At 43.4% G+C, this 65,687-nt stretch overlaps 1 protein-coding gene across 1 annotated transcript; it reads left to right on the forward strand.

The window, feature by feature from the left end:
• The first annotated feature begins 12,509 nt into the window (after positions 1–12,509).
• Positions 12,510–60,359, forward strand: LOC126176961 (ketohexokinase-like). The gene is made up of 5 exons (XM_049924170.1): positions 12,510–12,638; positions 25,153–25,272; positions 39,341–39,548; positions 39,686–39,915; positions 59,814–60,359. The coding sequence occupies exons 1-5, from the start codon at positions 12,541–12,543 to the stop codon at positions 60,088–60,090; spliced, it is 933 nt and encodes a 310-aa protein (XP_049780127.1). The 5' UTR covers positions 12,510–12,540; the 3' UTR covers positions 60,091–60,359.
• The last annotated feature ends 5,328 nt before the right edge of the window (positions 60,360–65,687 follow it).

The raw sequence follows: 65,687 nt of genomic DNA on the forward strand, positions 1-65,687 counted from the left end.
TAGAGCACTTGCCCGCGAAAGGCAAAGGTCCCGAGTTCGAGTCTCGGTCGGGCACACAGTTTTAATCTGCCAGGAAGTTTCATATCAGCGCACACTCCGCTGCAGAGTGAAAATTTCATTCTAGAAGTATAGTAGTTTGATTGGGCAACCTTTCCATGAGAATAGAAATGAAAAAAAACACAAAACTTACTGTAAAATTGCCAGAATAAATTCGAACAGAATGCTATTCTTATGCATGTTAAAAGATATCACTTCGCTGGGAGATGTATTCACCAAATAAGTCTGGTACCCACTATAAAGGGGAGTGCGAAGCGAACCCCCCGCCCCCATAGAAAGCACAAGGTTGCTTGCTAGGGCGCTAGCAACTGTTTTGGTCAGTGGTCGATATTAAACACAAAGGGTGTTCAAAAAGTTTTCTCAGTCGTCTCTATTTTTTTTATTTTTTTGCGGGAGGAGAATGAAATTTTTTTGTGAACATACATGGAACATTTAGCTATACATTGAGTCTACTCAATGTAGCCTCCATCAGCTGCGACACACCTGGCCCAACGCTCTTTCCTAGATGTAAATGCACTTGGTAAAATTCTGGGACTGTCTTTTACACCATCGCTTGACACAGGAAATAAGGTCTTTCTCACTAACAGATATTTTACCGCGCAGGTGGGCCTTCAGACGACCAAAGAAGTAAAAATCAGACGGAGCCAAGTCCGGACTGTAGGGAGGATGAGGAACAATTTTCCAACCCATTTTCCTGATTTTCTCCTGCGTCATAAGGGCTGTATGAGGTTTGGCATTGTCATGGTATAGTCCGATGAGCTGACCCTGAAGCTGTGGTCGGTGGGTCTTGATGGCACGTCGCAGCTTGTCCAATGATAAACAGTAACGGCCCCGGTTGATTGTGGAGCTAGGTTCCAAAAACTCAATGAAAATGACACCACATTGATCCCAGAAGAAGGAGGCCATCACCTTTCAGCCTGCTGTTCGTGAAAGTCTTGGTTTCTTCTTCCGAGGGGAACCCGGATGACGCCACTCCATGGATTGGGTTTTTCTCTCAGGTTCGGACAGAAACAACCACGTTTCAGCCTGGGTAATGACACCATCAAAACACTGTTTCCACTCTTCTGTAAAGGTCTTCATGAGACCCTTGCACACATTCTTCCTCATCGTTTTCATTTCTCTTGTCAATAAACTAGGCACCCAACGTGCACAGATTTTTCTGTACAATAGTGACTGTACCAGTGATACCACACTACCCAATGACAAACGAGTCATTTCAGCAACCTGTCGTGTCGTCACACATCTGTCATTTTGGATGATTTGATCAATGGTCTCCTTATTCACATCACTCACTGCCGTCGATGGTCAACCGCATCATGGGTTGTCCAGTAGAGAGAAATCACCTTATTGAAACCCCTGCAACCAACGCTGTATACTGCTGCTATCCACTGTGTCCTCCCCATAAACAGGGAGAAACTTCCTGTGAATCTACGTATGTGGCAGAGTCATCGTCGGTCTTGAAGAGGAACTCCATCACCGACCGTTGTCGCAACCTGACATCAACTTCACGTTCCATTATGGCTCACATGTAAATATAGGGAAATACTTTTATATACTACCTTATAGCTAAATGTTCCAAGTCTATTCACAAAAAAATTCATTCTTCTCCTGCAAAAAATAAAAAGATTAGAGACGACGGTTCAAAATTTTTTAAACGCCCTTTGTATAAGACTGATAAGATTTTTTTTTCTTTTTTTTTCGCTTGCCGCCCTGTTTTTACGACCCACCACCTTAGTGCTTAAGGTGGGTCTGTTTTGACCACTTGGCCGCTACGACCGGTGTACGGGTGCTGATGTAGTTGATGAAACTCACACCAGTTCCCGCATCCGGCCGTACCGTTGCCCGTGTCCCGCCACGTGGAGGCGGGTCTTTCCTTTATTTTTTCTTATTTCTTTCTTTACTTTGGCAGCTTTCCCAAAACCGTTTTAACAAAATGAAATTTGGATTAGAAAAAGTAAATACAAGGAATAGTTTAGACTGAAGAGGAGAAAAGACGATAGGAAAGGAAGAGATGATAGTCCCTCCACCTTAGGGTACTGAGGATGAGCGCCTTGGGATTTGTCTTCAAGCCTCTGATCCTCAGTCTCCTAACCTTAGCCTAGGAAGTTCTAATCTATTCTATTTATAACAATTGATATCTCTATTTATTTCTAGCAGGTTATTTATATACAGGTTTAAAGTGCCGTGGTAGCTGATGGCAATTGCGACGGTACGCCGACACTGTTTATACCTAATTTCATACATTAATCTGATCGGAGTCCATTGCAGGACTACTTATGTAAGTCTATTGCGTGTCAGTTGTTTTATATTGAGTCTTAGTTTACCTCTTCCACACTATGGTGTCTACCTGGGTGCTGCATATGGGTTTACCGTCTGTGTGGTATTCCGTTCCTGTACTCTTTGTGGCATTCATCAGAAATTTTGTCTGTTAGTGCGTTCAATTCGTCCCAAAGTTCAGGTGTTCTGATCGCGTCGTATATGTGTTCCTCTGTCTGTAGGTGTTGTATCCCATGTGTGTTCCTGTGCTGTCTGTATTTCTCGCAGAATAGGATCGTGTGTTCGGGGGTTCCCATACCTCCACATGTACGTGTTGACGTGTCTCTTAAGACTCACGCGATTTAAGTGCGTGAATAAGGTTCGTGGCCAGTCAAGAAGTGCACCATGCCGCGGCTAGGATCGGCATGTTTCATTCTTAACCTTCCGTTATGTTCGGAAAAAATGTATACACTCTCCGTCCCTTATCGCTTGTACCCCATTCCTGTTGCCATGTGTCGATTTTCCAATTTTTGAGGTCCCGCTTATTGTTCAGCGGGGAACCAGTCATTATGTTGACCTGGTCTAGTCTACCCATCTTTAACCAGTACAGAGCGGCCCGATATTTGATTGTAATATTTATCGGGAAGATTCCTAGCACGACACACTGATAAGATTTGCAGCATAATGATAGACAAGTGAACAGCATTTATTAAAATAATATACAGTGGAATACTGAACTATGAGTGATGTATGATGGGTGGCTCTGCAGCTTAAGTTCAAATGGCTCTGAGCACTATGGGACTTAACATCTATGGTCATCAGTCCCCTAGAACTTAGAACTACTTAAACCTAACTAACCTAAGGACAGCACACAACACGAAGTCATCACGAGGCAGAGAAAATCCCTGACCCCGCCGGGAATCGATCCCGGGAACCCGGGCGTGGCAAGCGAGAACGCTACCGCACGACCACGAACTGCGGATTTTTTTTTTTTCTTTATTGAATTTCAATTCCCCCCCCCCCGAAGGGGGCGGGCTGGCAGCAGCTTAGTATGCCGCTCTTCAGCCTACAGATTTTCTGACAAAAAGCAGGAGAACAAATAATAATAAAAAACAGGCGATAAAATCGGGGACTTAGTGAGTAACAAGGCGAAAAGAAAACGTGGAACTTAAAACAAACAACAGAGGGATGATGATGCGAATAAAAATACATACGGAGCAAACAGGGAAAACAATAGACAGTTAAAAAACACGGCGACAGTCTGGATTCTGTTCGCAAAGGATATAAAATGCACACCCAGCGACAGCATGGTTTCTGTTCGGAACACGTGAAAGACAAACAACACTGAATAGTCACTGGAACACTGCACGAAAAGTCGGCAAATGTGACACCACAGTCGAGAGCAGGTGGGGGGAAACTGGACAGAAGATGGGAAAACAAAAAAGGGGGGAAAGGAGAGTAGAGGCGAAGGGGAGGAAACCGGGAAAGGAGCTGATGGAGGATGAGGACCCATAAGAGGGGTGGGGGGCAGACGCGACAGGGAGGGGGGTAGGCAGAGGAGGGGAATACAAAAGGACTGGGGGGGAGAAGGGAGGTAGGGAGAGGTGTAGTGGGGAGGAAACAGGACGGAAGGGGGGGGAAGAGGGAGCCTAGGGAAAGGACAGAGGAAAGGAGGGGGAGGGAGGATCAGAGTTGATAGGAAGGATAAATGGAGGGAGAGAGGGCATCATCCGGGAGGGGGAGTTGACGGAAGCCACCTTGGGAAAGGAGATGGAGGGTGTAGAGATGGAGGATAGGGGGGACACAACGGTGAAGACGTGGCAGGGGGCGGGGATGGGAGAGGAGAGGAGCAACCAGGGGGTGAGGGGGTTCAAGACGGCGGGAGGTGTAGAGGATGCGGATATGTTCGAGGAATAGGAGCAGATGGGGGAAAGGAATGAGTTCATAGAGGATCCGCGTGGGGGACGGGAGCGGATACGGAAGGCGAGGCGGAGTGCATGACGCCCAAGGATCTGGAGGGACTGATAGAATTTGGGGGGGGGGCAGATATCCAGGCAGGACTGGCATAACAGAGGATGGGACGGATTAAGGATTTGTAGGTGTGGAGGATGGTAGAGGGGTGTAACCCCCATGTCCGGCCAGAGAGGAGTTTGAGGAGTCAGAGGCGGTTGTGTGTGGGCTTTGGATTGGATGGAGCGGAGATGAGGTATCCAGGTGAGGTGACGGTCAATGGTGAGGCCAAGGTAGGTGAGGGTGGGGGTGAGACGGACAGGACATGCGCAGACAGTAAGGGAGAAATCCAGGAGCCGGAAGGAGCGAGTGGTACGACCTACGATGATTGCCTGGGTCTTGGAAGGATTGAGTTTCAGGAGCCATTGGTTACACCATGCAGCAAAAAGGTCAAGGTGATTCTGGAGAAGGCGTTGGGACCGTTGGAGGGTAGGAGCGAGGGCGAGGAATGCGGTGTCATCAGCATATTGCAAGAGGTGTACTGGAGGACGAACTGCGGACGCAGCTTAAGTCCTATACATTAATGTAACCTAACACAGTGAAAGAGAACTATTTAATCTATAAAAGTTCAGTCTGGGCTCCTGTAACTAATAATTTTTTATTTAGGCTCGGAATACTGAATAACATTTTGAGACACTTTGCTTATGTCTATGCGACGATCACTCGTTGATAGCGGCTGGCAACTAACTGGTCGGTGACTGTAGCTGCCGCTGAATTGCTAGCGATCACGTGCGACAAGTGGCCGAGTGTGGCCTTGCAGCCACATTTATCGGCGATAGGCATATGAATCGACATCTGCACGCTATTTCGCGGAGGCAGGAAGCAGTCCTTGGTTTCTTCGGTCCATGTGGCATGAGACAGAACTATCGGTGCTGTTTTAATGTCTTTCGGCGGAAGCGTAGTACACTGAGGTGACAAAAGTCTTGGGATAGCAATATGCACATATACAGATGGCGGCAGTATCGCATACACAAAATATAAAAGGGCAGTGTACTGGCGGACGTTTCATAGGTACTCAGGTGATTCACGTGAAAATATTTCCGACGTGATTATCTATGCAGCAAGGGAATTAACAGACTTTGAACGCGGGATGATAGTTGGAGCTACATGCATGGAACGTTCAGCTTCGGAAATCTTTAGGGAATTCAGTGCACTGAGATTCACAGTGTCACCAGTGTGCCGAGAATACCAAATTTCAGGCATTACCTCTCATCACTGACAACGCAGTGGATGACGGCCTTCACTTTAACGACCGAGAGCACAGGTCTTTGCGTACAGCTTGTAACTTCCCCACAAAATAATTTTACTAATAATATGAATATGATTCTAATTTTAGTGTAACCTCAAAACAAAATTCTTTCTCATTTGCAACCTCCCTACAAAACTCTTTTCACATTAACCTCTACATCTACATCTACATCCATACTCCGCAAGCCACCTGACGGTGTGTGGCGGAGGGTACCTTCAGTACCTCTATCGGTTCTCCCTTCTATTCCAGTCTCGTATTGTTCGTGGAAAGAAGGATTGTCGGTATGCCTCTGTGTGGGCTCTAATCTCTCTGATTTTATCCTCATGGTCTCTTCGCGAGATATACGTAGGAGGGAGCAATATACTGCTTGACTCTTCGGTGAAGGTATGTTCTCGAAACTTTGACAAAAGCCCGTACCGAGCTACTGAGCGTCTCTCCTGCAGAGTCTTCCACTGGAGTTTATCTATCATCTCTGTAACGCTTTCGAGATTACTAAATGATCCTGTAACGAAGCGCGCTGCTCTCCGTTGGATCTTCTCTATGTCTTGTATCAACCCTATCTGGTACGGATCCCACACCGCTGAGCAGTATTCAAGCAGTGGGCGAACAAGCGTACTGTAACCTACTTCCTTTGTTTTCGGATTGCATTTCCTTAGGATTCTTCCAATGAATCTCAGTCTGGCATCTGCTTTACCGACGATCAACTTTATATGATCATTCCATTTTAAATCACTCCTAATGCGTACTCCCAGATAATTTATGGTATTAACTGCTTCCAGTTGCTGATCTGCTATTTTGTAGCTAAATGATAAAGGATCTATCTTTCTGTGTATTCGCAGCACATTACACTTGTCTACATTGAGATTCAATTGCCATTCCCTGCACCATGCGTCAATTCGCTGCAGATCCTCCTGCATTTCAGTACAATTTTCCATTGTTACAACCTCTCGATACACCACAGCATCATCTGCAAAAAACCTCACTGAACTTCCGATGTCATCCACCAGGTCATTTATGTATATTGTGAATAGCAACGGTCCTATGACACTCCCCTGCGGCACACCTGAAATCACTCTTACTTCGGAAGACTTCTCTCCATTGAGAATAACATGCTGCGTCCTGTTATCTAGGAACTCCTCAATCCAATCACACAATTGGTCTGATAGTCCATATGCTCTTACTTTGTTCATTAAACGACTGTGGGGGACTGTATCGAACGCCTTGCGGAAGTCAAGAAACACGGCATCTACCTGTGAACCCGTGTCTATGTCCCTCTGAGTCTCGTGGACGAATAGCGCGAGCTGGGTTTCACATGACCGTCTTTTTCGAAACCCATGCTGATTCCTACAGAGTAGATTTCTAGTCTCCAGAAAAGTCATTATACTCGAACACAATACGTGTTCCAAAATTCTACAACTGATCGACGTTAGAGATATAGGTCTATAGTTCTGCACATCTGTTCGACGTCCCTTCTTGAAAACGGGGATGACCTGTGCCCTTTTCCAATCCTTTGGAACGCTACGCTCTTCTAGAGACCTACGGTACACCACTGCTGCAAGAAGGGGGGCAAGTTCCTTCGCGTACTCTATGTAAAATTGAACTGGTATCCCATCAGGTCCAGAGGCCTTTCCTCTTTTGAGCGATTTTAATTGTTTCTCTATCCCTCTGTCGTCTATTTCGATATCTACCATTTTGTCATCTGTGCGACAATCTAGAGAAGGAACTACAGTGCAATCTTCCTCTGTGAAACAACTTTGGAAAAAGACATTTAGTATTTCGGCCTTTAGTCTGTCATCCTCTGTTTCAGTACCATTTTGGTCACAGAGTGTATGGACATTTTGTTTTGATCCACCTACCGCTTTGACATAAGATCAGAATTTCTTAGGATTTTCTGCCAAGTCAGTACATAGAACTTTACTTTCGAATTCATTGAACGCCTCTCGCATAGCCCTCCTCACACTACATTTCACTTCGCGTAATTTTTGTTTGTCTGCAAGGCTTTGGCTATGTTTATGTTTGCTGTGAAGTTCCCTTTGCTTCCGCAGCAGTTTTCTAACTCGGTTGTTGTACCACGGTGGGTGGCTCTTTTCCATCTCTTACGATCTTGCTTGGCACATCTCATCTAACGCATTATGTACGACGGTTTTGAACTTTGTCCACTGATCCTCAACACTATCTGTACTTGAGACAAAACTTTTGTGTTGAGCCAACAGGTACTCTGAAATCTGCTTTTTGTCACTTTTTCTAAACAGAAAAATCTTCCTACCCTTTTTAATATTCCTATTTACGGCTGAAATCATCGATGCCGTAACCGCTTTATGATCGCTGATTCCCTGTTCTGCGTTAACTTTTTCAAATAGTTCGGGTCTGTTTGTCACCAGAAGGTCTAATATGTTATCGCCACGAGTCGGTTCTCTGTTTAACTGCTCAAGGTAGTTTTCAGATAAAGCATTAAAAAAATTTCACTGGATTCTTTGTCCCTGCCACCCGTTATGAACGTTTGAGTCTCCCAGTCTATATCCGGCAAATTAAAATCTCCACCCAGAACTATAACATGGTGGGGATATCTACTCGAAATATTTTCCAAATTATGCTTCAGGTGCTCAGCCACAACAGCTGCTGAGCCAGGGGGCCTATAGAGACATCCAATTACCATGTCTGAGCCTGCTTTAACCGCGACCTTCACCCAACTCATTTCACATTTCGGATCTCCGTCAATTTCCTTCGATACTATTGCACTTCTTATCGCTATAAACACGCCTCCCCCTTCACTGTTCAGCCTGTCTCTGCGGTATACATTCCAATCTGAGTTTAGGATTTCATTACTGTTTACATCTGGTTTCAGCCAACTTTCTGTCCCTAGTACTATATGGGCGTTGTGATCGTTTATTAATGAGAGCAGTTCTGGGACCTTTCTATAGACGCTCCTGCAGTTTACTATTAGCACATTAATATTGTTATTCCCTGTTGCATTTTGCCTACTCCTACCTCAACACAAAATTCTTTCTGATTTAATCTAAGCTCAAAATTCATTCACATTTAGCGTAACCTCACAACAGAAAAATTCTTAAACCTCTCAACAGTAAAAATTATAATTATGTCGTTCACATATGACTTTTCAATAATTCACTGTGAATTTAACCTGGTAAATTTTGGACGACAGCAGTGCTGCGTCATGGCTCTGAAAGATCATTCTGAATAAAAAAAAGGAAAAATTCTTACCTCAATGAAGTCGCCGGATATATCTGCTCTTACAATAAATTTTTCCGGCACAGCTCTGTGCAATGCTGGCCGACCTATCTGTCATTTATGAAAGGGAGCAACTGATTTTTCTATTGCAATAATCGGGATGATCATGGATGGGAGAGATTAGTAAATTCTTTAAATTGAAATGAATGGTTGTTAAAAGTTACTTTTTATGAGGAAGATTATTATTACGAGAGTTTTAAAACATTTACATGCGACTTGAGATAACATTACTACATATGCGTGAGGCTGCTTTCTACCTTATACAATAATACTCAGGCTCCGGCATCGCTGCACTGCGACCGGCCAGCCAACACGATACACCGTACCAGACCAGAGCAGACTCCAGACTAGACTAGCAACAACTTACTGCTACTGCTACACAGTTCCTACTGCAGTCGACACTGCTCTCTGGTCAGAGACCTTGCATATCGCAGGCAGCGCATGAGCAATACATCGAAATTACATCTGCTCGGACCTCTTACAAGCTATTAGCGTTAATAGACAAGTAGGACTACGTGAAAGAATCGCCGAAATGAATGTGGGACGTAGGACGAACGTGTCCGTTAGAACAGTGCGGCGGAATTTGGCGTTGATAGGCAATGGCAGCAGACGACCGATAGGCAATGGCAGCAGACGACCGACGCGAGGGCCTTTGCTAACAGCACAGCATCGTCTACAGCGCCTTTTCTCGGCTCGTGAACATATCGGTTGGACCCTATACGGCTGGAAAACGATGGCATGGTCAGATGAGCCCTCATTTTATGTTGCAAGAGCTGATGGGAGGACAGAGTGTGGCGCAGACCACACGAAACCGTGGATCCAAGTTGTCAATAAGGCAGTATACAAGCTGCTGGTGGTTCCATAATGGTGTGGGCTGTGTTTACATGGAATGACTTGGGTCCTCTCGTCCAAATGAACCGATCATTGACTGTAGTTGGTTATGTTAGGCTATTTGGGGCCCACTTGCATCCATTAATGGACATCATGCTCCCAAGCAACGATAAGAATTTTATGGATGACAGCCATGACCAGGCCATAATTGTTCGCGATTGGTTTGAAGAATATTCTGGACAGTTCGACGGAATGATATGACTACACATTCCGCCCGACATGAATCCCATCGAACATTTATGGGACAGAATTTAGAGGTCAGTTCCTGCACAAAATACTGCACCGGCAACAATTATGTTTCTGCAGTGAATTTTCAACGTACTGTTGAGTCCATGCCACGTCGAGCTAGTGTACTACGCCAGGCAAAAGGAGGTCCGATACTTATATTAGGAGGTATCCGGTTACTTTTGCCACCTCAATGCCGGCCGTTGTCGCCGAGCGGTTCTAGGCGCTTCAGTCTGGAACCGCACGACCGCTACGGTCGCAGGTTCGAATCCTACCTCGGGCATGGATGTGTGTGATGTCCTTAGGTTAGTTAGGTTTAAGTAGTTCTAAGTTCTAGGGGACTGATGACCTCAGATGGTAAGTGCTCAGAGCCATTTGAACCATTTGAATCACCTCAACGTAAGGTTCCTGTTACGTGCGCTATCTGCCTGGCGACAGATCAAAACTCCTTGTGCCATGCCTTAGACTGCCTAGGGTTGGCACCCTCCATGGTTATGGGTGTGTGCTATGTGTGTCGGTGGACACAGCAGAGAAGTACGAATTTGGAATCAAATTTTGTAAGTGCAATTTATTTTGAAAACAATGTATTCTTACTGTGTTTTATTTAGTTAACATTAATTATAACACTGTCTTTTATGGGTAACAAGTTGTATGAATCGAGGTATTTTAACCTGCTGATTAGACTGAGATAGCTCAATTGCTTCAAAAGAGTGTATTTAAAAAGAGCCCAAAAAGCAGCAGACATAATTTCTAGAAACGAAACCAAAAGCGAAAACTTGAATCACATGAAGACAATCGATAGCTTTAATACGTAAAATGTATAGCCGAAAATGTCTGTTATGTTAGATCAAAACGAACTTTTAATACCGGGAAGTGTATATTAAAAGGAACAAAGGGCTTTCAGTCAGAAACGACTGTTTATAATTGATGTTTACCTGGTAAGAGAAGCGGTGAATTCAACACAATTTTATCGGACGCTTCTCCTGTGCTAGAGAGTTTTAGTCTACCTTCTGTTATTCCTGCTATATGTCATCCAGAATTAAGGCCCCTTTGTTTCGCTCTATTCACAATACTGCGATGTGAATAGTAACTCATCACTTATTTTTTCTTTACTTTTTTCCTTTTTTATGTTCTTCACTCTTGCCTATCACGGTCTCTCAGAGGGTCAAAAACTTTTCTTAGAAGCCTCCGTTCAAAAGCTACCAATTTCTGCCCATATGAATTCACGAGGTTAATGTCTCACATGCATAAAGGACTACCTTCTGGCTGAACAGAGCACAGGTACAGACTAATTCTGCCGCTTCGCCTTAGTCATCTCCTTTTTAGTATACGTGCAAGACCAAAATACGCTCTTTTAGAAGCTGAACGTCTCGCCTTAATTTCGAACTCACAGCTATTACATTCAATGGAAAAACAGCCCTGGTATTTAAAACTGTTGTTTTGAATGCCAAATCACTGGTTACTAGAGGTGTCTTTCTATCGTCCGCCTTGTAGGTAAGAAGTGCTCATAGCTCTTAAGGTATGTGTTTCGGAGCCCAGGTTAGTGAGCCTTTTTTGCTTATAGTATCGTGTACATTCAACTGTATATGTTTACGCCATTCATTACACTATTTTACTCACTGTATGACCATAAAACAAATTAAGAAAATATGAAGATATCTATTCATTCAGAGCATCAGACTAAGTATGTGGCTTCAGAACTTGAAAAATACATTTGAGTCTAGATTAGCCAAAGCAGCCGCTCCTAAAGAACCATCAAGGCTAGCAAACATTAGCACGCCCATTCAAAATATGGAGGGATCAATAAGTTGTGGAGGTTTAGGGACTATGATAATGAAGTTACTGAGGTTTTCCTGTGATGTCTATGACAGTATGGATTCAAACTATTTATCACTAACCATATTTACCATGCTTTGTTGTTTAATAAATATATACAAATTACCATAGGCTATTGCAATGTTTAAAATAATTTAGTCTAAAGAGAAGAATCACACATGTTCTCGCATCAAGGTAGAATTATTATTGCAGCTCTTGCGAAGGTATAAGGTTTAATTGCAGTATGACGTATGAGAATGGTCTCAGATTGAAAATTTGTTAATTATTTCTTCTTAGGTTCTTACTAGCACATTTCTTGATGAGAACACAATCACTCCAAACAGAGGAGCCAGTGTTTCAATTTAAAGTATAGGCCAGTACTACTGACGTCAAACCAGTGCAGGAGAGAGAGTTTGTGACATTATCATTGTATATCCGTACCAGGCTGTTTACATTAGCGCTTCTGATTTTTTTTTTTTTTTCAATCAGAGTAACAGATCACATTACACGACTACGAAATTCAGCCCTCACATAACATCCTAAGACCGGAAAGAACTAATTAGCTGCACATACCGTCCAGCGGTAACAATGTCAGTTTCAGAGGTGGTAAACATTACATAATAAGATAGCATTCTGGTGTTTGCTGGCAGTGAGACTCTTGTGCTGATATGCGCTGAGACCTGGGATTCTTTTCATGGACGTTTTCAGAACACGGAGCTCGTTTTTAACGCAACCTACATCGCTTACAACGAAGTCTACGTACTCAGATTCACTGATCAAAGATAAATATGGCAGTGAGTGACAAAAGAATTCTCTGCGTCGGTGTGATCTGCTTCGACGAATTGTTGTACTGTGAAAACTACCCCGTCGAAGATTCTGTGGAAATGTACGTATGTCTAGAAATCGTAAGTAGTTACTTCATACTATGTTGTGTCGTAGAAAGCTTTTATCTATCATTTATTTATAGGTTACTTGTTGTATGTAGAGAATAAGTTTTTATTTCCTTGGCACAATCAAATGTTTGGGAGTCTAACTCTGATACTACAAGTTGTACATGTAATCAGGAATTACAAAGAAACTCAAAAAATGAATCTGGCTCTTATTTGTTGAGAGAGGTTAGGAGACATTGTCAAGGATGCATAGACAGTTGAACTGATACCTTTTGATGAGGGGGGATGTTCCTAAAACGGCGAATGTATGTTTCACGACAATCACAATACAATGATATGGAGATCAAACGCTATCGATCGTAGAGGGAATTTATCGTTAATTCTCGATCAGTCATACGAAAAAACTGACATCGAATAACATATTTTTGTGTGTTCATTCGTTGTCCTCCAGCAAATGTAGGGGCAGTCAACTCAGACTGCTGTCAACTGAGTGTATTACATTGAGATAGCGTCATAGCTATAAATCACCGCAAAGAGAAAGACATAAAGTTAGATCCCCATCTGTCAGACGTGACAAGAATAGTGTACTATCCAATACATTTGCAATACTTCAAAGAATCTTGCAAAAAAGTTAAAATTTCTTCATTTTTTCTGATGAGCTAACTGTTAGACGAAAAATGTATGATTACCTTAAACAGCGCAGGTAAAATACTATGCAACAACAAAGACGGAATGAAATATAAGTCACAAAGTAGTGTGTATATGGTCATCTGCAAGTACTGTTAAAATTATATATAAATCAGTCATACAGATTTACGACCGTTGGGTTATATGAACGTCGGAGAAGCTGGAGAGCACAAAAAACTTTCTAATCAAGCAATAATGAAAAACTAGCCAGATGATCTAACTTATAACTTGACCCTCCCCATACAGCTTGGGGAGGTAAAAAGATGACACTAATGATTGACATTAGAGTGCAATAAGCATAGAACATAAAAGCTGACATGCAGAGTCTCGCGGCGATAACATTAAAAAAAATATATGATCGGCGTCCCAGCGGCCTCCAGCAACTGAAATACCATTAGCTTTCGATCGAGTATACGTTGACCACTGTCAAAGTGGAATGACTGTTGATGGACAGCTGGTAGACCATTATATAACCTAGCTGCAGGCTATGACGTTGTTGCCTTCGCATTCGATGCGTCCGCTTCCTCGCGATGGTAATATCCTGATGTGACCGTCTAATAAAGTATTGGAATTTACAATCGCAACGATCGAGTCAGTGTTAATACAGGGCTCTGGACGATTAACTGGCAATATGTGTGCATGTGTATTGACAGATAATGATAATGACTTTTTATTAGTACACTTCGTGAATATTTGGTCTTATTTTTAGTTACCAGTTGAATAAAGTTGTGATGAAACTGCTCGTTTCATTAACCTGGGTATGACAGAACAACAAAACTAATACTGGCATGGCATCTGCTGAGAAGTGGCAAGGTCTTACGGCATGCAAGACTACGCGCCAGCAATGAATACGGAGTTGTACCAACGCCTACAACGGGATGTATTCAGTATCTAACATGATTGACAAGGTTGTGTTTTGTGGTGTGAACTACAGACAAAGAATGTTCGAGAGCAAATCGTCACAGGCTGTAGTCATATTAGAAAGAACTGTGTTAGTGAATGTCAGTTGGCAATGAAGATCATGGCTGTCATAACAAAAGAGGTACAAGTAGATGGTGAATGAAATAGACAAGAAAAAGACACAAATAATGTAGATTTCGTATGGGGCTTAGGGCTCGTGGAATGGGTAGTCAAGAAGGATCTAGAATCGTAGACGGGGACAAAGAACTGAGTGCAGCTGAATGAGACAATGGGATGACAGTACGAGAAACAGAATTCGTTAGGAATGAAAATGGAGACATCGTAAGAATTGAGGATAGATAAACTAACAAAATCACAAAGGGGGTTGATGGAAAATTTTGAAATGGGAGACGGCAAAAAGAAGATGAGACACAAATGATGTTGGAAATGAGGGCGGATGAATTGTGAATAGAGTGTAAGTAGGCTGTTTTGGTTTTCTTATTGGTAACGTCACGTAGCGCTCTGTGTGAAAATCACTGGCTGTGCTGTGTGCAGTCTGCTAAGGGGACGTTTCAAGAGTCGCGGAAGAAACGAAAGGAAACTTATCAGAACTAATGGATCAGCAAACACTTATGAAGATATTACACAGAAAGTAACCAATCCAAGTCGATATCTGCAGGAATAAGACCATGAAACCCAGAAGACGATGGCGATTTATTATCTCAGGTAATGCAGCAAAAGACCGAAGTGCGATATCTGAAAGAACAAATTGGAGAACAGAGGAAAACCGTTGAGAGTGTAAAGATAGGGGTTTTACTACACTATTCAGAGTGGGATCAGTCGAAAGCACCACAGACAACATTTTAGGATACACACTGGGAAACCTATCAGCGGTTCAGAGCAAGAAATGCGTTCTACACAGCCGTAATTACAGGGGAAAAATTTGTCAAGGCAACTATGTCAGAGTGCGATATTACGGCTACAACACGTAAATGTTTTTGTCGTGGGTTTCAGTCGGAAGACTGACGCAGTTTCCCAGGCTACTCTATGCTGTGCAAGCCTTTTCATCTCTTCGTAGCTACTGTAACCTACATCCATTTGAAACTGCTTACTGTATTTATACCTACTGTATTCTACAATTTTCAATCCCACACTTCCCTACATTACCATATGGACTATTACTGATGTCTCACAAGTTCTATCAATCGACCCCTTCTCTTAATACAATTGTGCTATAAATATCTTTTTTTCCCAGTTCGATGAAGTGCCTCTTCGTTTGTTAAGCGATTTATTGATGTTCTGCATTCTTCTAGAGCACCACGTTTCATAAGCTGCTAAATTTTTCTTGTCTGCGCTACTTTTCGTCCACGTTTCACTTCGGTGAACACTCCACACGAATGCCTTCATAAAAGACTTCCTAATCCTTAAATTTATGTTTAGTATTAACAAATTTCTCATTTTCAGAACAGTTTTTTCTCTCACCAACTTGCATTTTATTTTGTTGCCCAAGCAGCAAAGCTTATCTACTACTTTCAGGGCAATTCCTAATCTAATTCCCCCAGCGTCATTTGATGTAATTCAACTACATTCCATTACCTTTGTTTCACTTTCTTATGTTTATCCTATAATCTCTTATAATCTCATTCTATTCAACCACTCTTCAAAGCTGATGTCTCCGATAGAGTGTCACTGGCATAATTCGATGTTCGTATTTATTTTCCCTGAACTTTAATATTCGTTCTAAATTTCCCCTTGGGTTCCTTCACAGCATGCTCAATGAAGAGATTGAATAACATCAGGAGTAGACTACAAAATTGTGTCATTCTCTTCTCAACCATGTCATCCCTTTCATGTCTTTGAACTCTTATAACTGCAGCCTGATTTTTGTACGAGTTGTAAATAATGTTTTACTCCCGGTATTGTACCTGTGCTACCTTCAGAATCCTGGATACCTTCAAAATTTCAGCGCATGTAGTCCAGTTAACATTGTCCAAAACTTTCTATACTACAAATGCAACAAACGCAGGTTTGTCTTTTAAAAACATATCTTCTAGGATTCGTCATACAGTCAGTACTGCTTCACGTTTTCCTATATTTCTCCGGAACCCAAACTGACGTTCCCCGAGGTCTGCTTCATTCAGTTTTTCCTTTTTTCCTTTACTAATTCGTGTCAGTATTTTACAATCATCACTTATTAAACTGATAATTTGATATTATTCACACCTGTAAGCACCTATTATCTTTGCGATTCGAATTATTACATTCTTCTTGAAGTCTGCGGGTATTTCCTCTGTCTCATATATCTTGCACCCCACTTGGAATAGTTGGCTCTCCCCCAAGGATCTCAATACTTTAGAGGAAAAGCCGTCTACTCCAGGCACCTTGTTTTTCTTAGGTCTTTCAATGATCTGTCAAATTCTTCTCGCTCTATCGTATCTCCCATCTCATCTTCACCTACTTCATCTTCTCTTTCTATAATATTGTCCTCAAGTTTGTTTGTTATATATATTCCCTCTACATATTCCTTTCCGTTTTCACTTCTTTGCTTAGTACTGGCTTACCATCTGAGCTCTTGATATTCAGAAACCTGCCTCTTTCTTCTCGAAAGATCTCTTTAATTTTCCTATGGACGGTGTTTGTTTTAACCATTACATAATTCAGTCCGAACCTTCTAGTGTCCCCACGCCTCTTCCATGTACACAGTCTTCCTCACGATTTTTAAACTATGAGTAAGTTAAGATTGAATTATGTTCTGTGCAAAATTCTACCAGGTGGCTTTCTCTTTCATTCCTTTCCATTAGTCCATATTCTCCTACTATTTCTCTTTGTATTCCTCTTCCTACTACCGATTTCCGTCCCTCCGCCTACCACAACTAAATTTTCGCGTTTATTAACTACCTGAACTCCGAACATCAGAATGCTACTTTTTTTCATGATGATGACAGCTTCCTGACTAGTTCCCTCCTGGAGATCCAAGTGGGGGACTATTTTACCGCCGAAACCATGTAGGGCGTACTGTAGAGCTGCATGCTCCCTGGCGAAAAATAATGTATGTAGTTTCCCGTTGCTTTCAGTTGTTTAGAGTATCATCACAGCAAGGTCATGTTGGGTTATGTCACAAGACCAGATGAATCAGTTATACAGACTTTTATCCCTGCAACTACTGAGAGGGTTCTTACCCCTCTTCAGAAATCGTGGGTGAGTCTGCCCTCTTCGCAGGCATCACTCAGTTGTGGTTGTACCAGTGTATGGCTATTTATACCTTTGAGGCACGCAAGTCATCTCACCTTGGACAAGGTCTGTGGTTCATGAGGAAGGGGGAGTTGTGGCTATGGACCTGTCAGTACAAGGCACCACGACTCAATATAAAAGGGAATTCTCTACGTCCTCGAAGAGAAATGTAATTAAAAATTATTTTGCAGTGTTACAAGTCCAGCATTTCAAGCCATCGTGCAGAATTCATTTGCGTAGCACACCACATACTTGTAGCAAGAAGCGAATGCTGTTGACGCAAGAACTACAAAGGTTGTTTGCATTACAAACGTTATGAAGATGTCTTCATGAAATAAGGCTGGTTACGAATGAAGCAACAGTTCAATGGCTGCCTGTAATAGAAGAAGAAGAATCATAAGATAAGTTACGAAAGAAGAACATGACAGATAAAAGCAAAGAGAACGAATAATTAGATACTTAAGGAAAAAAGGTAAAAACGAATGCAAGAGAAGAGACAGTAAGAGGGAAGAAACAGTGGAGGAGGAAGGTACGAGGTGCAGATAACGGGAAGAACAATCAAAGCGTAAAAAACATAAGGAAGAAGAGAGATGGAGAAGAACTGAGAGAAGAAGCAGGAAATAAGAAAGAAAGAACGAAGGAGATACCTATAGTAAAGAATCGAATGTCCATGTCCATCCAAATGTAATCCAACTTACATGTATCACCTCTGGCTTAACATACAGCGCAAATAATGGAGCAAATATCAAGAAATAGTGCAGAAAGCGGGGCTACCCTCGGAAGTGCCACACCCAGACAACAAAAAGAAAAAAGGCGTACAAAAATAGCAACAACTAGAGGAAATAATGCTAGAAGTATAGAATCTAGGACTTTCTCTTAAACTTAGATGCTACATATTAGCTTTGAAGTTTCTTGATCGTATCAGAATATAAAGTTGCGGTACTATACGGGAACAGTTGAGATAAGGAATGACGGAATGCACTGCAAGCATAGCGTGAAATGAGCCCGTGAGGCTGTCGTCTTTCTAAAGTACAGACTGGAACACACAAGACGCAACGTCCACTTCGATATAAACGGTGTGATCGAAAAGCTAGTAGTGACTGAGAAGTGACAAATATTCAGAGTGACTTCTTCATACTTCACTTAGTGACCAATTGGCCACTGTCGTAGTTACAAAAGGACAAAAGTAGAAATTGCATATTTCATTAGCATATACACTCCTGGAAATGGAAAAAAGAACACATTGACACCGGTGTGTCAGACCCACCATACTTGCTCCGGACACTGCGAGAGGGCTGTACAAGCAATGATCACACGCACGGCACAGCGGACACACCAGGAACCGCGGTGTTGGCCGTCGAATGGCGCTAGCTGCGCAGCATTTGTGCACCGCCGCCGTCAGTGTCAGCCAGTTTGCCGTGGCATACGGAGCTCCATCGCAGTCTTTAACACTGGTAGCATGCCGCGACAGCGTGGACGTGAACCGTATGTGCAGTTGACGGACTTTGAGCGAGGGCGTATAGTGGGCATGCGGGAGGCCGGGTGGACGTACCGCCGAATTGCTCAACACGTGGGGCGTGAGGTCTCCACAGTACATCGATGTTGTCGCCAGTGGTCGGCGGAAGGTGCACGTGCCCGTCGACCTGGGACCGGACCGCAGCGACGCACGGATGCACGCCAAGACCGTAGGATCCTACGCAGTGCCGTAGGGGACCGCACCGCCACTTCCCAGCAAATTAGGGACACTGTTGCTCCTGGGGTATCGGCGAGGACCATTCGCAACCGTCTCCATGAAGCTGGGCTACGGTCCCGCACACCGTTAGGCCGTCTTCCGCTCACGCCCCAACATCGTGCAGCCCGCCTCCAGTGGTGTCGCGACAGGCGTGAATGGAGGGACGAATGGAGACGTGTCGTCTTCAGCGATGAGAGTCGCTTCTGCCTTGGTGCCAATGATGGTCGTATGCGTGTTTGGCGCCGTGCAGGTGAGCGCCACAATCAGGACTGCATACGACCGAGGCACACAGGGCCAACACCCGGCATCATGGTGTGGGGAGCGATCTCCTACACTGGCCGTACACCACTGGTGATCGTCGAGGGGACACTGAATAGTGCACGGTACATCCAAACCGTCATCGAACCCATCGTTCTACCATTCCTAGACCGGCAAGGGAACTTGCTGTTCCAACAGGACAATGCACGTCCGCATGTATCCCGTGCCACCCAACGTGCTCTAGAAGGTGTAAGTCAACTACCCTGGCCAGCAAGATCTCCGGATCTGTCCCCCATTGAGCATGTTTGGGCCTGCATGAAGCGTCGTCTCACGCGGTCTGCACGTCCAGCACGAACGCTGGTCCAACTGAGGCGCCAGGTGGAAATGGCATGGCAAGCCGTTCCACAGGACTACATCCAGCATCTCTACGATCGTCTCCATGGGAGAATAGCAGCCTGCATTGCTGCGAAAGGTGGATATACACTGTACTAGTGCCGACATTGTGCATGCTCTGTTGCCTGTGTCTATGTGCCTGTGGTTCTGTCAGTGTGATCATGTGATGTATCTGACCCCAGGAATGTGTCAATAAAGTTTCCCCTTCCTGGAACAATGAATTCACGGTGTTCTTATTTCAATTTCCAGGAGTGTATGTCTAAACCAGCATCAAGACGCTACCAACATGAGGGCTCCAATCACCTTTGAGACCTCATTATTACTTAGAGCACAAACTTGCCTTTGGCAGATTTATTTGCCCACTTAATCATCACCAAAATTGCAGAAGTAAAGCACTCTGTGTCTTTATTTCTCCTGTAAACATATTTTCATTTAAAGCTTAGAATGATGTCAAGTGAATACCGTAGTCATTTTATTTAGTTTGTGTATTCTGAAAGGTTGTGACGTTGTGAAATGAGATAGGGAATGTTCTTAATGCCTTGCTTTTTGGCGTTCGTCGCGGTATCATAAGGGTTTTCCTGAAGTTTCGCCATGCGCAACATGTTAGCACTGTCAAAGGCTGAGTCGAGGCCGCGTCGTCGGTCTGTGGGTGTGGATACTCGTCTTGCTGTAAGAATGCCGATTTCCTGTCTCAAGGTGCTCGGCGTGGCCCTTTACGAGTCCGCTCGGCCGAACACACGGTATGTCTCTCCTCTCGGGCGGTAGCCATGCGGGGTCACCGAATCCCTGCGTGGCATTGAGTGTGTCTACTCTGAACACATGATACTCGTTGGATCCCGCTCGATGTAAACGGCAATAACTGGGAACAGTAAATCGCAAATAAGATAGGCCACGACCCTGCCCATGTGCAATTCCGACACATGATGATAAACGTTTCAACTTCTTACTTTCCACAAGCAATCAACATTCAGATGTGATTCCTGATTGAGAAAGCTACTGCAGAATATTTCTTTATATGAAGAATGTAGATGACGTTCCTCCTAGTTACTTTTTGCGCTCAAGCTGACATTTTAATAATTTACATATGCAAGCATGTAGCACGCTTCATGCCAGTATGACATTTGTTACATGCCGTCTTCATGATGTTGAAATATTAATGGCCAGCAGTGTAGAAGAGACACGGAACATCCAATGAAGAGCGACACACTTCGTCACGGAATCGTTTAGTAAACGCAAGAGTGTCAGCGGAAACGCTCAACAAACTCTATGGCAACCGTTAATGGAGAGGTGATGTGCATCACGGACGAACTTATTGATGCGTTTCTGTGAGCATACATTCAAGGAAGAGTCTTGAAACATATTACCTACCTCCTACTTATATCTCGTGAAATGGCGACGATGAGAAAATTAAAGAAATTAAACTCTTATAGAGGTTTATCAACAGTCGTTCCTCCCACGCGCCATACGTGAATGGAAAAGAGTAGAGGCGAAATGACAAATCGAGCCAGAAGTGCCATCTGCCACATACCGAAAAGTGGATGCGGCGTATAGATGTACATGGAGATGTACTATCATGCGCAAAAGTATCCGAACGACCTGAATTGTGATCCGCCTGATTTGCATACAACTAATATAACTTAGCTGTCTAGCTGGTCCTCTAATCGCTTTGCGGTACAGTCGTTCGACTATACAAAATGGATACCACGAGAGACCACTACACAACACTGTTCTTTGAGACAATCAGTGTGATGTAACATCGCATCTTGATACTGCGAAAACTAGAAAAACACGTAATTAGAGATGAGTTAGTCCTTAACGCTTGTACAGGTTACAATGATTTTCAAACGCGCTACCATCTCATTACAATCTGAAACAACTAACTATGGCACATAAACTATGTAGCAACCCTTAAACAAAGTAAATGTTTGCATGAACAAGATATTCTCAGACAGTATATGGACTAATAAAGGTCTATGACTGTTCGAAGTATTCTTTCTCTGTATGAGGTTTTCTCGCACCAGCTAAATGTCCCATTGACAATTGGTTTTTGCGTAAACTGCTCGTTAAAGAAACTAGTTAAAGGAAACGCGATAAACAGCGGTAAACGCTCTATAGAAACCGTAATATTAGTGGAGTATAATCAGTAACGTCTGTACAAATTATTCATGAAGAATTATTTGCCCACATGTTTGGACTATAAATGACATGACGAAATTTTTTGTTCTGGATCTGGACAGAAACCTAGCGGACGTAGCCACTACCAACTAAAATACACTTTTACACCCGCCCGGGACTTTATCAAGGCAACGATTATCAATGCTGACTAGCTGTAAAGAGACGTGAAATACAGTATAAAGGTATTCACCAGTATTAGTTAACACATCTGAATTTGAAACGAAATGACGAAATTATTTCTACTACATAAAAACCATTAGAGCCCTGTTCACTAACCACGAAAGACGTTTAATATACTCTCCTTCACAGGTAACCAAGTATGCATGTGCTGAAAATTGGAATGCTATGATTTAAAACGTTGTGACGGGATTTTCTACCCAGTACGTTATCGGATTGTTAACTAAGTAAAATCAGAATGTTAGAAATCGAATTTAATTACCAGCAGCGAGCTGTATCAATATGAGATGAGGGTACAATTTGTTTTGCTTGCCCGGGAATCGAACCCGGCGCGTACTGTCGCTGTTTCCCATCCATAAATAGATGTTAAGTATAAACTGCTTGCTCACCAGTAGTGAGATACTCGCATGTTTCACCAGAAATAATCCGTTTGTTCACCGATAGCCCCGAAAGAATGCACCACTCCATCTCTGCCGAATTGTGTCGCAATAGTTTTAGGAACTCTCCATGGACGTGAAGTGGTTTGTGTGGGCCAAAATAATACTGAGCACATGTGGTATGCCGCAGACACACATTCCCAGCAATCATCGCAAGTCATAGGCTGTGGTTGAGTGATCACAGATGAGGATGGCTGTCAATGTATTTGATGTTTCGTGGAGTCATACTACGATGCGTCGTCTCTGTCTTCAAAAGGTGAGGGATGCTACAGTCTACAAGGTATATGAGCCTAACTCAGCTGCTCGTGAGTGTTTATTGGTCTGACTAGATGAGTAGTAGAATCCTGCTTCACGAAACAAGTACACTGTTAACCACGAAAACTGCAGCACCAGGAAGGGTATGAGGTAACGAATTTTAATTATTGTGCGCATTCAGGACAATAGGAAGAATACATGATTAAATTTGTAGGTGATATTAGTGTGTACAGGATACGAAATTAATTTGTAGGGCTGCCACTTCCGGCAGAAACAATATTAGTACAGCTGGGCATCGCGTCGAACTGAGTTTGGTTGACAGATTGAGCATATCATTCCACGCTGCTTCAACACTCTGTGCCAGTCAGTCGTAGTGGCTGGCGACTGGTGACGCGCCAGTGTCTATGATCAGATGTTTCCAACTGGTGAGAATACGGGGAATGAACTGGCAAGGCAACAATTGAAAACCCTCAGTATCGATGTAGGGCATGTTATTGGTCTTGCCATATCTTGTTGAAAGATTATGGCAAGGAGACCTCAAATGAAGAGCACAGCCATCGGCCTTCCCACTTCAGTTATGTAACGCCTGCTATCGCAGTCAGTGGCTGTGCGAACAGGAGGTGACCGTACTGTGTACCCAATGGCATCACATACCATCACGTCAGGTGCTGGACCCATATCACCATGTCGAATAGGATCTGGCAATAATCGTTTTCCTTGGAGGTCCCACACAAGGGCACGCCCGTCGTGATGGTGTACGTAGAACAGGGAGTCATCTCGAAAGACGGCATGGCGAGTCTCCTAAGCCCAGTGTAGTCGTCGGTCGAACCAGTGTTGGCGCGACTCTCTGCTGCTATATATTCTACATATATACTGAACGCCAAAGAAACTGGTGTAGGCATACGTATTCAAAAACAGAGATATGTAAACAGGCAGAATGCGACGTTGCGGTCGGCAACGCCTAACCAAGACAACAAGTGTCTGGCGCAGTTGTTAGATCGGTTACTGCTGCTACAATGGCAGGTTATCTAGATCTAAGTAAGTTTGAACGTGGTGTTATAGTCGGCGCACGAGCGATGGAACACAGCATCTCCGAGGTAGCGATGAATTGGGGATTTTCCTGAACGATCATTTCACGAGTGTACTTTGAATATCAGGAATCCGGTATAACATTAAATTAAAACATGAAATATCCGTGCCGGCCGTCGGTGGCCGAGCGGTTCTAGGCGCTTCAGTATGGAACCGGGCGACCGCTACGGTCGCAGTTTCGAATCCTGCCTCGGGCATGGATGTGTGTGATGTCCTTAGGTTAGTTACGTTTAAGTAGTTCTAAGTTCTAGGGGACTGATGACCTGAGATGTTAAGTCCCATAGTGCTCAGAGCCATTTGAACCATTTTTTTTTAAATATCTGACATCGCTGCGGCCGGAAAAAGATCCAGCAAGAACGGGATCAACGACAACTGAAGAGAATCGTTCTACGTGACAGAAGTGCAATTCTTCCGCAAATTGCTGCAGATTTCAGTGCTGTGTCAACAACAAGTCTCAGCCTGCGAACCACTCAGCGAAACATCATCGAAATGGGCTTTCGGATCCGAAGGCGCACTTGTGTACCCTTGATGACTCCACGACACGAAGCTTTACGCCTCGCCTGAGTCCGTCGACACCAGCATTGAACTATTGATGACTGGAAACATGTTGCCTGATCGGGCGAGTCTCGTTTCAAATTCTGACGAGCGGATGGACGTGCACGGGTATGGAGACCACCTCATGAAACCATGGACCTTGCATATCAGCAGGGGACTGTTCAAGTTGGTGGAGCTCTGTAATGGTGTGGGGCGTGCGCAGTTGGAGTGACATGGTACCCCTGATACGTCTAGATACGACTCTGACAGGTGACACGAACATAAGCATCCTGTTTGATCACCTGCATCCGTTTATGTCCACTGTGCATTCGGACGCACTTGTGCAATTCCAGCAGAACAATGCGACACTCTTCACGTCCAGAACTGCTACAGAGTGTCTCCAGGAACACTCTTCCGAGTTTAAACACTTCCTCTGCCCACCAAACTCCCCAGACATTTACATTATTGAGCATATCTCGGGTGCCTTGCAATGTGCTATGCTCAGTTTGCAGAATTCCTCATATATTCTAAACCTTAATAACTATATGAGTGAATGACTTATACATATATATCACAATATTCAGACGCCATTTTATGTTTTTTACTTGTTCCTTGTGTAGTATTTTTTGAATTTCTTGACAGGGTTGTTACTCGAGAACTGAGACCAGGAGGGAACGCTGCCAACAACTGCGCCGTTCTTGGTGAGTTGGGTGTTCAATGCGACTTGTTTGGAACGCTCAACACTAATTCACGATCAGGAAGGTATGTCCAAGATAGTTTTCTCATCAGTGTTTATAGCACCTACATCAGCAGTCTCGTCATTCTTATATGTAACTTCGTTGTTGTCGTTGGGAACATTAACATATAAAATCTCGTCAAATAAATAACCTAATGAAAAACCATGACAATGATAAAATATCAGGATATCTTAAAATGATTAAATACACAGTAATGTATTCAAAAATGTCTGAAGAGCTACGATTTGAATATTTTCAAAATTAGATGTTAGAGCCAGACTTAAGTTACTTGCTGTTTGTTCCATTTTATCACCTTTTACACGATTTCTGAAGAGATAACAAAATTTAATAAGCGTTTGACTCTTACTGCCTTTAAGAAAACAGAGGAAATATACTCATACAAGCCATAGGCTGCCTTTTCATTTCCAAATTGGGTGCACTTTTTCAAGCTATGAGGTTCTGTTGTTTTTACTGCAAATCCCTCATACTGGCGATTCATCTCGTTAGTCGGGGAAACAGTGTGTCCAAGAGCGAGTCGTTATGATTCACCCAGAGTAAGAATGAGCAATGCCTCAGTAGCTGGAATGAACTACGCTGCGGCCAAATAATAAATGTTACTGATTGCAGATTGTTGTGTCTCACATCCAGTTATTGCTGTCTCCCATGACGGTTAGATCCGTGCCTGAACAGCGAGGGCACTCACTGTGTGTAGAGAGAATGCACACTATGGTATTATGTGCATTTTGAAATTCGCCTTGTCTCTTACACCCGCCTTCCCATTTTGTCAAATAGCACATGATCTGATACGAAGTGTAACGTCACTTTGTTGTCACTGTAAGTGAAGGAGGATATTCGAAATATACGGGATCTGTCTTTCCGCTATAATCGTACAGCGAATAGGTCATAATACAGTGAGGGAGTCAACACAACACAGATGAGGGATATCCTGCTTGAGCGCACCTCATCTACACCAGTGTCTTCAAAATTACATGTATCTCTGGATCTTCGGAACAGTACAGGCGAAAAAGTCACTGAGCAGCCAGTAATTTCCTCATTTGTGTGCTTATTTACGATGCTACAGAATAAGGATAATGCACTCATCAATTCAAAGGTTAGTTTCAACACTACAGTGCGGTACTAGGCTTGATCCTTTGCGTTTTTCCCATCTCCTGAGTTACGCAGCCAGTGATAAGACATAGTTCTAATATGGAGAATCACAGTGGAGCTCTTGTATGGAGGTACGTAAATAAAATACGGGTTCACGTGGTCCACATTAAAATCTACCCGTCATGGTGATTCCTTGGGGGTCTCACAAAGACAAAAACTTGTTTGAGTGAGGTCTTGAAATCACACTTAACTTGCAAACAGCACTTAAAAGCAAACTGGATTTCGGTTGGGTTTTTACGACGTAAAGTTTCGACCTTAATGTACGACATTTGATCTTCAAAGGACGCAGTATCTGAGATGTATGCAGGCTCCTTGTACACAGCGCGTTACTTGAAAACAGATGCTGCTATGGATGAAACAAAAAATTTCTTTCTTTGTAAAGCCTCCAACTTTAGTTTCCTGATGTAATTTCCACCATTTTTATGCCACCCATCTTCTTCTTTCAGTCTGGATTTGAGCGAGGGAGTAACGAGGAATGTACGAGCCCTAATTTTTTGGAGCACCGTGATTTTTACCGGCAGGGCTCAAATGGCTCTAAGCATTATGGGACTTAACATCTGAGGTCATCAGTCCCCTACCGACAGGACCTTGAACTGAGATCTCCGTTCGACAGAGAAGCTAGAATAATTTTTGATGGCGGAAATGCAAAGGATCTGGAATTATTCAACCTTACACTTACCCAAATTTCCTCATTCATGTATGCATCTGTGACTTCTTCTGCATTGAAGAATGTCCCGACAGACAATAGCTTGAGCCTAAATATTTATTTGGCATACAGCTTTTACTGTCGGAAATCTCAGAAGAGATGCTCGGCTCGCCTTCGATGCAGCTCTTTTACCTAAAATGAAAATGAGAAACGACAGGAAACCATTTTCAAGCTTGCGGACGGATAGATTCACACCACCTTGCCTCCCGAATTCAGGGATTGCTAGTTAAGAGGCTCAACACGCAAAGCTACCCCAGGCCGGTGTAGAATTTGGAAAAATTGGTTGTTGTACATTGTTTTAAAATAAAATAAAATGCATCACAACAAACGACTAAATTCTGACATCGCATGTTTTTCCTTTAATTATGTATGTTTACTCATTTGATAGTGCACGAATGCATTAATATTTTAAGATTTAATTGCGCATGGGACTGCTGGCTTCAGTTACAAGAGCGTAAATAGTTTTTGGACGAAGAGAGGAAGAGAGAGATGCAGGCATAGTCGGCTAGGACGAAGTCAAGCAGCCTGCTGAAATAACTTTTTCGAAACGAATGAATTATAGAATGTGCTGTCGTTATACACCCCTTCCACTCTCCTTGTGAAATACTGCAAATCCAAAGCTCTACGAACCTCCAAGTATCGACTCCAGTGCTAGCATTAAACTGCTGTTGATAGGTACAAGGTGACAATTATCGAACTATTAGAAAAAAAAAGAAAATTTAAATTAGTTACAAACTACGGCGTGCCCACACTTTATTCAACATCTAAACGTCTCTAAAGATTCGGATTTAGGCTATGACATGTTAGATATGCCTGCCGTCGAGGGCGATGATGTGGCGCAGACGAATAGCGACATTTTGCATGACCCGATGAAGTGTCGGAACATCGATGCTGTCGGTGACCTGAATTGCTGTTTTCAGCTCAGCAGTCGTTTTGAGGTTAGTGCTGTACACCTTGTCTTTAAAAAAGCCCCACAAAAAGGATTGGCATGTGTTCAGATCCGGAGAATATGACGGCCGATCGAGGCCCATGCCAGTGGCCTCTGGGTACCCCAGAGCCAGAATGCGGTCCCCAAACTGCTCCTCCAGGACGTCAAACATTCTCCTGCTTCGATGAGGTCGAACTCCGTCTTGCACGAACCACATCTTCTCGCAATCAGTGTCGCTTTGGATAATGGGGATGAAATTATCTTCCAAAACCTTCACGTACGTTGGTAATCACCGTGCCATCAAGGAGTATCGCACCGATTATTCCGTGACTGGACACTGCACACCACACAATCACCCGTTTAGGGTGAAGAGATTTATCGATCGCGAAATGCTGATTCTCAGACCCTCAAATGCACCAATTGTACTCACTGAAGAATCTATTCAAATGAAAGTGGGCTTCGCCGCTAAACCAAAACATACTAATTCCCATCATGGCTTCGTGCCAACCACGAAGTTTGAACGTCCTAGCGCACGCCGTTCAAATGTGACGATTTTATTTCGTATAGTTCAATAATTTTCACCCTGTAATTAGACTGTTATAGTAATGCGTACGTATTTTTAACTTACCATAACACTGGCGGACAGATCAACATTGGTTTTCCTTTTCTTTCTTGTTACAAACTTATCCACAAATAGAAACTATGACAGCAGTACACAGCACAAATGCAATAAATGGCAGCACATACATTAAATTCAAATACAAGTAATAATTGAACACATTAACTAAACAACAACTGAGCTCAAGCAAGATCAACAGTTGGGTTTGGATAAAGTAGGGATGGGCGATAACCGACAGTGTTACGGGTGTATAGATAGTTTAAATCAGTCGTAGACCTTGCTGACTATCGATAGCGCGTATCACTTTTCCGTCGTATGACTGAAAATCAAAACATCGTTCATTGTCATTACGTGGCAGCTAGGTCGTGTGTACAGAAACTCTGTAACATTAAATTCGAAAACGCAAACTTGTTGACCATATCCAAAACGCAAATTAAATTTGTGCTTTGCAGTAATTCGTTATTACAAGTAAACTTGTACACTGAAAAGCCAAAGAAACTGCTACACCTGCCTCATACCGTGTAGGACCCCCCCCCCCCCTCCCTCCGCGAGCACGCAGAAGTGTCCAAACACGACGTGGCACGGACTCGACTAATGTCTGAAGTAGTGATGGAGGGAGCTGACACAATGAATCCTGCAGTCCTGTCCATAAATCCGTAAGAGTACGAGGGGGAGAAGATCTCTTGTAAACAGCACGTTACAAGGCATCCCAGTTACGCTAAAAAATGTTCATGTCTGGAGAGTTTGGTGGCCAGCGGAAGTGTCTAAACTCAGAACAGTGTTCCTGCAGCCATTCTGTAGCAATTGTGGACGTGCAGAATGTCGCACTGTCCTGCTGGAATTGCGCAAGTCCTTCGGAATGCACAATGGACATGAATGGATGCAAGTGATCAGACAGGATGCTTACGTACGTGTCACCTGTCAGAGCAGTATCTAGACGTATCAGGGGGTCCATATAACTCCAACTGCACACATCCCACACCATTATAGAGCTTTACCTGCTGACATGCAGGGTCCATGGACTCATAAGGTTGTCTCCATAAACCGTACACGTCCATCCGCTCTATACAATTTGAAACGAGACCCGTCCGACCAGGCAACATGTTTTCAGTCATCAACAGTTCTATGCTGGTGTTGACGGGCCCAGGCGAGGCGTAAAGCTTTGTGTCGTGCAGTCATCATGGGTACACGAGTGGGCCTTCAGCTCCGAAAGCCCATATCAATGATGTTTTGTTGAATGGTTCGCACGCATGCTGATGCTTTTTGATGGCCCAGCATTGAAATCTGCAGCAGTTTGTGAAAGAGTTGCACTTCTGTCATGTTGGCCGATTCTCTTCAGTCATCGTTGGTCATGTTCTTTCAGTATCTTTCTCCGGCCGCAGTGATGTCGGAGATTTGATGTTTTACCGGATTCCTGATATTCACGGTACATTCGTGAAATGGTCATGTGGGAAAATCCTCACTTCATCGTTATGTTTCTCATCTTGGCAGTTGTTTCTCATCTTGGCAGTTGTTTCTCAAATTGGCAGTTGTTCTTGATTGGAATTCAGGAATATTACTTCGTCTTCTTTGGTGAAGGAGTTTCGGAAAACCGTGTTTAAGAACTTTAGTGGCACTGTCATCAGTGACTTCACCGTTGTTATCGCGCAGTGAAGGTATTGATTGTGTCTTGCCACTCGTGTGCTTTATGTATGACCAGAATCTCTTTGGGTTTTCTGCCAGATTTCGAGACAGAATTTCGTTTTGGAAATTATTAAAGACATCTCGCATTGAAGTACGCGCCATATTTCGAACTTCTGTAAAACTTTGCCAATCTTGGGAATTTTGCGTTCTTTTAAATCTGGCATGCTTGTGTTGTTGCTTCTGCAACAACGATCTGACCCGTTTTGTGTACCATAGAGGATCAGTACCATCACTTATTAATTAATATATCTCTCAATTGATGTTGATACTAACTCTTTGGAAACATTCCACAACTTTTCTACACTTACATGATCAGATCGGAAGGAGTGAAGACTGTCTCTTAAAAAGGCGTTAAGAGCATTTTTATCAGCTTTTTTAAATAGATATACTTTGCGTTTCTTTTTGATGGTTGTAGGTGTTACGGTATTCAGCCTAGCAGCAACTGCCTTGTGGTCGCTAATCCCTGTATTCGTCACAACACTCAATATTTGTCCAGGATTATTTGTTGCTAAAAGGTCAAGTATACTTTCGCAACCATTTACATTTCGAGTGGGCTCATGAACTAATTGTTCAAAATAATTTTCTGAGAAAGCATTCAGTACAATTTCGGATGATGTTTTATGCCTGCCGCCGGCTTTAAAGTATAATTTTTCCAGCATATCGTGGGTAGATTGAAGTCACCACCGACTATAATTGTATGAGCGGGGTACTTATTTGAAATGAGACTCAAGTTTTCTTTGAACTGTTCAGCAACTATGTCTTCTGAGTCGAGGGATCGGTAAAACGATCCAATTAATAGTTTAGTCCGATTGTCAGGTATAATCTCTACCCATACTATTTCACATGAACTATCTACTTCAATTTCGCTACAAGGCATACTACCTCTGACAGCAATAAATACTCCACCACCAACTGTATTTAATCTATCCTTTCTGAACACTGTTAGATCGTTTGAAAAAATTTCGGGTGAGCTTATTTCCGGCTTTAGCCAGCTCTCTGTACCTACAACTATTTGGGCTTCAGTGCTTTCTATTTAGGGCTTGGAGCTCTGGTTCTTTCCCAACACAGCTACGACAATTTACAACTACAATACCAATCGTTTCTACAACTACCTTACTGTGTTTTACCTTCCCACTTACTGACGGACGCCCCTTCTATGGTTCCCTGAGACCCTCTAACCTAAAAAACCGCCTAGTCCCTTCCACACAGCCCCCGCTACCCGTGTAGCCGCCTCCTGTGTGTAGTGGACTCCTGACCTATTAAGCGGAACCCGGATGGCGCAAGTCAAGGAATCTGCAGCCTACACGGTCACAGAACCGCCTGAGCCTCTGATTCAGACCCTCCACTCGGCTCTGCACCAAAGGACCACAGTCGGTTGTATCGACGATGCTGCAGATGGTGAGCTCTGCCTTAATCTCGGAAGCAAGACTGGCAGTCTTTACCATTTCGTCTAGCCGCCCGAAATCAGACAGAATCTGCTCCGATCCAAAGCGACACACGTCATTGGTACCGACATGAGCCACCACCTGCAGTTGGCTGCATTTAACATTTTTTAAATGTTCGGATAATAAGTTTCCGTCTCTTTATCTAAGAATAGATGATGAATGCAGCTAGCCGCTATCTCTGTGTAATGTCTTGTCTGTATAGACTTGTATCTGTTGCCTTTAAGATCCCTTCACCTTCACACATAAATCTATACAGTAAAGTAAGGCCCTCCCCGTTCTTGGCTGATCCGTGATAAGACAGGCGAAAAATTAGACCAATGGAGGATTATTAGTATTATCTCTATTTTCATTCGCTCTCTCTCTTTCTCTCCTTTATCTATGTACAGTTTTTAATACAATATTTCATTACGTGAAATCAGCCAAATAGGATCTTTGGTGGAATCCTTCGTCTTGGTAATCAGGGGCTGGCTTGCTGTAAGAGATCTTTACATTTATTATTACTGTTAAACACTGCAGTCAGTCGGGAGAATCAATCGTTTGGACAATTTGTTCCTTTTACGAAAGATTGCGAATTCCAGATGTGTACGAAGCCTTTTTGGGCGATTTACCACAGACTCAGTGATTGCAGGTTCTCTTCGACACAGCTGAAACTTCCCCACTAATTACAGGGCCAACGTGATCATCAAATGATTCAGAAAAAATTCATTCGTTCATTCACTCCAGAACAAAAAAGTCACAAACCTTATTTATGGAGAAAATTGTGTAGTAAATCCATCTCCATTAAATATCCAGATCTCCGGTGATTCCACGCCTTAATTATTTTCCTTTTACAGTCTCTTTCTCCTCAAATAAACCGCTAGCGGCACAAATGTTACTTGGCTCGCTTTAGCGAGAAGAAAAGCAGAATATGTATCTCTCAGAAACACGTCAATCCCTCAATAGATAATCCACAAGCTGTCCTCGTTACCACTCTAACAACCATGGAGAATGCATATATGCATCTCTGTTATTTCAAAGAATAAACGCACTAGAAAATACTTTGGCGTCGTCGAGCTGTCGCCGCATATATTACGAGAAAATCAGATCAGATAACTTTTCCAAAGTGAATGAATGTGGATGGTTTGGTTTAAAATGATTAATTGGTGCGTGGTAGAGGGTATTTTCTGTGGGGACATTACATGCACCCTGTACTCTTCATGGCATCCGGAAGCACCCTTTTCACATCCGGAATGACTCCCTCCGGAATGCACACAGAGTGCACACTGGCTTCCTTTCCCTCCTTGGCAGCCATGTTCCTGAGGGGCCCCATTACGCGCCTAACGTTGGAGCTCCCAACTACCAGCAAACCCACCCTTTGTAAATGCCCAGACCTTGCGGGCCAAGAAGCTTCCTCTGGAACTGCATCCGGCTCAGAGACATCGTCAGTCACAGATAACGCCCGAAACCTGTTCGTCAAACGAACCGGGGAGGCCCTACGATCAGCCCCACGGAAAGTTTTTCGCTGCCTGCCAGACTTTGGAATGATCTCCCACTCGACCACGGGTGAGGGGTCAACCTCAGTGCAGGCAGTACCCGGGGAACGATCGGAGGACACGTGGGACGTGCTCGACGTCCCTCGCATCCTCGCGTCCGATACCCCACACAGTGACGCCCCTTGGCAGCAGCCTCAACCTGTGTGGCGGAAGCCAACGCAGCGTGAAGCTATGAGCGAAGGGTCGCCAGCTCAGCTCGCATCTGTACACAACAATCACAGTTCCTATCCATTACTGCACTCCTCCTGTTTGAAGCTCGTAAAAATATGTAACAAGCGAATGGTGTACTCGCCTTAGTAGTAGCAGGAACTAGCGGTGCTCTCTCGCTGACGGTCTAACTGACACTGAGCTGTTCTAACCAAACAAACAAAAGCCTGCACGATACGAGAGTCGATACAACGGTCGATAGCAACGGCGGTACTGTACACTACACTGTTATTGAAATAAAAGGTTGTGCCTAGAAAGCACTCGAACACGCAAGAAATTACAAAAATAAACTAGTAACTACACAGATAACTGAAAATAAGTCGCTCCTGTTTGAAGCTCGTAAAAATATGTAAAAAGCGAACGGTGTACTCGCCTTATTAGTAGCAGGAACTAGCGATCCGCTCTCTCTGACGGTCTAAGTGACAGTTTATTCTTGTATTTACCCAGACATGTTTCGACACCTATGTGTCATCTTCTGTGGCTCAAATTTTTATTTCTTAAAATTAGATTGCTACATGAACTGCATTATTCCACACACTTTTTTTTTTTTTACAGTGTGTCATGTGCAAAATTTTTTCGTCCTGTTGGTGTGTCGATCAACAGCTATTCAGTGCACTGTTCCCACACAGTTTTTCACACAACATTCGATCACTAATTCACCTCAGATGCACTTACACAAAATGTGGCGAAACAAGATCTGAGCAGACAATTCTGACTCCACTTCAGGAAAATGGAGTCAGAAGTGTCTTCTCAGATCACGTTTCACCACATTTTGTGTAAGTGCATGTGAGATGAATTAGTGATCGAAAGTTGTGTGAAAAACTGTGTGGAAACAGTTGTAAGTAGGCTGTTTAGGTTCTTATATTGGTAACGCCGCCGCCACGTAGCGCTCTCTGTATGAAAATCACTGGCTGTGCTGTGTGCAGTCTGTGGCTAGTTTGCATTGTTGTCTGCCTTTGTAGTGTTGGGCAACTGGACGTGAACAGCGCGTAGCGTTGCGCAGTTGGAGGTGAACCGCCAGCAGTGGTGGATGTGGGGAGAGAGATGGCGGAGATTTGAAATTTGTAAGACTGGATGGCATGAACTGATATATATATTATGATTATTGAGATAAATACATTGTTTGTTCTCTATTAAAATCTTTCATTTGCTAACTATGCCTATCAGTAGTTAGTGCCTTCAATAGTTTGAATCTTTTATTTAGCTGGCAGTAGTGGCGCTCGCTGTATTGCAGTAGTTCGAGTAACGAAGATTTTTGGTGAGGTAAGTGATTTGTGAAAGGTACAGGTTAATGTTAGTCAGGGCCATTCCTTTGTAGGGATTTCTGAAAGTCAGTTTGCGTTGTGCTAAAAAAATATTGTGTGTCAGTTTAAGCACAGTCTCGTATACAATTTATCAAAAGGGGACGTTTCATATGGCGACCCTGTCAGGATTCGAACCTGGAATCTTCCATTCCATAGATCTTTCGTCTTATTTCAACCTTTGCTTCCACCAAAAAAATCCTATCCAAACATGCTTACTGTATTTTTCTCGTATAACCTCTCAGTGCATTTCTTCAAATTCATCGCAACTCATTCTCTTATAGGCTACCCCCTCTTAAGCTAACTTAAATCTACTGAGCTCAGATGCTAAACTAAGGGACGAGGCAATGCAGTAGCACAAAACAATTAACACGAACAGCAATGACAAAAAAATTCAAATTGGCAAAGTAAGCAACAATATTACAACTAATATAAGGCAATGAGCAGCAAACAAGAAAAATAAATCAGTAGTAAACTGGCTTAGCAGAGTAACACAAAGTCAAATTCAGTAACACTATGCCTGGCAAACAGCAGTAACTTATACCTAAACATGACATAGCTCAAGCGGAAAAAATATTACAGTAAAAACAACAGTGCAGATAAGGGAAATGTATATTCACATCTTAATGTCTATGTAATTAAAGTGGTGCACCGCAAGAAGTTATTCTACAAAAAAAAAATTACCAAGCAGTTGAAAAGAAAATTATGTATGCAAGTCCTGTGAAGGGAAATGTCTTTTTGTGCTCCTTCGTTTTTTTTTAAGTTATTGTTTACTGGATCTGTAGGCATAAAATATCTATATTAGTACATTCATAAAATTTTATTTTAAACAATGCTGCAGTGCAGCTAGAAACTAGATATTAAAGAAAATGATAGACATAAAAATATTTCTCGTCATTTCATTAGGCATTGCAGTAAATATCATAAATTAAGAGCTCCACAGTGTTATCATGTTTTCAAGTTTGAGGGTGTCGTATTTACGATGCTTTCTACAAAGGAATGTCAACAGCGAGGATAATGGCCTCCCTTTTTTTTTTACCTGTGCCTCTGGAAAGGCACACCCTAATGGCTTTTTCTCCAGGCGTCTGACACAGCTGGGTGCCCACGACGCATTACGTGCAGGTGGTCACTTAACTTTCTTACGGAAATATTTACGACAGCAGTTTCTGCTACAGTGACAGTCGCATATAAAAATATTTCACAGGTCAAGAATTTGCGTTACAAAGCTGTAGTAACAAAATCCTATTGATATAACAGTGTCCAAAAATTTTCGTCGGCATTGTAATACGAATACGCATTTACATACATTTCATAACTCTTAAAGTACGATTCTTGGTTTCCAACATCCTTTTTCACAAACCAGAGTCCCTAAACACTACTCATTATTCCTTACCTTATTCGTCGACACTTCTTCAATATTTCATCATAACAGATACATAGCATAATCAAATAACTCATATAGCATCAGCTTATTGAAAGTAGGCTGTTTAGGTTCTTATATTGGTAACGCCGCCGCCACGTAGCGCTCTCTGTATGAAAATCACTGGCTGTGCTGTGTGCAGTCTGTGGCTAGTTTGCATTGTTGTCTGCCATTGTAGTGTTGGGCAGCTGGACGTGAACAGCGCGTAGCGTTGCGCAGTTGGAGGTGAGCCGCCAGCAGTGGTGGATGTGGGGAGAGAGATGGCGGAGATTTGAAATTTGTAAGACTGGATGGCATGAACTGATATATATATATATATTATGATTATTGAGGTAAATACATTGTTTGTTCTCTATTAAAATCTTTCATTTGCTAACTATGCCTATCAGTAGTTAGTGCCTTCAATAGTTCGAATCTTTTATTTAGCTGGCAGTAGTGGCGCTCGCTGTATTGCAGTAGTTCTAGTAACGAAGTTTTTTTGGTGAGGTAAGTGATTTGTGAAAGGTACAGGTTAATGTTAGTCAGGGCCATTCCTTTGTAGGGATTTCTGAAAGTCAGATTGCGTTGTGCTAAAAAAATATTGTGTGTCAGTTTAAGCACAGTCTCGTATACAATTTATCAAAAGGGGACGTTTCACATTGCACTGAATAGCTGTTGATCGAGACACTAACCTGACACGCAACAGGACGAAAAAATTTTGCACATAACATGATGTAAAAAAAAGACGAAAAAGAGCACAAAAAAGGGGTGTGTAATAATGCAGTTCATGTAGCAATGTAATTTTAAGAAACAAAAATTTGACCCACAAAGATGACACATAGGTGTCGAAACGTGTCTGGGTAAATAAAAAATAAACAAATTGTGTTTGCATAGGGCGAATTTTCAAAACAATCCAATTTTAAATCGCAAACACGGAAGAACATCAAGAAGAGCTTCAAGCCATAGTAAAATAAGAATAAACAACAATTACTACAAAGCTTTGTTCATCAGGATATAGCAGACAAGCAGCGTTAATACACTAATCGGCTCGCTGACGGACGACGTAGTTGGATGGCATCGACAAAACGCTCTCGAAGCCAACAAAGGCGGCTTCCGGCGTAATAAAGTTACGTACGTGGTCACACAATTCAGTTTGAATACAAACTCAGTCTGATTCAACATGTGAAAACTAAAGAGCTCCCACAGCATGAACTCGCGAGATTTTTTCGTGATTTTGCAGAGAAGATCTTCAGCACTGACGGGGAAATATTATTTTGTAAACTATGTGCAGTTAACATTAGTGTAGAAGAGCGCTTAAATTTGCAACAACGCTGTATGAGCGCCAAACATGGCAGAAATACGAATAGCAGTGCTGAAAATGACAGAAGAAAAACGCTATTATCTGAGCAAACAGGTCCACTTTCAATCATGCAATCGCACGTGAAGGACTTGTGTGACGTGATGAGGTCTTGCAACATCCCATTGGATACACTGAAAAATCCACGCTTAAGACTTCTCCTGGAGAAGTACACAACACACCCAGTTCCAGATGAACCTACGTTCAGAAAGAACTGGTTGTCCGTGTTCTACGAGTAGTAGCTCAACAAAATACGAAGTAGTGTTGCTGACCAAAATGTCTGGGCGTCTATAGATGAAACCACCGACGTGGGTGGGCGCTATGTTGCAAACGTTGTTGTTGGTGTTCTAAAAGTTGACGGGCCTGGAGAAATGGTCCTCCTAACGGGTGAAGCTCTCAGGCATTTTGTCTGACAAATCTATGAAGCTACTGTGGCCGATTGGTATGAACAGAGACAGCTTTTTGCTACTAGTAACAGATGGTGCTTTGTGCATGGCTAGTGCAGCCATGGGGCTTCAGGTTCTCTACCACAGCATTGTATACGTCACTTGCCTTGCCCATGCGTTATACCGAGCTGCAGAAAAGGAGCAGCCAAATTATTCTGATTTAGACAAATTAATCACCCGTGGCGAGAAAATCTATATGAAAGCTCTACTACAGGTGCAGTAATTATCGGAATTTCACTGCCCCTCCCGGTGAGCTTGTTCTTACACGATGGGGTTCTTGGCTTAGGCTCCTGGGTATTACTACACCAAGATACAAAACTGTGAAAGAGGTATTTACAAATACCTTGTCTGGATACTTGGCACACATCAACGCCAACTTTTCACTGGTATCAAAAGCCACTACGCGAATGGATGCTGCTGATACTCCACTGTGTAACACCCTGGGTATTGTGCAACATGTGCAGAGTGAGTTCGATCGAGCTCGTGGTCATGTGGCTGAGAAAGTGGACAACAAATTGTGAAGTATTCTTTAGCGGAATCCAGGATATTCTGCAATGTGTAAAATTAGTGGTAGTCTTTCTGGGAATGCCACAACATTTGAAGACAATGAATCAAAACTGGCCTGCAGTTACCTTTCCGCCTTCAAATACACTCCTTTGGCGTCCTTTGATGTGCAGAGCAGAGTAAAACATGAAAATGCAAATTATGATCCACTGAAGCTCTGCAGAAACTGAGTACTGGCAGGACTTTTCACTTTTTATAATACTTTAAACAAGTGTTAACATCACAGTTCGAGCGCTTGGCGTCGACTTTCGCAATGTGCTGAATACATGCCCTTGTTACAGTTCACCTAGGTACTGAGGTGCTTTCAACACCCACTTTATGACGTCGTTTTGCTGAGTCGGTCACAAGAGTCGTGCACTTCGCCAGGCAGAACCGTGGCGTAACATATTAATGCTCTACTAGCGCTTAGCCTGTTCGTTGGCGACATTGAAGGGCCTATCAGCCTTCGTTGCGTAATCCAAAGCTGGTAAACAGAACGAGTGGTGTTCTCTCCATGGCCTTAAAGCGAATACTCTATACGCTCACGTGTCAAGCCGATTTTATTTGTAACACCACGCTCATTAGCTACGACAAGCAAAATGAGAGTAGTAATAATTGTGGATACCTTGAGACTGGTTCATTAGTTACTCGTATATTATGGCACAGGCGCTGACACAATCTTAATTAAGTAGATTTTGTTTCCTTGATGTGAACTGTTTATCCAAGAACCTGTAATTACTTTTTTCTCTTTTTATTACAGTTTTGTCACAGAGCAACTGGAGTCATATGGTGTCAACCTGAAACAATGCGAGATTGTAGAAGGCAAAGAACTACCGATGTCGACGTGTATAATTAATAAGAGGAATGGATCGCGAACGATACTGCACCACAGTGGCGATTGGCCTTGGGTTTCCTATGAGGCTTTTCTTAAAATAGATTTGTCGCAGTATACGTGGATTCACCTGGAGGTATCGTAAACTGGGAGACATAACATAAAATGCATTGTGTAAAGTTCATTAAGCGAAACTGAATGATTACAGACATTCCCTATGTTACTTCTTTCTGTTTTCAATTTCCTGTTTTTTGTTTTCAATTTTTGGTGGAGGCAAGAAACTTCGACCAGCTGAAGAAAATGGTAAAAAGGATTCATGCATGGAATTCTGAAGAGCGAAGACGTATCCCGATGTCACTGGAAATCGAGCATTATCATGACCATTGTCTGGAAATGGTACCCACGGCAGATCTTGTTATGGTCAGCAAGGATTTCGCGAGGGCGCTCGGATATAAGTCAATGTCTGACACACTGGATGGACTTCATGGATACCTCAAACCTGGGTAACCTCCGTTATTCTAACAGATTTGTATGGTATTTTAATTTTCACTACGAAATTTTTACGCGCACATTGTTTTAATGTGTTACATGTTCTTTGATGATTAGTTATGGGCCTCTGTATCACTCGCACTCTGGAAAAAAGGGTCGAGGCTTTTTTCTTTAATTCGATACATTATACAGGTATGGAAAACTACATATTAAACTGCAGCATTCGTTTTCGTCTTGATATAGGTGGTTTAGAAGTAGCGACTTTGAGAAGTAGTCAAAACGTACTTGGTCCCGGTTTCGATCACAACAGCTGCATAATTTCTGTATAAAACTCGTCAACAATGGCGGCCAAATACTCCCGGTATGAGGAGTCACCGTCGTTCAGCCAACGGTCATGTCAAAATGGGCAGAGGAACGGACACTTTCATGGCAGTCTCTTGCATTTGGGAACTGGCTCTAAAAGACAGAAGAATCAGGAATGATTAACAGCAAGAACATGCAGTAGGCAATGGAAACGGCTGCATTAAAGAAAGATAACGTGTATCCAAAGGAGATATGGCATGTAGTTGAAAAAGTGTGGCGATGATCTATTCATTAGCAAATTCCAAATAGTCTGGACGGGCAGCCAAGGAGAAGGTAACGCTCGGAAAGAGTCTGAATAGCCAACGAAAGATTAGGATTTTGCAAATCGGGCTGTGGAATGTCATATGTTTGGAGGTGATAGAGAAGCTAGCAAGTCTGAAAAGGGAAACGCGAAGGCTCAATCTAGATGTTATAGGAGTCAGTGAATTGAAATGGAAAGGAAGTAAAGATTTCATGTCAGGCGAATATATGGTAAAAACAGTAGCAGCAGAAAATGGTACATCAGAAGTAGGCTTAGTTATTAGTAGGATGGCAGGGAGAATGACTTAGTCAAAGCATCTCAGTAATAGAGTTGTTTTCATCTGAATCAACAGTAAACCAACGCCAAATGCAGTAGTTGAGGTGCATGTGCCGATGCCACAATTGGAAGATGATGAGACACAAAAAGCATACGAACACAGTGATCGGATAATTCAATATATAAAGGGGGACGGTAAACCTAATAATTATGGGAGACTGGTATACGGTAGCAGGGAAAGCATAGAAAACAGTGCTATGTGAGAAAGGCTAATTGATTACTAAACAAATTTCAGCTAGTAATAGACAATACACTGTTCTAAAATTACAAAAGGAGAAGGTGTACTTGGAAAAGGCCCAGACACACAGAAAGATTCCAGATGAATAATGTCAGGTTTAGACAGAGATTCGACGTCAGATATTCGATTCTAAGGCGTATATAGGAGCAGATTTAAACTCGGGTCACAATTTCGTAATGATGAAGAGCAAACAGAAGTTTAAAAGAATTGTTCAGAAGAGTCCGTGTGGAAAGAAGTAGGTTACAGAAGAACAGAGGAATGTTGACATGTATTCCAAGTTCTCTAAGGGTACGATAATTAATATCGAAACAGATAATACTGTTGAAGGGAACTGGCAGCTCTAAAAAGGGCAACCACAGAGACTGGACAGACAAACATAGGTACAAGGGAAGTGAAACCTTGGGTACGGAAGAAAGATTTCAATTGATCAACGAAAGAAGTGAGTACAAAAACGTCCACAGAAAACCGGAATTACGGAAATATAAATCACTTAGGAACGAAATAAATAGGAAGTGCAGGAAAGAAAAAGTGAAATGGCACCATGAAAATATGAAGAAGTAGAAAAAGAAGTGGTCATCGGAAGGACTGATGCATCATATCTAAATGTGAAATCAAAAGCAGGGGCAGCAACATTAAGTGTGCAATTGGAATTCGCTGTTTAACGCAGAGATGAGAGCGGGTAGGTGGAAGAAGTGCACTGAAGGCCTCTATGAAGGGGATGAACTGTCTGATGGCGTAATAGACGAAGAAATGGGAGTTCATATAGAAGACTTAGGGGATTCTGTATTAGAGTCAGAGTTTAAAAGACCCTTAGAAGACTTACGATCAAATAAGTCAGATGGAATAGATAACATGAAGTGTAAATGATTTAGATAACACACCAGACCCCTTAGCAGCAATTAATTCTGAGCGAATAGAAGGTGTCATGACGGGTACAGGGATTAGTGACCAACAAGTTCGTTCTAGCGCGAAGGAATACCGTAACATCCAAATCCAGCAAAAAGAAACGCAAAATACACTCCTGGAAATTGAAATAAGAACACCGTGAATTCTTTGTCCCAGGAAGGGGAAACTTTATTGACACATTCCTGGGGTCAGATACATCACATGATCACACTGACAGAACCACAGGCACATAGACACAGGCAACAGAGCATGCACAATGTCGGCACTAGTACAGTGTATATCCACCTTTCGCAGCAATGCAGGCTGCTATTCTCCTATGGAGACGATCGTAGAGATGCTGGATGTAGTCCTGTGGAACGGCTTGCCATGCCATTTCCACCTGGCGCCTCAGTTGGACCAGCGTTCGTGCTGGACGTGCAGACCGCGTGAGACGACGCTTCATCCAGTCCCAAACATGCTCAATGGGGGACAGATCCGGAGATCTTGCTGGCCAGGGTAGTTGACTTACACCTTCTAGAGCACGTTGGGTGGCACGGGATACATGCGGACGTGCATTGTCCTGTTGGAACAGCAAGTTCCCTTGCCGGTCTAGGAATGGTAGAACGATGGGTTCGATGACGGTTTGGATGTACCGTGCACTATTCAGTGTCCCCTCGACGATCACCAGTGGTGTACGGCCAGTGTAGGAGATCGCTCCCCACACCGATGCCGGGTGTTGGCCCTGTGTGCCTCGGTCGTATGCAGTCCTGATTATGGCGCTCACCTGCACGGCGCCAAACACGCATACGACCATCATGGGCACCAAGGCAGAAGCGACTGTCATCGCTGAAGACGACACGTCTCCATTCGTCCCTCCATTCACGCCTGTCGCGACACCACTGGAGGCGGGCTGCACGATGTTGGGGCGTGAGCGGAAGACGGCCTAACGGTGTGCGGGACCGTAGCCCAGCTTCATGGAGACGGTTGCGAATGGTCCTCGCCGATACCCCAGGAGCAACAGTGTCCCTATTTTGCTGGGAAGTGGCGGTGCGGTCCCCTACGGCACTGCGTAGGATCCTACGGTCTTGGCGTGCATCCGTGCGTCGCTGCGGTCCGGTCCCAGGTCGACGGGCACGTGCACCTTCCGCCGACCACTGGCGACAACATCGATGTACTGTGGAGACCTCACGCCCCACGTGTTGAGCAATTCGGCGGTACGTCCACCCGGCCTCCCGCATGCCCACTATACGCCCTCGCTCAAAGTCTGTCAACTGCACATACGGTTCACGTCCACGCTGTCGCGGCATGCTACCAGTGTTAAAGACTGCGATGGAGCTCCGTATGCCACGGCAAACTGGCTGACACTGACGGCGGCGGTGCACAAATGCTGCGCAGCTAGCGCCATTCGACGGCCAACACCGCGGTTCCTGGTGTGTCCGCTGTGCCGTGCGTGTGATCATTGCTTGTACAACCCTCTCGCAGTGTCCGGAGCAAGTATGGTGGGTCTGACACACCGGTGTCAATGTGTTCTTTTTTCCATTTCCAGGAGTGTATGTCCATTTCAAAAAGGTAGATAACAGTTTACTTGACCACTTTCTAAGAGACAGGCTCCATTCTATCCAAACCAACTATCTATCCGTAAACCACATGTTGCTTGAACTCGAGGAAACTGAGAGATTTGTTGTTGTTGTTGTCTTCAGTCCTGAGACTGCTTTGATGCAGCTCTCCATGCTACCCTATCCCGTGCAAGCTTCTTCATCTCCCAGTACTTACTGCAACCCACATCCTTCATAATCTGCTTAGTGTATTCATCTCTTGGTCTCCCTCTACGATTTTTACCCTCCACGCTGCCCTCCTATGCTAAATTTGTGATCCCTTGATGCCTCAGAACATGTCCTACTAACCGGTCCCTTCTTTTTGTCAAGTTGTGCCACATACTCCTCTTCTCCCCAATTCTATTCAATACTTCCTCATTAATTATGTGATCTATCCATCTAATCTTCAGCATTCTTCTGTAGCACCACATTTCGAAAGTTTCTATTCTCTTCTTGTCCAAACTATTTATCGTCCACGTTTCACTTCCATACATGGCTACACTCCATACACGTCCGCAGCTCGTGGTCTCGCGGTGGCGTTCTCGCTTCCCGACCACGGGGTCCCGGGTTCGATTCCCGGCGGGGTCAGGGATTTTCTCTGCCTTGTGATGGCTGGGTGTTGTGTGCTGTCCTTAGGTTAGTTAGGTTTAAGTAGTTCTAAGTTCTAGGGGACTGATGACCATAGATGTTAAGTCCCATAGCGCTCAGAGCCATTTGAACCATTTTCGAACACTCCATACAAATACTTTCAGAAACGACTTCCTGACACTTAAATCTATACTCGATGTTAACAAATTTCTCTTCTTCAGAAACGCTTTCCTTGCCATTGCCAGTCTACATTTTATAACTTCTCTACTTCGACCATCATCAGTTATTTTGCTCCCCAAATAGCAAAACTCCTTTACTACTTTAAGTGTCTCATTTCCTAATCTAATTCCCTCAGCATCACCCGATTTAATTCGAACACATTCCATTATCCTCGTTTTGCTTTTGTTGATGTTCATATTATATCCTCCTTTCAAGACACTGTCCATTCCGTTCAACTGCTCTTCCAAGTCTTTTGCTGTCTCTGATAGAATTACAATGTCATGGGCGAACCTCAAAGTTTTTATTTCTTCTCCATGGATTTTAATTCCTACTCCGAATTTTTCTTTTGTTTCCTTTACTGCTTGCTCAATATACAGATTGAATAACATCGGGGAGAGGCTACAACCCTGTCTCACTCCATTCCCAACCACTGCTTCCCTTTCATGTCCCTCGACTCTTATAACTGCCATCTGGTTTCTGTACAAATTGTAAATAGCTTTTCGCTCCCTGTATTTTACCTTTGCCACCATTAGAATTTGAAAGAGAGTGTTCCAGTCAACATTGTCAAAAGCTTTCTCTAAGTCTACAAATGCTAGAAACGTAGGTTTGCCTTTCCTGAATCTTTCTTCTAAGATAAGTCGTAAGGTCAGTATTGCCTCACGTGTTCCAACATTTCTACGGAATTCAAACTGATCTTCCCCGAGGTCGGCTTCTACTAGTTTTTCCATTCGTCTGTAAAGAATTCGCGTTAGTATTTTGCAGCTGTGACTTATTAAACTGATAGTTCGGTAATTTTCACACCTGTCAACACCTGCTTTCTTTGGGATTTGAATTATTATATTCTTCTTGAAGTCTGAGGGTATTTCGCCTGTCTCATACATCTTGCTCACCAGGTGGTAGGGAGTTTTGTCAGGACTGGCTCTCCCAGGGCCGTCAGTAGTTCTAATGGAGAGATTTATACCAAATAAATTAATATGAAACGGAACTGATCCCCCATGGTACACAAAACAGACTAGAAAGCTCTTGCAGAAACGACGACAAAAGGATTCCAGATATTGAGACTTCAAAATCTCCAGGATTGGCAATGTCTCGCAGAAGCTCGAATTTTAGTGCGGAATAATTTACAAGTAGATACCCTGTGCGTAGTGAGCAACTTAACTCACTCAATAAAGCCAAATCTTCTGGTTCAGATAGTACACAAATTAGGTGCCGTTGGCAGTATGCAGACGAAATAGTTCCATTTAGTAATCAGATACAACCGCTGACACCACGGAAGGTCCGTACCTAAAGACTGGAAAGTAGCACAAGTCACAGCAACACACAAGAAAGATAGTAGAAGTAATATGATGAGCTGTAAACCTCTATCACATACATCGACTTGCAGTATGATTTTGGAGTACAAACTGTGTTCGAACATTATGAAATACCTCGCGGAAAATGATCTATTGACACAAAGCCAGCAGGAAATATCACTCCTGTGAAACACACGTCGCTCTTTACTCACACGAAGTAATGAGTGCTATCAACAGGGGATCTCAATTAGATTCCATATGTCATGTGCTTGTATCACAATTGTGACAATCGAGTCAGACTCAATAATGATAGGGAAAAACGTGATAACTAACGTGGGCACTGCAAGACCTTAACTTTTGCACGGCTCGTTGAAGTCTGTAGGTGGTGGCAGGTCACCTTTGCTTTTAAGCCCAAAGCTTAACACAAGTATGCATCAAGCCTTCAAATTTTATAGTCTGTCCTCCTCAGTTGCGCGCAATATTACGGTATATTAATAATTTTTACTTATGGACCGTCTGACAGCAACTGAATAAAACACAATTTTAGTGCCATACGCGTTTCGCCTTTATTTTCTGCAAGGCGTCATCAGTGGCAGGTTGCGTGGACAATTTCCTACATATTACGCTCCTGTTGCATTTTTGGTGTTGTTCTTCTTCTTATGAACGCCAATTTGCGGTTTTTTTCGCCATCCCACAACACTATGCACAGAACGCTTGTTTTAAAGCTGTCAGTTGCTGTCAGACGGTCCATAAGTAAAAATTATTAATATACCGTAATAATGCATCAAGCCATTTAATAGAAGAACAACAATTTACGGAACGATAGTAATATGAACGATATAAAACTGAAGTGATATCAGGTGTTCCCCAGGGAAGCGTCCTGGGACCTCTGCTGTTCCTGATCTATATAAATGACCTGGGTGACAATCTGAACAGTTCTCTTAGGTTGTTCGCAGATGATGCTGTAATTTACCGTCTAGTAAGGTCATCCGAAGACCAGTATCAGTTGCAAAGCGATTTAGAAAAGATTGCTGTATGGTGTGGCATGTGGCAGTTGACGCTAAATAACGAAAAGTGTGAGGTGATCCACATGAGTTCCAAAAGAAATCCGTTGGAATTCGATTACTCGATAAATAGTACAATTCTCAAATCTGTCAATTCAACTAAGTACCTGGGTGTAAAAATTACGAACAACTTCAGTTGGAAAGACCACATAGTGCGTTTCATTGGCAGGACACTTAGAAGATGCAAGAAGTCCACTAAAGAGACAGCTTACACTACACTCGTTCGTCCTCTGTTAGAATATTGCTGCGCGGTGTGGGATCCTTACCAGGTGGGATTGAGGGAGGACATCGAAAGGGTGCAAGAAAGGGCAGCTCGTTTTGTATTATCACGTATTAGGGGAGAGAGTGTGGCAGATATGGTACGCGAGTTGGGATGGAAGTCATTAAAGCAAAGACGTTTTTCGTCGCGGCGAGATCTATTTACGAAATTTCAGTCACCAACTTTCTCATCCGAATGCGAAAATATTTTGTTGAGCCCAAGCTACATAGGTAGGAATGATCATCAAAATAAAATAAGAGAAATCAGAGCTCGAACAGAAAGATTTAGGTGTTCGTTTTTCCCGCGCGCTGTTCGGGAGTGGAATGGTAGAGAGAGAGTGTGATTGCGGTTCGATGAACCCTCTGCCAAGCACTTAAATGTGAATTGCAGAGTAGTCATGTAGATGTAGATGTAGATGATGTAGATGTAGATGTAGATGATTCGAAGTTTGAGCGAAATGTTTACTTCAGAAATATGCATGTAACAATACGAATCGTTGCCTTACAACGAGAAAATTTACAGCAAAATTCATAAATAAGTTGTATAATAAAAAGCCAATAGCACGATTGTTGTTACGTAGTGCAGCCAGGGCATTTACAGGCAACAGCATGCGTAAAAGGAAATGCAGCGTGGCTAGGGCCTCCCGTCGGATAGACCGTTCGCCTGGTGCAAGTCGTTCGAATTGACGCCACTTCGGCGACTTGCGTGTCGATGGGGATGAAATGACGATGCTGAGTCCCTGAGCGGAGAAAATCACCGACCCAGTCGGGAATCGAACCCGGGCCGTTAAGTATGACATTCCGTCTCGCTGACCACTCAGCTACCAGGGGCGGACGTAGCAGGCGTGGAATAGGTACATAAAGTCGTGCTTTAATTAACTTCCTCGTTAAGCAGTAGCAAAATCTCAGAGTGCGCTGATAAGAAATTCCTCTAACGTTGTTAAAATTTGATGCAGCTCTCAGTGCTACTCTATCCTGAGCAGCCTCTTCATCTCCGAATAAATATTTCAATCTACGTCCTTCTGAATCTGCCTACTGCATTCATATCTTGATCTGCCTCTACGATTTTTAAACTTCGCTTCATTACTAAAATGGTGATCCCTTGATATCTCCGAATTTGTCCTAACAACCAATCTCTTCTTCTAGTTAGATTGTGCCACAAATTTCTCTTCTCCCCAATTTATTCAGTACCTCCTCATTAGTTACGTGATCTACCCACCTAATCTTCAGCATTCTTCTGTAGCACCACATTTCGAAAGCTTCTATTCTCTTCTTGTCTAAACTGTTTATCATCCATGTTTCACTTCCATACATGGTTGCATTCCATTCTAATATTTCATAAAAGAATTCCTGCCACTTAAATCTATATTCAATGTTAACAAATTTCTCTTCTTCAGAAACGATTTTCTTGACATTGCTAGTCTACATTTTATATCCTCTCTACTTCGGCTATCGTAAGTTATTCTGCTGCCCGAGTAACAAAACTCATCTACTACTTTAAGTTTCTCGTTCCCTGTTCTAATTCTCTCGGTATCACCTGATTTAATTCTACTACATTCCATTATTTTTGTTTTGATTTTGTTGATGTTCATCTTATACCCTCCTTTCATGGCACTGTCCATTCCATTCAATTGCTCTTCCACGTCCTTGGCCGTCTCTGACAAGAGTTACAATGCCATCGGCAAAAAAGTCTTAAAGTTTTTATTTCTTCTTCCTGGACTTTAATTCATACCCTATTTTTTTTCCTTTACTGCTTGCTCAATATACAGACTGAGTAACATTGGTGATAGGCTAAAACCGTATCTCACTCCCTTCTCAACCATTGCTTCCCTTTCATACCCTTCGACTCTTATAACTGCCATCTCGTTACTGCACAAGTTGTAAATATCCTTTTGTTCCCTTATTTTAGCGCTGCTACCTTCAGAGGTTCAGTGAGAATATTCCAGTCAGTGCTTTCTCTGGAATTGGAATTATTACATTCTTCTTAAAGTCTGAGGGTATTTCGCCTGTCTCATAAATCTTGCACACCAGATGGAAGAGTTTTGTCATGACCGGCTCTCCCAAGGCTGTCAGTAATTCTGATGAAATGTCGCCGACTCCCTGAATCCTTGTTTTAACTTAGATATCCCATATTCTTCTCGCAGTATCACATTCCGCATCTCATCTTCATCTACATCCTCTTCCATTTCTATAATGTTGTCTTCAAGTTCATCTCTCTTGTATAGACAGTCTATATATTCATTCCACCTTCCTGTTATCCCTTCTTTACTTGGGACTGGTTTTCCATCTAAGCTCTTGATATTCATACATCTGCTTCTCTTTCCTCCAAAGGCCTCATAATTTTCCTGTAGGCGGTATCTATCTTTCCCCTAGTGAAATATGCTTCTAAATCCTTAAATTAGTTCTCTAGCCTTTTCTGCTAAGCCTTTTCCACTTCCTGTCAATCTCATTTTTAGACGTTTCTATTCCCTTTTGCCAGAATCATTTACTGTTACACTTTCAGCTTTCATCAGTTAAATATCTCCTGTGTAATCCAACAACTTCTATTAGGTCTTGCCTTTTTACCTATTTGACCCACTGCTACCTTCACTATTTCATCTCTCACAGCTGCCCACCGGTCTTCTAGAGCATTCCTTCCCCCTTTTCTTGTCAATCATTGTCTAATGCTCCTTCTGGAACTCTCAAAAGTCTCCGGTTCTTTTAACCTTTCCGGGTCCCGTCTCGTTAATTTCCTACCTTTTTGCAATTTTTAAACTTTTAATCTGTATTTGATAACCAATAAATTGTGGTCAGAACCCACATCTGCCTCTGGAAATGTCTTACAATTTAAAAGCTGGTTTAGAAGTGTCTGTCTTACGATTATATAATCAATCTGAAACCTTCCGGTGTCTCCAAGTCTCTTCCACGTGTACAACTTTCTTTCATGATTCTTAAACTGTCAGTTATCATTAAATTACGCTCTGTGCAAAATTATACCAGCAGATTCCTCTTTCATTTCTTTCCCTCAGTCGATATTCAGCTACAGTTTTTGCTTCTCTTCCTTTTCCTACTACTGAATTCCTGTCCTCCATCACAACTAAATTTTCGTCTCCGTTAACTACCTGAATAATTTCATTTATCTCATCATACGTTTCTTCAATCTCTTCATCGTTCGCAGTGCTGGTTGCCATATAAACTTGTACTACCGTGGTGAGTGTTGGCTTTACATCGTCTTGGCTACAATAGTGCTGTCACTATGCTGTTTATAGTAGCTTACCCACATTCATATTTTCTTATTCATTATTAAACCTACTCCTGAATGACCCCTATTTCATTTTGTATTTATAATCCCATAGGCACTTTCACCAGAGGTCTTGTTCCTCCTGCAGCCGAACTTCACAAATGCCCACTATATCGAACTTCAACCTACCCGCTTCAGTTTTCAAATTTTCTAACGTATCTGCGCGATTAAGGGATCTAATCGTTTCACTCTCCGATCCGTAGAACGCCAGTTTTGTTTCTCTTGATGATGACATTCTCCTGAATAGTCCCCGTCCGGCGATCCGAATGGGGGACTATTTTACTACTGGAACTTCTTACCCATCAGGATTCCATCATCATTTAACCACACAGTAGAGCTGCATACTCTCGAGAAACATTACGACTGCAGTTTTCCCTTGCTGTCAGCCTTTCGCAAGGCCGTTTTGGTTAATGTTACAAGGCCAGATCAGTCGATCATCCAGACTGTTACCCCTACAACTACTGAAAAGGCTGCTGCCCCTCTTCAGGAATCACACGTTTGCCTGGTCTCTCATCAGATACCCGTTTTGGTTGCACCTGCTGTACGGCTGTCTGTATCGCTGAGGCACGCAAGCCACTCCACCAGCGGCAAGGCAGGTGGCTCTCTAACATATGCAGTGTAATCTTAAGTTGATAATCATCAAGAATATCGCGGCTAATCTAGAACAAATTCGTCACAAAATCTGAAATCATAACATCCAGTGAAATTAGTAAAGTTCACCGCTGCTTATAAAAACGAGGGTCACTCAAAAAGAAATGCACACTATTTTTGTAAAAATACAGGTTTCATTCTGCATGTGTGAAATTTTTACAGTGTGTAGATACATCCTTCCCGCTTGTTTTCAAACGTAGTTCAACCTGTTCCCGTGAGTGTCGCCGTCACATCATGTCTTCAAGATGGCTGCTACACTTGACGTTCGTCAGAAGCAATGTGCTGTTATAGAATTCCTGTGCTTTGAAAACGAGACAGTGGGAAACATCCACAAGAGGTTGAAAAAGGTGTATGGAGATGCTGCTGTCGATCGCAGTACAGTTAATTGGTGGGCAAGCAGGTTACGTGATGAAAGTGGGCACGGCAATATTGATGATTGTCCTCGCAGCGACAAGCCTCGTACTGCACACACTCCACACAATGTGCAGAGAGTTAACGAATTGGTGACTGCTGACAGACGCATCACAGTGAACGAATTGTCACGCTACGTTGGTATAGGGGAAGGAAGTGTTTGCAGAATACTGTTTTGCTGTTGCACGACAATGCACGGCCTCATGTCAGCCAAAAAACCACGGAAGCGATCACAAAACTCGGATGGACAACACTGAAACAGTGCTGACCTGGCTCCATGTGACTATCATCTCTTTGGGAAACTGAAAAACTCTCTTCGTGGAACAAGGTTTGAAGATGATGACTCCCTTGTGCACGCTGCCAAACAGTGGCTCCAACAGGTTGGTCCAGAATTTTACCGTGCGGGTATACAGGCGCTGGTTCCAAGATGGCGTAGGGCAGTTGAGAGAGATGGAAATTATGTGGAGAAATGAAAATATTGTTCCTAAAGGATGTATCTACACACTGTAAAACTTTCAAACATCTAGAATAAAAGATGGATCTTAAAAAAATAGTATGCATTTCTTTTGGAGTGACCCTCGTAGTTAAATAACGATAAAGTTCGCTTGAGCGCAAGGGAATCAGTCTCTAAAAGTGACTTGAAAATTCAAAGTACTGCCCAAATTCAAAGTCAACAGCTCACTCCCACACATTTCTTCAGAGTCATGAAATATTTTCAAGTGTACACCTCGCGCACACAAAGTATTCGAAGTCCTATAAGTGCTGTGAAACCGTGGTGCGCTATGGCCACCCTGGGTATCTCACCGCTCTTACCACACCGACGAATTCACACCGAAACACCGTGAGCTCTGCTGTGCGAGTGCTTTAAGGACTCTTATCTCGTTATCACTGTTCAACTCAAGACGAACGAAAACGAAATAGCGTATTTCATCAAAATATAAGAGTATTAGGGATAAAGTTAGTGAACTGCTTATAGATGTTGACTCTGACATTATTGATATATCGGAGCACCACTTAAATAATTTGACAATTCAGAGGCTTCCTTTACCAGGATACAGATTAGCTGGCTGTTTTTCAAGGAGTTTCTTGCGGGGTGGGGGAGTGGCTATGTACTTAAAAAACAGTATTCCATTTGAGTCCATACACGTATCAAGGCACAGCACTGAACATACACTCCTGGAAATGGAAAAAAGAACACATTGACACCGGTTTGTCAGACCCACCATACTTGCTCCGGACACTGCGAGAGGGTTGTACAAGCAATGATCACACACACGGCACAGCGGACACACCAGGAACCGCGGTGTTGGCCGTCGAATGGCGCTAGCTGCGCAGCATTTGTGCACCGCCGCCGTCAGTGTCAGCCAGTTTGCCGTGGCATACGGAGCTCCATCGCAGTCTTTAACACTGGTAGCATGCCGCGACAGTGTGGACGTGAACCGTATGTGCAGTTGACAGACTTTGAGCGAGGGCGTATAGTGGGCATGCGGGAGGCCGGGTGGACGTACCGCCGAATTGCTCAACACGTGGGGCGTGAGGTCTCCACAGTACATCGATGTTGTCGCCAGTGGTCGGCGGAAGGTGCACGTGCCCGTCGACCTGGGACCGGACCGCAGCGACGCACGGATGCACGCCAAGACCGTAGGATCCTACGCAGTGCCGTAGGGGACCGCACCGCCACTTCCCAGCAAATTAGGGACACTGTTGCTCCTGGGGTATCGGCGAGGACCATTCGCAACCGTCTCCATGAAGCTGGGCTACGGTCCCGCACACCGTTAGGCCGTCTTCCGCTCACGCCCCAACATCGTGCAGCCCGCCTCCAGTGGTGTCGCGACAGGCGTGAATGGAGGGACGAATGGAGACGTGTCGTCTTCAGCGATGACAGTCGCTTCTGCCTTGGTGCCAATGATGGTCGTATGCGTGTTTGGCGCCGTGCAGGTGAGCGCCACAATCAGGACTGCATACGACCGAGGCACACAGGGCCAACACCCGGCATCGTGGTGTGGGGAGCGATCTCCTACACTGGCCGTACACCACTGGTGATCGTCTAGGGGACACTGAATAGTGCACGGTACAGCCAAACCGTCATCGAACCCATCGTTCTACCATTCCTAGACCGGCAAGGGAACTTGCTGTTCCAACAGGACAATGCACGTCCGCATGTATCCCGTGCCACCCAACGTGCTCTAGAAGGTGTAAGTCAACTACCCTGGCCAGCAAGATCTCCGGATCTGTCCCCCATTGAGCATGTTTGGGACTGGATGAAGCGTCGTCTCACGCGGTCTGTACGTCCAGCACGAACGCTGGTCCAACTGAGGCGCCAGGTGGAAATGGCATGGCAAGCCGTTCCACAGGACTACATCCAGCATCTCTACGATCGTCTCCATGGGAGAATAACAGCCTGCATTGCTGCGAAAGGTGGATATACACTGTACTAGTGCCGACATTGTGCATGCTCTGTTGCCTGTGTCTGTGTGCCTGTGGTTCTGTCAGTGTGATCATGTGATGTATCTGACCCCAGGAATGTGTCAATAAAGTTTCCCCTTCCTGGGACAATGAATTCACGGTGTTCTTGTTTCAATTTCCAGGAGTGTATATTTGAATGTTGTGCAGGGGCAGTTGAATTTAATGAAACTAAACTTTGAATTCTTGTTGTATATGGGTCCCCTAACTATGACCTCAGAGCATTTATGCTCCAACTAGAGAGTGTTCCTGGTTTACTTTATGGGAAGCACCAAAAATAAGTTGTATGTGGTGACTTCAATATTAATTTTGTATGTGATTGTGCAAGAAAGTGGATGTTGGTAGATCTCCTAAACTCATATGATCTGGTGCAGATTGTGTTTTTTCTAACCAGGGTGCAGGGGGACAGCAGCACAGCCACAGACAATATTTTTATTCATTCTTCATTTCTGAATGAAAGGGGTGAATGGCCTTTCTGACCATTATGCACAAATTTTAGCACTAAAAGGCTTTTGTACTCAAACCAATGTCATATTTGGTTACAAACTGTGTAGGGAAGTTAATCCAACAGCAATAGAGAGTTTTTTAAACTTTGTCAAGGAACAAGAGTGGCAGGATGTTTATAGTGCCGATAACATAGATGATAAATGCAATGCTTTCATTAACAAATTTCTCATGCTCTTTGAGAGTTGCTTTCCATTACAACGCTCTAAACGGGGTACTAGCAGTAATAGGCAGCCCGGGTGGCTGACTAGTGGGATAAGGACATCTTGTAGAACAAAGCGGGAATTATATCAAAATGTTAGAAGTAGTCACAATCAAGCTACAGTACCCCATTTCAAACGGTGCTCAAAATGATATTAGGAAGACAAAGAGTGTGTGGTGCAAATAATTCACAGGATAAAATTAAAATCATATGGTCAGTTGTGAAGGAAGTGTCTGGTCAACAGCACAAGGTCGACGATTTACAGTCAGTTCGTAGTAAAAATATTTCTGTTGCTGATAAGTCATCTATGTGTACAGTATTTAACAATCACTTTTTGAGCATTGCTGACGAATTAAATAATAATTTACGTTATACAGGGAATCATATAACTCTCTTGGGAAGTGCCTTTCCGAGATTGATGTCTGAAATACTGCTCTGTGATACTGACAAGGGAGGGACTGAGTCAATAATTAATTCACTGAAGACTAAGTACTCTCATGGATACGATGGAGTGCCTAGCAGAATATTAAAGTACTGTGCTGCACATGTTAGCCTTGTATTTAGCCTTCTTTGTAATTTTTCCTTTAAGAATGGTCAGTTTCCGGAACGATTAAAGTACACAGTAGTAATGCCGCTTTATAAAAAGGGAGAAGGGATAATGTAGACAATTTTAGACCTATTTCTACGCCATTAGTGTTCGATAAAGTTATTGAAAAGGCTGTGTATGTAAGGATAATTGATCATTTTATATCACATAATTTGCTGTCAAATGTACAGTTCGGCTTTCGAAGTGGTTTAACAACTGAAAATGCTATATTCTCTTTTTTCTGTGAGGTACTGGATGGATTAAACAAGGGTTTCGAAGGATATGCATATTTCTTGATTTAACTAAGGCGTTTGATTGTGTTGATCACAAAATATTGGTCTAGAGTTGCTCACAATTGGTTCACCCTTTACTTTAATAACAGACAGCAAAAGGTCATTATTCACAATGCTAAGAATGTCTGTGATGTGTGGTCTGAGTGGGGCACGGTTAAATTTGGGGTGCCCCAGGTATCAGTGTTGGGGTCACACCTGTTCCTTATTTATGTAAATGATACGCCCTCTAGGATTACAGGTAATTCTAAAATATCTCTATTTTCTTGTGACACTAGCTAGGTAGTAAAGAATGGTGTGTGCAACATTGGCTCCATTTCAAATAGTTCAGTTCATGACATAAGTTCATGGATTGTAGGAAATAAACCAACGCCAAATCACAGCAAGACTCAGTTTTTACTGTTTCTAACACACAATTAAACGAAACCCGACGTTTTAGTTTCACAAAATGGGCATATGATTAGTGAAACTGAACAGTTCAAATTTCTAAGTGTTCAGATAGATAGTAAACTGTCGTGGAAAGCCCACGATCAAGACCTTGTTCAAAGACTTAATGCTGCCATTTTTACTATTCGAACGGTATCTGAAGTGAGTGATCGTTCGACACGAAAATTAGTCTACTTTACTTATTTTCATTCGCTTATGTCGTATGGTATTATATTTTGGGATAACTCCCTCCCATTCTAAAAGGATATTTTTGGCTCTGAAAAGGGCAGTTCCGGCAATACGTGGTGAAAGTGCGTGAAACTCTTGTCGACCCCTGTTCACGAGTCTGGGTATTCTGACAATGTTCTCGATATATGTATTCTTTGCTGTCGTTTCTTGTTAACAATATCAGCTTATTCCTAAGAATAAGCAGCTTTCATTCAGTTAATACTAGGCAGAAATCCAATCTGCATTCTGATCGCACATCCTTGACTCTTTTGCAGAAAGGTGAGCAGTATACTGCGGCATCCATTTTCAATAAGCTACCACAAGAATCCAAAAATCTTAGCAGTAATCCACGCGCTTTCAGATCGAAACTAAAGAGTTTCTTCACGGGTCACTCCTTCTATTCTGTCGAGGAGTTCCTTGAAAAATTAATCTTATTCCTATGTTATATTGTCGATTGAATTTACTTGAACTTACTTGTCTTTTTTTGGGTTCATAAACCATTTATTTTGTCTGTTACTACTTTTATATTGTAATTTCATGCACCGACACGTTCTATGACCTTGGGGATTTCCTCCTCAATTTGGTCCTACGGAACCAGACGCGTAAAATAAAAAAAATCATGACGGCCACTCCCTTATCAAGACACACACACACACACACACACACACACACGCTCAAACACACGCAACAGCCTGATCGGCTAATTTCAAGGCCAATTAACTCGGAAATGGCGGAACGTATCGAATTTTTTTCTTAACATTTATTTTTTAGCACAACCTACTCTGCGACACTCTTACAATCTTTTCAGACTATCTGACCACTCTGTATATTAGCCTTTCCCCCAACTACATTTCCCGTGTACTCGTTAGATCCATATACTCCAAATATTCGAAATATTCCATCTCTGTCTACATCCTCCTCGGTCCTGAGATGTGCAGTCTTTATTTATTCCAGTCTGTAATTGTAAATGAAATAATATGAGCTGCCTTTACAGTACCACGACGAGAAAAAGGTGCTATGTTGACAGTTATCGCTTTGATGTAGTAGTCGATAGCGCTTTGTGATTGAAAGCTGTCCAAAGCACTCCCAACTGTGATGACTTTCCTCATCGCTGTCTCTGTCCATCTTCCTCTCCACTGTCTGTGTACGTTCTCTCCCTAACTCTTTGTGTCCACCATCCCTATCTCTGTACATCTCATCCTTCCCCTCTCTATGACCATCTCACACTCACCCCTCTCCAACCATATCCTACTCCTCTCTCCCTCTATTTATCCATCTGTCCCTTCCCCCTCCTCTGTCCAACTCCTCCCCACTATATCTGCCAAATTCATCTTCAATCTCTCACGACAACTCCTCTTCCCCCTCCTCTCCCATCTCTCGCTCCATCTCCTCCTCCCTCTGTCTCTACGTCTATCTCCTCAACCTCAGTCCATCTTATCCTCCCCCTGTCACTAGCTGTCTCCTCCTCCTCCTCCCCCTCTTTAAACTGTATCGACTGTTGGGGTGTCTTTTCAAAACAGTATATGTAGCCATGATCCATTTCATACATGTACATATGTCTATCCATTTCCTGACCTCTAACCCTCTGTCCATCCTCCCCCCCCCCCATCGCCTCTCTATGTTCTCCTCACCACCTCTCTATGTCCATCTCCCCTACCTCTGTTCCATCTCATCACTCTCTATGACCATCTCTTCTTCACCCTCTGTCTATCTTTTCCTCCCCGTCTCTCTGCCCATCTCAGGCGGGAACCTGTCTCTATGCATCTCCTCCTACCACTTCTCCATCTGACCACCTCTTCCTCCCCCATCTCTCTTTTTCCATCTCCTAGTATCTCCTACCTATCTGTCTTGCTTCTTCTCCCCCCTCTCTCTCCACCTCATTCCCCACCTTTATTTCTCCTTCCCCTCCTTCTCTCCCTCTTTGTGCATCTGCTCCTCTTGCCTGTCTCTGTCTCTCTCTTCCTATCTCTTATCATACTCTCCATCACCTCCTTCCATCTCTCTCTGTCCGTCTCCCACTGCCACCTCCTCCACCCCCTCTTTCCTGCCCGTCACCATATGCTCCCTGTCCATCTCCTCCCCGCCTCTCTCTGTCCACTTCAGCTTCCTACTTCTACCTGTCCATCTTGTCCTCCCCACTTCCCTGTCTCCACATCTCCTCCTCCCTCTCTATCCTACTCCCACCTTCCTGTCTGTCCATCTCCTCCCTCTGTTTCTCTGTCCATCTCCTCATCTCCCTCTCACTATCCATCTCCTCATCTCCCTCCTTCCTCTGTGTCGACTACTAACATGTTTTGTCGCCATGATATATATCAATGTTCCATTTACATCTCCTCTCTCCCACTTTCTACATCTGTCCTCCTCCTCTACCCTCATTTCTTTGTCTCTCTCTCCCTCTTCTGTCTTTCTATATCCTAATTTCATCACTCTGTATCCATTTCCCCTATCTCTTTCCATCTCATCCTTGCCCTCTCCATGACCATCTCATCTTCACAACTCTCTGTTCAATTCCTCCTCCCTCCTTTCTCTGTCCATGTCCTTTACCTCCTACTCTATGACCATCTACTCCTCCTTCAATATCTGTCCATCTCCTCCTTCTCCTATCTGTCTGTGTCAGTCATCTTCACCCTATTCTCTCTCTCTCTGTGTCATCCTCCCCACACTATCTGCCAAACTCATCCTCCCAAATCTCTCATGACAGAACTCCGTCTCCCCTCGCTCTATTCACCTCCTCCTCTCATCTGTCTCTGTCCATCTCTTCCTGTACTCTCTCTATCTCTCCACCTCCTCCTTTCCCTTCTCTTTGTCTATCTTCTCTTTGCCCTCTTTCTCTGTATACCTCATCCTTCTGTCTCTATCAGTACATCCCATCTTCCCCACACATTCTGTCTCTCTATCTCCTCCTCCCCATGTCTCTATATCCATCTCTCTGCCTGTCCATGTCTTCCTCCCCCTTTTCTGCCCATCCTCATCACCCCCCTCACTATCTATTCCTCCTTCCCTCCTCTTGAAGCCCCTACAATGCATACCGATATGACCTGCGCAAAAAGCTTGTTGTAGGGTCATAGGGTAACCCTCTACTTCATTCTGCTCATCTCTCTCACAGTTGTACGCAATGGTGTGGCCATCCCAATCACCTAATCTAAATCTCTTTGGAAGTGTTTGGGCTGCTCCAGGAACGTGTTGATCAGCTTTGGAAGAAAAAATGGCATCCACTTGTTTAAGTTCATAAACGCTGCCATTAACAGAAAATATACTAAACTGTATCGCTTTGCAAGGTAATCATACTTTGTGAAAACATGTTTTCTCACCTGAACCTGACTTATGTACTCCATAATTTTCAATTATCTGACAACTTCAGATGTGAAACCTTTGCCTGGAAATGGGGTTTCATTCTTTTATTCACGATGTGTTATGTTTTCTACATGCTGGTTTACATAGACGTATCACAGCACTGCACTGAATAGATATTTGAATGTCGCGCAGGAGGGGCAGTTGAATTTAGTGAAACTAAGCTTCTAATTCTTGTTGTTAATAGGTCCCCTAACTCTGACCTCAGAGCATTTATGCTCAAACCAGAGAGTGTTCCTGGTTTACTTTATGGGAAATACAAAAAATTAGTTATGTGTGGTGACTTCAATATTAGTTTTGTATGTGATTGTGCAAGAAAAAGGATGTTGGTAGATCTCCTAAACTCATATGATCTGATGCAGACGTTGAACAAATAAATTGTTGAAGTATTCCCATTTCTATGATTTTTCCTTGATTTATGGATGTGTCTTCCTGTTACAGAGCAACATTGGTGGTGCCATGGGGAGAGCAGGGAGCGGCTGCAAAAAGTCCTGAGGGCGTCTTTTTTGTCCCCGCCTATCCTCCAGAGCGCGTTCTGGACACGCTGGGCGCTGGAGACACCTTTTGCGCTGCGCTGCTGTCAGCGCTGTCTGGCGGCCATCCACTCCAGCACAGCCTGCACTACGCCTGTCAAGTTGCTGGAGCCAAGGTCGGCATGCACGGATACCGCGGACTTCGGGACGTTCTCAGGGAGCGAGGTGTACGCTGTCAACACTAGACGATATTTGTTGCGAGTAGGTGACCCTGAGAAGCTCTTTTACAATTTGGGCGGTACATATTCGAGTGACTGAAAAGAGATTTGTGATATTTACATCGAGATTAATTTGCTATATTTACAGAGCTTTAAGGTCTAGCAATTGTTTCGCTGGCCTACCATCACACATCATAGCTAAAGTCGCGAACAGATGATATTGCAGCATAGTTCGACCCTGAGATAAAAGGTTTGAGACCAGATTGTGCAGAAAGTAATTGCCGCCAATATTTCAGCAGAAGGGTAGGAGAAATTGTGGAACCAAATTCATGTTCTCCGGACATGCACGAAGGCAGTGGACTAAATCACAGGTATCTCTACCATTTCTTATAGAGTGATGACATGAAACAATCATCTTGGTGGCCCGTCTGCCAGATGGGGAACATTAACTTTATGGACCTCTTAGTCCAATCTGAGAAGGGTATGCTGTATCCTAGAATCCGCCGTTAACCAATTCACTTCCTTTCATTCCAGACCCATCTATGATAATACGAGTAGAAGCGTGGTACTAGGGGCACATCAGTCACTTATAAAGAACTCGAATTCCTGTGCGAAAGACAGAAGGCTAAGGTCACGTGAAAGCTTCTCGCCTCTGTGGCCTGCTGAATAGCGTTGCTGAAAACCGATGCAAAGATCTCTGGTTCAGTACTCGATAACCTTCTCAGGCCTGTATTGAAAAAGTCTGGGAAGGATCCACCCACTTTCAAGAGACCAACTTAGGATATATGTGAAATAAAGACGCGATACAACTGACATTCAAGAACGACTTGAACCATGAAGTGGTCACACGACTTATCTCAGTACATCGATACACCACTCATTTACAGAAAAAGGTGGGTCTCCATATCCAGCATTGAACCAAGGCAGACTACTTCCATAAATGTCTTTACAGAGCTCATCATATGTTCGTAAGGCTTTTATTATCTTAATGATTTACATGGTACATAAAAGTATGTTGCCCACATCGTAGTCTAAAGGTGCATTTGGACCTGTGCGTTTGCTGTTGACTCAGAAACAGAAAAAGATTCATGACTCTTACTCAAGACGTTTGCATGTCTCATCCCAGTCACCTGCAAAGAAGCCAGTGCACTTTGTTATTGTTTTGAAGATGTCCGTTTTAATAGCAGCAACTCCGTCTGCAGCCGGTATTGTTTTGCGACAAATACGAATCCGAAGAAAGAAGCTCAAGTGCTGAGTAAATTAATCTGTTTTGTGCTGTGATACCTGTGTGAAAGCGACTGAAGAGATCACGATGTGAATCAGTGTGTTCATTAAAACTTTACTTGGCTGCTGGCTAGTGATTTCGAAATACATTGGTTATTTGTAAAAGCAAATGAGTCGCACAAAGTACGTTTTTAGACTAGTGAAAAGTCTATGTAGAGTACGACATTTTGATGATAACCCTAGCAAGTTGCTTAAGGAAAAAATAACGTAATACATTTTAATAGAGAAGCACAAAATAAGGAACATTGTCGCAGACTTTTTGCAAAATTGTTAAAATACTTTTATTTTAAGAAGTGCCCAACATTTAGAACTCTGCAAAGCGATTAAAAATATGTGATAATTTTCTATTTTACATTATGTAATGAATTTTCTTTATTACATATCAAATGATGCATAACACCAAAAAGAAGTATACATACTGTTGTACTTTCCTAAATAAAATAGAAAATACTTACGACACATAAAATAATAATAATTGATCATTCACGGTCTGTGTCTAGGCTTTAGAAGTATCTAGGCCATTCTATTAATGTTTTCATAGTGTCAGCATTTCATGTGGCATATATTGACAAACCTTCTGTACATCCAAATATTTTTTAGGGGTAAGCACAAAGGAAGAATATGCGTTTTCTCTAGGAAACAGTAGTGTCTCTCCTAGCTTTTGCAGATGAAATAAATCTGTCACTAGTGTATTAATATGTGTCATCTGCAGGAATTGTGACATAATTGGAGAACACAATGAAGTATGTGATAATAAACAAACCGTTCCTGTCTTTACGTTGTCCCGTGACTTCAGAAGCAACAGATAAATCGTTATTGTTGAAATGTATGTACCATTAATGCTTGCATTCATTTTTCACTAGTATTACTGTAAATTTATTTTACTTCCTTGATTTTAGCATCACTTTCTCATACTCAGTAGATTAACATCATTACGCCGAATTAATCGTTTCACCACTCCAAATATTACAGAGAGGGTATAAGTGGCGCCTGACAGGAAATTAATGGACCATTTTATTGAATCGACTTGCAGCAGCAAACGAGCCAAAAATCGAACAACATTATAGTCTCTGTTCTGGCCATTACGTACTGCAGACAACAGATGTAGTTCCTTAACTGTATGCGAAATTTCATCCTTGATGTATTTCACAACAAATGTGTAGATTTGCTTTGGTCTCTGTTCTCATTTCCCCTTTGGTAGAAGTAGTACTGTGATTTGCCAGTTTTGACATTGTGTTCACAAATTCAACGAATTCCACAAATTACTCCATTGCGTGATCACTCTTGTCATTACATGTAATAAATGCAGTTCACCTTCACCTTCTCGAATTTCATGCAGAGCCGTATTTAAATGGGAATATTACGTTAAGTATGACGATTACCGAAATTGTGGGCACTTGACCATAAAGCTGACATATAAAGCTTCATGTAACATGACAATATTTTTTGGCTTATTAGTTTCCGTAAAATCGTTTGAGAAAGATTGCAGGGCGTGCGCTTCGATTACATCAGCACAGTGCTTTGCAAACTGGTGCACCGAAAGTGGGAAAAGAATGTGTAATTCATTCTGGCTCGCTGGAAATCGCAGGCAGCACCAGTTGGCACCACTGTCCCCATTGTGTGCTACCTCTATAGAGGAAGTTCGGCTTGAGGCAGCAGGCAAGCAGACTGCTGCTGCCGTGTGCTCCACAACTAAGGCAGACGGAGAGACCTCGTGAAGAGGTATCTTGCTGTGGTTAGTGGCGAATACAGCAAATTGCGGTATTGCTGTCACAATGAAGAAAATTGTCGTGTTTCTCCACGCTACACCACGAGCAATGCCAGAAGTGGCCGTCAGTCGTACAGCTCTCGGAGGCTAGCGGTCGACCCAAGAAGAACCGCAGAGAAGGATCTGAGCCTGTCCCTCCTTGGTACATCGAGTGGAGAGATATCGGGTGGACAGTACTGTTTGACACTCTGTCGAGGTAATCTAGGCGTGAAATGATTTTCGGATCTGTTGACTCAAACTCACTGATCTGCGTCCAAGCAGCGAGCATGGCTGACCACAGAGCAATCAAGAGCGCTGTGGTCACCCATGTCGCCGATACGCCACTGGCCCGAGAGAAGACGACTCTACAGAGAAGAGAGAAGACGACCAAAGCGCTCCTGAGCGGGCTGCCTTGGTGCTGTGGTGAAGCGGCAGTCCAGGAAGGATTGTTACGTGCTGGGTTTGGCAATGCAGCTGTAAGCCGGCATAACAGGACCAACGGGAAGGTACCGCCGCTATTGACCGTTGCGGTGCAAACGACAGACGGCGCAAGTCACGTATTCTCTCTCAGAAAGCTGCTGGGCTTCCCTGTGACAGTGGAAGCTCTCCCGACCGGCACAGACCCTCGGCCCCAGTGCTACAATAGCCAGATCGAGAGCCATGTCGCCAGGTACTGCTACTATGCAGCCCAGCGTATAAAGTGCTTCGGTGGGCAGAACAGCCTCACCTGCGACCGCGGCAGATACCTTTCGTCGACCCGCGCTCGGTGTGGTGGGCCACATGTCGCCAGCTGGCGTGGCTGCCCGGTTTCTTCAAGCCACAGACGGCCGACGGTGGCGCGGCGGCTGCGGCCGTAACGGCGAAGAACAGCCCGGCGCAGCAAAGGGACAGCACGGTAGTCTTTCCCCTCTGACAGCAGGAAAAACAGTCGAAGGCGGTCGGTTGGGAAGCACCTCCCGTTCTTGGAAAGAAGACGAGTAACAACCTTCGCGCCATCGTAGAGGGGGCACAGCAGCCCTTAAAGGCGTCATAGCGACAGAGAGGGCCGCTTTTGCAGGTACCCTCACTGCTGAGAAGGAGGTCTTGAGAAAACTGCACACGGAGCTCACACAAGGCCTCAGACCAGCTGCAGAGGTGCTAAACCCGGCGACCGCTCCTGCACCATCGCAAAAGGCCGTCGCCAAGAAGACAGTCGTAATGGTTCCTGGCGCCACAGAAACAGACATCGTGAAGACCTGGTCGCCCCTGGGCAATGGCAAACCATAGGGGTGACCTGCGCCAAGGAAGAGAAGAAAGCGGCACTCATGACGAAAGCGCGAGCTCACTGACGAGGACACAACATAACTCTCCGCACAGGCAGCCCTGCTCGAAGACCAGCTGCATAAAAACTGTGTCACGCAGTAATAGAAGAGGCTGAATACCAGCGTGCTGCCGCTGGCTAACGTCACCACTGACATGGTGCAGCAGATGGGCACACATCAGTGCACTGTACTGCTGCACATGTCGATCTTGCTATGACGAGCACCGTCTTACACGGTATCTAGATGCATAATAATCACTACTAACATAACCTACTGTTGCATGAAATCTCTCAGATAGCAAGAAATCCTCCACTGCTCCTAATGCCTGCCCAGACCGTCTAGGAGGTTTGTTTCCCTTGGCGATTGTCTTGGCACTTATCCCCTCTGTCCTTAAAACTGCTGCTCTGCATTGCTTTTTGTCCACTTCTATCACATCGATGGGTCCATGTTAGTGGGTAATCCTACGCTGACTCACAGACAACATCAAGGCCCCACACACCATGAACTCCTCGATTTCAACCAACAATAGGTAGACAGAGGGGTTCCACCCCTCGTTACATAACAAGGGGATATTTTCCGCGCTGGGTCAAGCAGCTTCACGCTGGGCCTCACTGCGCAGGTAGCCCACTTTTGGGAGAATCTCATCAACACGAGAACCCTTGTGCAAGTACCAAGTGATGCATGAGAGTTGAATGAGAACCTGGGGTAGACTGCAGTCGACATCTGAACCTCGAGACACAATCACTGCACAAGTGCTTGAGAGGCATTTCCTCCAATTACAAGCCCCCTTTGACACTTACGCAGAATTTGACGAGAAAAATAACCCATATTTTGTTACTTTCTTCATGTGTGGCATGTAAATAAAATGAGATCTTGTGAAACACAAGCTCGCTCTGTTCGTCTATGAAATCCAGACGTGGTAGCCAAAAGCGTCCAGGTTGGTGCCATATTCATTGACTTATGGAAAGTGATCTATACAGTTCTGCGTTGTCATTTAGAGAACAAAATACGAACTTACCCGAGTATTGACCCAAATTTATGACTGTATTCAAGACTTTATAGGAAACAAAACTTAGTATGTTATTCTTAGCAGGACTAAACCGGCAGATTTGCAGATAATTTCTGGAAAATCCAAAGGGACTGTTGTAGGGCCATTACTATTAACAACACATCTACATCGACGTTTACATCTATACTCTGCAGGCCACCTTGTGTTGCGTGACGGGAGGTACTTTGTGTTGCACTTTCACTTTCTACGTTTTCTGTTCCAATCCCATATAGTCTCTGCGTGG

The sequence above is a fragment of the Schistocerca cancellata genome, chromosome 3, assembly GCF_023864275.1.
Source record: "Schistocerca cancellata isolate TAMUIC-IGC-003103 chromosome 3, iqSchCanc2.1, whole genome shotgun sequence".
NCBI classification, from domain to species: domain Eukaryota; kingdom Metazoa; phylum Arthropoda; class Insecta; order Orthoptera; family Acrididae; genus Schistocerca; species Schistocerca cancellata.

Excerpts from the sequence above, each read along its gene's own strand:
- LOC126176961 (XM_049924170.1), top strand. The coding sequence starts at position 12,541 with ATGGCAGTGAGTGACAAAAGAATTCTCTGCGTCGGTGTGATCTGCTTC. Across the intron at positions 12,639-25,152 it reads GTCGAAGATTCTGTGGAAAT|GGTTGTTACTCGAGAACTGA; the intron begins GTACGTATGTCT and ends ATTTCTTGACAG. Across the intron at positions 25,273-39,340 it reads ACTAATTCACGATCAGGAAG|TTTTGTCACAGAGCAACTGG; the intron begins GTATGTCCAAGA and ends TTTTTATTACAG.